The sequence below is a fragment of the Pyrus communis genome, chromosome 13 (assembly GCF_963583255.1).
Source record: "Pyrus communis chromosome 13, drPyrComm1.1, whole genome shotgun sequence".
Lineage (NCBI taxonomy): Eukaryota > Viridiplantae > Streptophyta > Magnoliopsida > Rosales > Rosaceae > Pyrus > Pyrus communis.
Window position 1 is genome coordinate 162038 of NC_084815.1, and position 62097 is coordinate 224134.

Below are 62097 nucleotides of genomic sequence, written 5' to 3' on the forward strand. Positions count from 1 at the left end.
CACAATGTTCATTGTGTGTTTGTTGTCACATTTTATTTTCCTTGGGGTGAGAATAGGCAAATTTTGAATCATTTTAATTTGTAGATTTTTATAGTTTTGACCACTCAAATGAGGTTTATTGATAAAGACTTACGTACGATTGCTTGATGGTTTACGAAGATTTGATTGATGATTACAACAACTGAGTTGGGGAAGAAAAAGGTTACTTAGAAGAAAAAGATGCCTAAATTACAGTAATAAAAGGAGAAGATGTTATAATTGTGAAAGTGCCTAGCTAATGATGATCTAAATCAATTTGGGCTTGATCACCTGCGGGTGGGTGTGGATTGTGGAAGTGAGAAATGAAATCGACTCTTTTGATTTGAATCAGAGTCCATCCAGATGAGAATGCAAGTAAAAGAAATCTTTCCTTTCTTTCCTTGTTTCCTATTTGTCGGTCCCGGTTGCTTAGGATTCTTCGCCGAGGGGCCCGCTGTTTTATGCCATTGTCAATTGGAAGCAGTTTGTTTGTCCCTTGTTTGGGTGCTTTTTTCTTCTTATTCTATTTTATATGATCACGGTTAAGTCACGTCAATATTTTATATTAATTTTTTTTATAGAGATAATAAGATAAAAAACAATAGGAATATAAAATATTGACGTGGCTTAACCGTGATTACACAAATAGTAAAGAACGGGAAAGGCATCCAAACAGGAGGGCAGCCAATCCGCCAATTGAAGAAATAAGCTAGGGAATTTGGGTTGGCTTGGGTGGGTCCCACCTCATATTTTATTTTATACTAATGTACGTCGTGGGCTGCTCTGCTGAATAAGTGCCAAACTTTCTCAGGGAGACAAAATGGAATGTATTCATTAATTTATTCCATTCCTTGCCTGCCTGCCTGCCTGCCTGCCTTCCAGTGAAAAATGGAGATCTCCGTGCACGGACACACGCACACTCCAAGCCCAAGCAGGGCAGCATCTCAATATCTCTAACTTCTCTCCCAATTTTTTCCTTTTTGTCGTTGTTAGCTAGCTAGATCATATATAGGTGCTCCAGTCAACAGAATCTGCCTCTCCAAAATACTCCAGAAATAATTACCAAAACCTTGTTTGATTTGTCTCAAGTAATAGTATTTATATAACATGCTGATCCATCACACAGCCAAGTAATAGTATTTATATATCATACACACATTCACAACGGGAGAAACAAACACCTCTTCAAGTGACGAGTCCTGAAAATAACACGCACGCCGCTCACACAAACAAAAACTACCCCCAAGAGTCAAGAGCAGTCAAGGCAAATGACGCAATATTGGTGAAGGATCGATTACAAGTATCTGTACTACTAAAGATATGGAAATTCTAAGAACCTTCCGGTTGAGGACTTGAGAGGTGAAGGGGGGCCCTTGAAGGCCATGTATAGTGGGATTGGATTCTCCTCATCTCTAAAAGGAAGGAATGAGATTCCCAGCAGCTTTGGCATTGCCAGCACGAGCACGAGAATGGATACGAATACGGAATACCCCCCGCGCGGGCGCGCACAAAGAAAATATAGATAAATATACGAATACGGAATACCCCCCGCGCGGGCGCGCACAAAGAAAATATAGATAAATAAAGAAATGGTGGATGATCAATATATTTTGGTATACACGTACTTAAATCATCTAATAATACAAATTAAGCATTACGATTTTCATATAACTAAGGGAGAGTGATTAAGTTAAGTTACTCGTAGTCTAAGAAAATGGAAATAATTAATGTTAGGTTGTAAAGAAAGTTGAAGTTCAACCATAAAACTAATATTGCCAATGTAAGAAGTTGTTCAATTACTTATAAACACATGCAAGATTTATCCTTTTATCAATGTGAGACTTTTTTAACTTCATATCCTCACATGCCCCTTGCGTGGATCATGAATTGAATGACGTAGAACATGCGTGGCTGTTGAGCTTTACATGTGGGGCAATCTACTGTGGTACTATCAAGAAATTCAAATGGGTACATACATTGCATGGTCCACACTCACACTTCCCACACAATTATAAGCATAAAAAAGGAAAGGAAAAAGTTGCTGGATGTGGCTGTGAATATTTGATTGGTTGATGAGTTAGTTTTCACTTGAGATTCTTCTTGTATGCCATATATATCATATTGCCATGCCATTCCCCTCATATCATTCATACCCCACAAACCAATTTCGCTTGCCTTATAAAAGCCATCTTCACCACACCCTTTGTTCTGTGAGAAACACACAGATAAATATATCCAGGAGATCGAAGAAAGAAGAAGCAAAAAGAAAGACTAAGTTTTGATTGTTGAAGGCAGAATAATATTTTTTATATATACAAATGATGTACCATCATCAGCAGCAGCACCAACACCAACACCAAGGAAAGAAGATCATCCACTCTGCTTCTTCAAGCAGAATATCGATGCCTAACATCCCTTCTGAAAGGCATTTGTTTCTACAGCAAGGTGACCAAAATAGCCCTGCAGGAGATTCAGGCCTTGTCCTCTCAACCGATGCCAAGCCTAGACTCAAATGGACCCCCGATCTCCACGAGCGATTTATCGAGGCAGTTAACCAGCTTGGAGGAGCAGATAGTGAGTACTACTCTATTTACTTACTAATACTAGCTAGCTCCCAGCTGAGAGCTGAGAGCTGAGAGCTGAGCTGATCATTATATTAATTCCACTTAATTAATAAAGTTATGATGATTTCCAATGTTATGCAGAGGCTACTCCAAAAACAGTTATGAAACTTATGGGGATTCCCGGCCTGACATTATACCACTTAAAGAGTCATCTTCAGGTACTTTACTTCAATGTTTTTCTACCACCATTAAGTTCAACTGATTTCAAAATCTCCATTTAGTTCTAATTAATTAGATTGCAATTTAATCGGCCATTTTAAAAAGGAAAATGCCACAATCAAGTATTCAAGCATTAGTTTCATTTTCTTCAGCTCCAAGCAACAAAGTGAAACTAATTTTAATCCAGCCATTATAATTGAAATCAATTTTAAGCCAGTCATTTTTTTGGTTTTTGCCAAACAGAAGTACAGGCTTAGCAAGAATCTGCATGGAGGGCACGTTACTAGTAGCCTCACCAAAATTGGTAAGCAGAGGAGACTAATCATTTGTTCAATTCCTCCTCTTAAGATATATATACATTGATTCGTTTGCACTTAATTTACAGCCAGTTTAATTTAACATTGTTAATAGTTTGGACCATGACATTGTATATGTACAGGTCCAGTTCCAGTTTCAGTGGCAGGAGAAAGATTAATATCTGAAGCAAATGGAAGTCAGATGAGCACTACGAGCACTGGCATTGCACCCCAATCAAACAAGTAAGCTGGCTGCTGCCACTCATTTACCCGCTTGATCATCTGTTAATTTTTCATTTATTTATCATCTTATAATTACCTCAATATGTATGAGATTTAGGCTCACAATGGCAATTCTCATTTAATTCCAGAGGCTTACATATAACTGAAACACTGGAGATGCAAATTGAAGTCCAGAGAAGGCTACATGAGCAACTTGAGGTAAGGGCGTGCTCTTGGCACTCAGTAGAGCAAAAACTCCTTCCCATTATAGCAGCGTTATTCTTACAATTTGTTCTGACCGAAAACCAGGTTCAGCGGCACTTGCAACTTCGTATAGAGTCTCAAGGAAAATACCTGCAGTCTGTGCTGGAGAAAGCCCAGGAGACGCTAGGACGACAAAACTTAGGTACAGTAGGACTTGAAGCTGCCCAAGTTCAACTCTCTGAGCTGGTGTCCAAAGTATCCACCCAATGCTTGAACTCTTCCTTCACAGAGCTCAAAGAATTACAGGGATTGTGCCCTCAGCAAACGCAAACGAACCAGCAGCCCACCGATTGCTCAATGGACAGCTGCCTAACTTTTTGTGAAGGATCGAAAAAGGACCAAGATCAGATACACAGCAGTGGAGTGCCTCTAAGACCAAATTACAATGGCAGGGTGACAGCAGTCCTGGAACAAAAAGATACAGAACGAGCGCAGCCGCCAATGCTCCAAAACACTAGTCAACTTAATTGGTGTGAAGATATGAAGGAGAATAACATGTTTATTTCCTCCATAAGTAAAGATGCAGAAAAAAGAATGTTCCCTGCTGCAGAAACAAGGTCTAGTGACTTATCCATGAGCATTGGACTACAAGGAGAAAGATGGAATCTCGATAGCAAGGGAAGAGACTCAGATGGCAGCTTTTTAGAACGAACAAACAGCAGCAGGGCCGATTCAGCTAAAGTCAAGGGTGCGAAAGTTTCTCAAGGATACAGATCAGTGCCTTACTTTGCAGCAAAGCTAGACCTAAATGCTCATGATGATAATGATGCTTCTTCAAGTTGCAGACAGTTTGACTTGAATGGCTTCAGCTGGAGCTAAGTAGGCTTACAGTGGGTGAATCAAGGGGATAAAAACACTGCAATTTCAGCTTCATACCAAAGGATAGACAGAGCATGATAGCGTGCTGCAAACGTATTGTTCAATCGAGCTGAAAGGAATACGTTGCAGCACAAAGATATTCACACCTAGCTATTAATTTAGATCAATTACATAACAAGTAGCTCAGGCAAGCAGGATGTAATATCTTTTTATATATGATTGAGAGTTCCAGGACTAGAAAGCAGAATATGTCTTGATCTCACGTTCGTTCAGTAAACTCTAATGTTAATCCACCCAATCTCCCCTAGGCTCCGAACACGGTTGTCGATCACATTAAAGCTTGTACCGTTATCATAATCAAAATCGTCTTAATCTCGTGTGGTATGGGGCTCTATTTCATGATAGGAATAGACTATGAATGCAAAAGAATGAACTGTATGAAAGATTAAGGTCATCTCTAAATAGACAGAAATGACGGAGGATGACAAAATGTAACGTATGACAAATTTTGAGATGATCAAATTCATGAATCAAAATGCCAATGGAAGTATAATTCAGAAAACAGTTGCTATAAAGTTTATACCATATAAAACAGTATAAACCCTTTCTAATAAACATTGGCAAGGTATTTAGCATTTTTTTTTTGTTTTTTGGGGTCAATTGCTCATTGAATTCTTTTTCCCTATAATTCTGGCACGTACAACGGTCTGTGTGCAGCTTGGATTGGATTGGATTGGATTGGAGTGGGCCTCTGCTCGCATTGGTCTTTTGGTAATGGACCAACCACCACCGTCCAGTCTTTTAACATTCTTCGTTTGGACCTTTTCTCCCCACGCCATTTTATTTTTGGAAGATAATTAATTCTTCGTTTCGAACGCATCTGAAATATCGTGAGGAGGAGGCCACGGCCAAACAACAAACTGCCGTTGAAAATTGAAAGCAGACCGCCTGTCTCCGTCTCCATACAACCCCACTTCCCCAACCCTCTCAAAATCTGAATCAATCGACCAAGAAGAAGGAGAAACCTTTGGTTCTGTTTGTGGTGAAACGTAAACGACAAGTGATTTGATTTTCAATTTTGGAAGATCGGCCTCTGTGTTTTTGTTTGTGTTTGTATTTGTGGTGTCGGTGGAGATGGAGGTGCCGAGCTCATGGGACGCTCTTCGCAAACAGGTACTCCTTTTTCCTCTTCAGCGATGATCAATACTTTCAGTATGATTTCCTCCTTCGCAATTCTCAACTTTCTCGGGTAACTGACGATTTCCTGAATCCTGTTTGGTTTGCCTTAGATATTATCCATTTCGATAACAGCTTTGAATTCTGCAACTAGACTAGTGCTTATTGCTTTTGCCTTTTCTTTTAGTTCAAGTTGTCGGTAGGTTGTATTGTTTGAGATCAGTTTGCGTTTTTTTCTTCAAACTTTTATCGTCAATTTGGATTTGTTTGTGATTGGTGAGTTAAATTGATAAATTCCCTTTCTTCTAGCAACAAATTGTTAAATTTTAGCTTCGATCAGAACTGTAATTGCTAAGTGGAGAAATTTGATTGAAGAAAAGAATATGGAAAGTTACAAGACTTGTAATTGAATCATGCTCAATTGCCTGCGGCATATAGTTCTGTTTGGTTAACAAAAACGAATTAAAAGAAATTCTAGTAAAAATTTCAAATCGGATTCTATTGGAAGATTAATGTACCTTAGCTAGGCATAGGATCAAAATTTAACTTCAACTAGCAATTTTGAATAGGGCCCCATTGTTGTATGGGACTCAAAGTCCCTATAGCATTCCTCTTCTGCCGCCTGTGTCATTACTTAAATGAGAACTACGATTAGATCTGTGCAGTAATAGATGACCCTCTTCTTGACATACTCTCTGCATATGACAATTCAAAATAATGATTTTCCTCTATGGACATCATATAAGAACATCTTCCTCAAAGCATAGGCCCAAAGTGAAAAAGAGCTACTTTGGTACGGGCCTTTGAATGCCAAACAGACCTAGAAAGCCAACACCCTCCCCTCCTTTAAAACCCTGGTAGTAATGTCTAACATGAAATCACTACTATGATTCCACCACCACCTCAATTTTCATTCGTGCACACTCTAACGAAAATAGTAGATCATTGGACGTCAGCATCGTCCTGATGAGCAATGATATAATCCTCAGCTAAAGAAATATTAAATATGTGCAATTTGAAAAAGTCTGGGCCGGGTCATTCTTCACTTCTGTTACAAGGGAGACCGAAAGATGAAAAAAGAACAAGGTTGAGCTGTGGTAACAATCTACTCATCCAGGGATTCTTATTATTAAGCTTCTCATCTAAATCATGATACTATTTTCAAGAATGCTAAAGACTTCGTGGTGAATATTTCAAGATTCAGTTAGTGCATCTCTTTTTTTCCTATATGTTTCTTGAACTTATGAATTTTACTCCCTGATTGTGTTGAAAGGTTGAACATTTTGCTATCACGAAGGTACTAGTATTAGGTGAAGCACGAATTTTCACTTGGCCTTCTGATTCCCAGTGTCACTTTTTGAGCATGAATTTTGAATATTTGGTTTAAGCTACTGATTTTTTCTGAATCTTTTAAGCGAAGGTACTTCAGTAAGACATCGAGTTTGTTTACATATCATATAATATAATCACATTGGCTCAACCTAAATGGAAATATTAATTCCGTTTGTCTGTAAAGTGCATGATCACGGATGTGCTATGCTAATTTTTTTCATTTGTTTCCTCTTCCATGTAGTTCCCTTCGTACTAAATCTAGATAACTGGGAATTTTGCTTTCTTAAAATGATTTTTTTTTTTAATCTATTTGTAATTTCAGGCAAGGAAACTTGAAGCGCAGTTGGATGAGCAGATGAATTCTTATCGTAAGTTTGTCTCTGCAAAGGGTTCTGCAAAAGTTGGTACTGCCGAGAATGATCTTGAATCTGGGATTGATCGACAATTAAAGCAACTCCAACAAGTAAATTCACAAATGCAAGCATGGGTATCATCAGGAGGATCAGAAATGGTTTCTCATACCTTGACTAGACATCAAGAAATTTTCCAAGATCTCACTCAGGTATTCTGGCAATCTGGCCTCTTAAATATGCTAAGGTGAACATGGGATGGCAGTTTTGTTTTTTTTGAACGATATGTTGCTAAGGTGTCTTGAATGTGCTGTGGGTTGATCCATAGTCCAACCGGCATGAATGACGTGTTCTATGAGCTCTCATGCCACCTTATAAATCTCTTGAAGTCAAGACCCTTATGTTTTTAAGAAGGAATTTGTATTACTGGTCATTATCCAATCCCTTGTTTTTCGTTTTTCATTAGTGTTCCGAGTTCTATCTGGAGTTGAAATTGAGAGTTTGAACAGTCAAAATGTGGATGATCATTCTGAGCTGAGCTCTAAGTTACAGATATATTATTACTATTCGTTTTTCAGCAAGATAGCTTGAGATTTGGCCTCATGCTATATGCTGGTGAAGCAACTAATATCCTGAATTTTATTCAATTTTGTTTGTACATTCTTTGAATCATTTGTGCTGTCTTTGCTATAAAACATATAATTCCTAAGATTGAACCCAGCAGATTTCAATTTTTTGTTAGACGTGAATCATGATTGAAGTGCAGGAGTTCTATCGTCTCCGCAACAGCCTTAGAGCTAAGCAAGAGCATGCTTCACTCCTTGAGGATTTTAGGGAGTTTGATCGAACAAGAGTAGACTTGGAAGATGGTGTTGGTTCTGCTGAAAACGCTCTCCTCAAAGAGCATGCTGCTGTTAGCCGAAGTACAGGACAGGTACGGAAATTAAAGTGACACATTTTTTTATCTGTACAGATTAAGTTGGGTGGTGATCCGTTTTATTAGGACCCAGTTTTAATGATTGTTTTAGTAAAGACCTAAAGATATATATCATATGGCTTTGACGGAAGAGAAATGGACGTCTTCATAGTTAGGAAGTGAAACAGAATTTTATTGTGCAGGGTAGCACTTCTCTTAGCTGATGGTGGTTTAGAGTCCTTGGATTGATTTTACATCCCTTATCTGGGGTTTGGCAAATGAAGCATTCAAATTGTGATTTATATTGAATTCCCAATCTATTCTGTTACTGCAGGTGGATAATGTGATCTCTCAAGCTCAAGCAACCCTTGGTTCACTTGTCCTTCAACGCTCCACTTTTGGTGGTATTAATTCAAAGCTCAGCAATATTGGCAGCCGCCTTCCAACGGTATAAAACCAGTAATTGTGGTCCTTGATGTGTTAGTTATTTCTTTGGCGTTTTGTTGTTACATAGTTCCCTCATGAAACAGAATCAAAATGTTTCTCTTTCATTCTATGAATAAGAGTTAATGCATGCAATAGGTTAATTGCAGAAAGTATTTCACCACTACAAAGTTAACTGAATTTTTTGATACCAAAACTAGATTTGATGAATCCTAATAGCGAGTAGGCTAAGAAAGTGCCTGGTCTGAAATTATTGCGTAATAAAAGGATGACTTGTTTGAAGGGCAACGCAAAAATGAAGTAAAGAAATTATGGATTTTAATCCCTTGAAATGTGTATATCTGTCATTTATTATTTCTGTACTCTTTAGTTCTCTTGATTGACGCTCAAAGATGTGATGGTGCAGGTAAATCAAATGCTGTCCGCTATAAAGCGTAAAAAGTCTATGGATACCATCATTCTTTCTCTCATTGCGTCCGTATGCACATTTCTCATATTTATCTACTGGTTGTCAAAGTGAGGATCTATGAGGATCAGGCATTTGTGTGGGGGGACCATCTGTGAGTGAGAAAGAGAAAAAGATACCATTTTTTCCTTGAGTTTTCTCGAACGAACCTGTATTACTGTAAGTGATTTGTTTCTTAGGAGTACAAAATACAATGGATGTAGGCATTCCGTGTTATTTCATGTTCTTTCATTGAGCTTGAGTGTCGATTTAATTTCTGATTTTCAGCAGGGTTACAGCGTGCCACCAGCGTAATGATGTAAGTGACTCTGATGTATTAGTACATAGTTTGTTTTAGATGGAAACAAACAACATACTTATATCAACTTTTGTTAAATATGTTTCTCTTCACTTGATTAAGATATTTCGTGATTAATGATGGTGTGGAAAAGAAGGCCTTAGGCCACCAAAATACTAGAAGTGAATTACAGGCACGGGAAGTTTGATACCATTGTTTGTAATATGTTAGTTCCTCTTGTCAATGTTTTCTTTTGTTCAGAAATTACTAATCTATGCCTATCTATTATCTGATTTCTTTTGCTCCACAGGACAGTGCCCCTCTTTGGGTTCTGCAACCATGGCAGCGACCACACCACCCGCCATCTCTAGTTAAGGTCACAAATTTACTTACTGAAATAAATGAAACTTGTGTCTTTGAAATATTTTCTGGATTTGGTTTTCAAGGTTTATAGACAATTCCCCCGATCATACCCACGGATAGAGTTTGAGTATGAATGCTATTCATCTCTTGTTCAGCATGTAGGATTAACGGGGAACCGAACTAACTCGGCCCACCCCTTCGCGAATGCTTACCTGCCATTATTCCACATGGTTCGGGCAGGCGCTTCTTTGTTTATCAGGCTCAGGCAACCGGCCTTGGCTCTCAACTAATGTCAAAACGTTAAATTAACAATAACAGTAAAAAAGACAACAATAATGTTTTCTAACGGAAAAGTCAAATATGATGTGACTTGACTTGGAATAACATCTCTCTCATTTGCTGACATAGAGCCTTCAATTTTTTTTAATAATATTAAATACTTTTTATTAATTTTTTATTGGTTTAAAGCATTGTCTTTTTGTTTTTTTTTTTTTCCATTACCAATGCAATATTTAATACTTTTATACCTATTAATTTATTTTCTTTCATTCTCAATGCAAAGAAAATAAATATGAATTTTTATTTTATATTTAAATTTATCATATTAAATGAAAATCAAAATATCCAAATTTAAATTTTAAGTTTAAAATTTAACACCTCCTAGCCTGTCTGTGTTTCTTTCCCAATTTCAAAAAATTGGATCGGATCTTATTATCGCAAGGCGACCGACCAAAGATCATTTAAAGTGAAAGGGGCCACCCACTTCCTTCAACTTCACGGTCACTTTTTGAAACGAGGGTGCCATCCTCCATATTCAACGTTGGGGCTTTCTAGTCACTAGTACTACGGTCTTGTGATATTTTTTTTCATTTAGAAGTGAGAAGTTTTAGGTTCAAATCTTGTGAATGGCGAATTTGATACTAATTTAAATTGTCTATTATGTGATTTAGCTGAATTTTCTATCATCTTATCTTAGTGTAAAAATATTAATGTATTAAAAAAAAAAAAAAAAAAAAAAAACACGTTGGAACTTTGCCTTTTTGCCTTGCCCATCAGAAATAGTAGTGGGAAAAAAACGTGGTATGTCGAGCGGAGTTAGGGGTTAGTGGGCCACACCGAGCCATAACCTAACTTTTAGATTTTCCATACATGTTAATTTAATTGACGTTTTTTTATCATTGCTTCCGACTGAATAAACAAAAAAACCACGGAACTTGTTCGGATTCTAGCTTGGAATCCAAAAGCCAAAAGAAAGAGAAAAAGACAAGTGCTTTGTTCTGATGATACATCAAAAGGTGACTTTGCACATCGGAATCGAATCGGAAGCAAAGAAAGCAATCCAACCCAACCGAGCCTAAGAGACAGACGCACACTTGGCATTTCACTGTTATTCCCTTCCCCAATTTTTCAAAATTTACTTTTAAAAATATAAAAAACTAAATTTTAATCCTTAAATAAGCTGAAGTTTAGAAAAATATCTTATACAAGATTAAAAATTGATTTTAGTCCCTAGACTCTATTTAATGACAACATATTAAATGTCTTTCTTTATTATTTATAATTTTATGTTGTTCATAAATTAAATTTTAATTCTCATTATGATAAGTATCTTATAAATTTTAATTCTCATTATGGTAAGTATCTTATATAAGAAAAATTTTTATAAAAATTTTTCGGTACACATGTTTTTGCATGTTTTCTTATGTGCCACTAATTCATTACAATATATTTAGGTACGAACATTTCGGTACATTAGGTTAGTATAATATGTTTAGATACGGATATTTCGGTACACTAGTTTATTATAATATATTTAGGTACTAACATTTCGGTATACTAGTTTGGTATCATATATTTTGGTACAGACGTTTCGGTACACTAATTTAGTAAAATATATTATGATACGAACGTTTAGGTATACTAATTAGATGGAGTAAAATAAATATAATGAATTAAAATGTGTAAAAAAATAAAAAAATTTAATTTTAATGTAACGACATTAAATAAGGTATCTATTAAATATTAAAACAAAAATATAATATAAATTCGAATTAAGTACATATAAGAGGACTAAAATCAATATCCCAAACCATATTTTTTATTAAATTTTAATATTTTTCAAGGATTAAAGTTCAAAAATCCCTTAAAAATATTCGTTACTGGTAAATTTATTATAGTGCTCAGAAAGTCTGAGGAGTAGATATTATTATTATTATTATTAGGGGGAGGTTTTCAAAACTCAAACTGCGCGTGACAAAATCAATTTCTAGCCGTTAGAGTTGAGGAGCTCCCTCTTTTCCCCTTCCCCTCGATTTGAAAATTGAAAAGTCTGTGACAGACAGACAGACAGACAGACACTCTCCAGGAGCCCAGAACCAGAAATTGGGTTTTTACCTTGTCGTTTCATCATTTGGATTTTTATCCTCCTTTACAAAATTCTTGGAATTTCTGACCATTTTACTTATGCGGGTTTTGGGGTTTTGAATTTGATCAGATTCATATATATATATATTGATTGCGATACTTGCATCTGCATAAGGAGAGAGAGTATAACGTCGGTCTTTGAGTGAGGGTTGTCTATCAGCCAGACAAGCCAAAGCCAGGTGGTTGTGGGTGTTCTCACTACTCTGGATTGGATGTCACTTTACTAAAACGTGTGGAGTGGTAACTTCCCCCTATACACCCTCCCTCCCTCCCCCACTAACCCATCTTCTTCTTTCCTATTATTATTATTATTATTATTATTCTCATTCCTCTTCAGCTTTCCCTTTTTCCCCTTCCTAATATTGGGGATTGGATTGGATCGGATCGGATCGGATCGATCGCCCTCTTTCTCCACTACCCCCATCTCAGTTTTCGTGGGAAAAATAAAATCACTGGAATATCGCCGATTCTCCGACCCACCTGCAACTTTTCCCTCTTTTTTCTCTTCAGTTAGCATAAAGGAAACTTCTTTTTTCCCTCTTAATCTTTCATCTCTTATTTATCTTCCTATTTACACTATAAAGCCTTTTGCTTTTGTTCCCTTCCCTCCTCCCCTGCCTTTTCGATAAACCCAGAATTTTCCCGTCAAAAGAAAAAGGAAAAGAAAACATGGAAAGGATGATGTGGGTTTTGGTTGTGGTGGCTGTGTTGTGTGTTTGCAGTGGTGTGGAAGGTCTTGGTGTGAATTGGGGAACGATGGCAACCCACAAGTTGCCGCCGGAGACGGTGGTTCAGATGCTAAAGGACAATGGGATTCAGAAAGTGAAGCTTTTCGATGCAGAGGAGTCGACCATGAGTGCCTTGGCTGGCAGTGGTCTTGAGGTCATGGTTGCCATTCCTAATGATCAGCTTGCTGTCATGACCAGCTACAAACGTGCCAAAGAATGGGTCCGCCGCAACGTCACCCGCTACAATTTCAACGGAGGAGTTAACATCAAGTATGACTTCAGTTTGCTATCGATCCCTTTATAGTCCTGATTGATTTCATTGTTATTGCTATTTTGCTATAGAATTTGCTTTTGTGACCAATGCTTACATGATAGGATTGTCCTACTCTATTTTTAGATATATTATTTATCACATCACCTAGAACTACTTTGGAATTGCTTGTTGTTGGCTTGAAATTTATGATTATGATTTGTTCATGGGCCCTTTTGATTTTCTTTTCATAAATTTCTCTGGAAATCCGATCCGGTATCCGGTTAGGTTAGTTGATTCGTCTTTCTGTTTCAGTCCAGTTTGTAGTTTTTCTTTTTTCTTGTCTGCTGTTATGGAGTACATGCACTTCCTTAAGTATCAGTCTCAGAATGATAGATGAAATTTGTTAGGCATGTATCCCTTCTTGGAGGCAAATTCCCCGGAACTACTAACACGGCACAATAATTTAGCAGTAACTTTTTTCAAAGATCTAAGGAGTCAAACATGGAAATTGTTGTTTTGTGTTCTCTTCTTCTTCTCTGCATTACTATGTCATTAGAGTAAGGAATTATCATACTGATATGCTGTATCTATGTCCTTATTAATGTGTGAGCGGGCTTTATTTCAAGGTTGCGGCTTTTTTGAAAACAAAGTCCTGCTACAAACTCTTCAGTTTTCTTATCATTTTTGCTATTTTTTCAGATATGTAGCAGTTGGGAATGAGCCTTTCCTCACATCGTACAATGGTTCATTCCTGAATGTTACGTTCCCAGCACTTCAGAACATTCAAAATGCCCTTAACGAAGCCGGAGTTGGAGATTCGGTAAAGGCTACTGTGCCCTTAAATGCTGATGTCTACAACTCACCAGAAAACAACCCCGTGCCATCTGCAGGAAGGTTCCGGACTGATATTCTTCAACTAATGACCGATATTGTCCAGTTCCTAGACAAAAATCAAGCGCCTTTCACAATAAACATCTACCCTTTCCTGAGTTTATATGGGAATGACGACTTCCCATTCAACTATGCCTTCTTTGATGGGGATACCAATCCCATTGTTGATACAGGCACTGGGATTCAGTACACCAATGTTTTCGATGCTAATTTTGATACCTTGGTCTCTTCCCTGAAAGCAGTGGGATTTGGGAATATGCCCATTGTGGTTGGGGAGGTGGGATGGCCAACAGACGGGGACAAGAATGCCAATGCAGGTAATGCTTTGAGATTTTATAATGGGCTTCTAACAAGACTTGGAACCAACAGAGGCACCCCACTGCGACCTGGATATATTGAAGTTTACTTGTTTGGACTTATTGATGAGGATGCAAAGAGCATTGCTCCAGGAAGTTTTGAGCGTCACTGGGGAATTTTCGGTTATGATGGACAGCCCAAGTTCCCGGTCGATCTTTCTGGTCAGGGTCAGAACAAGTTACTAGTGCCTGCAAAGAATGTGCAGTATCTTTCAAAAAAATGGTGCATGTTTAACCCGAACGCCAAAGATGTGAGCAAACTGGCAGATAACATAAACTATGCTTGCACCTTTTCGGATTGCACGGCATTGGAATATGGTTCTTCTTGCAACAATTTGGATGCAAACGGGAATGCTTCGTATGCGTTTAATATGTACTACCAGGTTCAGAATCAGGATGATCTGTCGTGTAACTTCCAAGGTTTGGCTACGTTGACGACACAGAACATCTCACAAGGGAATTGCAATTTCATAATTCAGATAGCAACTTCATCTGCATTTTCTCTAACACCGTCCTCCTCCTTATTGGTAGCATTGCTAGCTATGTTACTGTCCACTTTGCTGTTGCTGTAGGATTTTGTAGATGGCTCAGATGTACTATTTTGTTTTTCTTTTGCCTGGTGCATTCTTCTGTGGCCTTGTGGGATTATTTTGGTTTCACGGATCAATTTAAAAAAAATTGATATCTTAAAGCTTCAAATTCCGCCTTGTATTTCCAGACCCATAATAATGCATATTGTTATCGGATTTTCTGTTATCTTCCTTCGTTTTCACAAATACACTTTTGTTTAGGCCCCTTGTTAAACCAACAAAACAAATACAAGGTTTAGTGACTAGCACCACTTCCATTGCCTTCGCGATTTTCGTCATTCACGACAACGGATTTCATGTATTTGGGGAGGGAATTCTAGGAGACAGAAGGATTGAGATGTTGACTGATAAACACCTAATTTACAATATTGGGTGTAATCAACAAGTGAAGTGGGCAATTATTGACAAATTCAGTTATACCAATTTGCCTCTTGAATTTTACGATCACTTCAAACTTGTGTCCTAAATTAATTCGTTGAACATTTTGGGACATGAACTATTATAATTAGCCACACTTCATTGTCAAATTTTGCACATTTAGTCCAATTTTATGTTTTATTTTATTTAATTTTTTTTTTTCAGCCAGTTTTATGTTAATGGTCACTTTTGAGCACGTGATATGTTTTAGGAAGCAATCTTATATTTTTACTACAAAATTGTGTTAAAACTTAGAAACATCAAACTTAGAAGTCTTACACTGCATATTCGTGTAGGATTTGATTTTTATGGCTCAAATTGGTATGAAAAAGGTTAATTTGTCCTCTTAAGTGTCAAATGTGTCGAACACTTGACATTGTTATATAGAAAATTAGATGAAATGCGTAGAAATTAACAAGAAGAGGAAATTTGGCTAATTAAAATAGTTCAAATCTCAAATATTTCAAAATTTCGTTCAAAACATAAAATTAACAGTTGCAATTAAGGGTAGGCATCATAATTGACCAATCCAAACTGTTTTGGTCGGTTTGGTTTGATTTTGACTAAGAGAAAAATCAAACAATTTAAAGACCAAATTGAATCCATTTATTTTGATTTTGTTCGGGTTTGATATTTTTGAAACTGGCCAAAACCAAACCGAGTCGACCTTATGTTTTTTAATTATTAATTTAATTTATTTCACATGTCACCATATTATAGGTTATTCGGTGATTATTATAAGTTGTAATAACAACTAACAATTATGATATTTGTTTGTGTTTTTTGCTTAGATTGTAGCTAATAAGTTGTTTCAAACATGAGATTTTGTTTAATTGAAACTTAAGTTTCATAAAACTTAATTTTTCAATCGAATTGGAATGTGCGAAATGTGTGGATGTTTGTAAAATTAAACTCTTAGAATTTTGGACCTTTTTCATTGATATGTTGGAATAGGCATAAACTGGCCAAATCAAACTGTGGTTTAAATCACGATACTAATCAAAACCGAACCAGAACAGTGAAATACTAATTGACTGGGTAATATATTGAGTGCCAAACCAAATTAAACCGAACTACACCGTTTAGGAGGGCAAGTTAGAAGATTCGGCAATAGATTTGGGGTGAAATTGGAAAGGTGAAAAAGCTAGTCTCTCACCCCGTTGATCACTTTTTGGTCCCAAACAAATGAACTTCCTCTCTGCTCACCTCTCTCGCTCCACCACCACCTGCGTCGCGCACGGCCCCCGTACCTCCTCAACCAGACTGCACTGACCCCACAGCCACCCTGACGGTGAAGAGTCATCGTCCCAGTCCAAATACCAGGGTTCCAGTGTTTTTTATTTACTGTATTACTTGAGTTTTCTCAATCTTGTCCGTCTTCCTTGATCATTCTACTGCCGCTTCCACAATGGCGAAGAAGTATGTGACAACAGAGAATGCGCCCCTCTCTCAGTTCGGTGTATTGGTAGCGCAATTGGAGTCCATAGTCGCCTCAGCATCCCATAAACCTCAGGAGCCACTTCTATGTTTCGATCTCCTCTCCGATCTCATATCCGCCATTAACGAAGAGCCCAAGGTCCCTCTCACTCCATGCTCTTTCCACTTTTACTCAGTTTTTAGTACATTCTATTCTGCATCCGAATTGGGATTTGATTTGGTATATATCTACTAAGTAGAGCTTCCGTGGTATTTTCCTTCCTTGTTTGCCCATAGTGTTGGCGACTGATGAGTGCGCATCTTGATTTGATTGATCCTGAATTCTTGTAAATAGTTTTCAAATTGTAGGGGCTGAGTTGTACATATCACCACTTGGATGGATTAGATCTTCAGTACATTATAGTATTTGTTATGAGTGATGGATGAATTTCTGTACGTGTAAACTGTTAACGGTCGGTGTTGAATTGATGACTTGCAGGAATCCATTTTGTTGTGGCAAAGAAGATGCGAGGACGCATTATATTCCTTGCTGACTCTTGGTGCTCGGCGACCTGTCCGCCATCTGGCTTCAGTTGCTATGGCGAGGGTTATATCCAAGGGAGATGGCATTTCTATATACTCTCGAGCGAGCAGTCTCCAAGGCTTTCTTTCTGATGGAAGGAGGAATGAACCACAAAAAGTTGCTGGTTAGTACAAATGATCGGACCTATTAATGTGTTCCACTTTTATGTGCATTTTGTGTGAACTGGTAATGTAGCTCTTCGGTATGTAGGTTATATGGTCTAGCTCCTAACCACTGTTTCTATTTGTTTATATATAGTTTAACTCAGTCATTTTCCTGATTTAGTGCACTTAACATTTTCCGTTTTCTGTTTTTTGTGTGTGCGCTTTGTTTTAACATTAATAATTATCATTTCAAATACTATGATGTAGGTGCTGCACAGTGCTTAGGAGAATTATATAGACATTTTGGGAGGCGAATCACATCGGGTTTACTTGAAACGACTATCATTGCCACGAAACTTTTCAAGTTTAATGAGGTAGTTTCATCGTATCTGTAATTTTTGCCCTAATATTTTTAGCTTTTTTCCTTTTATTGGTATAAAATTTTCAGTAAACTTTCATTATGAAAGAAGTGGAAAGGGATGAAGTGTCTTTGTCATTTTCTGCACCGAGTGAACAATGCTGCTTTTGGGAACTCTATGTTCACACTGACATTTTTACTGCTTCAACTAGTAAAGGATCCTATGGTCATTCCTAAATAGTTGGGAAGTACTAGTCAAGACTCAAAATACTTTGAAATAAAGCATTCTCCCCCAAGTATTCCGTAGGCTTGCCATATGATTGAATATTGAATATATTTTATGTTTTCATTTTTGGGTTCTTGATTTTTCTTGTGTGTTGGGCCTCTAAGTTGAACTGCATGTAACTCAGGAATTTGTGAGACAAGAAGCTTTATATATGCTTCAAAATGCTTTGGAAGGCTCTGGTGGAAACGCAGCAGCTTCAGCATATACAGAGGCATTTCGTCTCATCATGCGGTTTGCAGTTGGTGATAAATCATTTCTTGTTAGAATTGCTGCTGCAAGATGTCTGAAGGCATTTGCCATTATTGGAGGACCTAGTCTAGGGGTGGGAGAGCTAGACAGTTCAGCTTCTTATTGTGTCAAGGTAGATGCTTTTCATTGCCAAGTTTTTCTGGTTGGTCTTGTACTTTTTGAGTGTTTCATATTTCAGTCTTAAACTTACCCATTTGGCCGGTGCTTATAGTAGGCCCTTGAGGATCCTGTTTCTTCTGTCCGTGATGCATTTGCTGAAGCATTGGGTTCGTTGCTTGCTCTTGGAATGAATCCTCATGCACAGGTTTGCATATGTTTCTGTGATATTTTTCCTTATCTATTCGAAGTTTCATCTAACTAGGTCAACAATCTAACCGTAATATGTTATATTGCTCCTAGGTTCAACCAAGGGGGAAAGGACCTTTCCCTCCAGCAAAGAAACTGGAAGGTGGTTTGCATAGACATTTAGCATTGCCTTTCACAAAAGGTATTTTTGTAGTTTTCCTGCTAGTGTGGGTGCCCTTACATTAAGACTTTTCCTGCTACTGAATTTGAAAGATGTTCATAATTCATGGGATTAGTGAAACTAAAATTTTTCCAATGTGTAGTTGGAGCTCGGTCAAAGGATGTGCGAGTTGGCATAACCTTGTCTTGGGTATTCTTTTTACAGGTAGATGCTGATATTGACTTCCTCTCCTTTTTCGTTCCCCTCTCCTTTTGTTGTTCTGGTGAATCCTGAGTTGAATTCCATGGACCAAAACCATCTTGAATGCGGATAATTTATTTGACAAGAAAGTGTTATCCATTTAACAATATTTCTGCCGTTAATTTGGTTTCACTGCATTTAATGTCTGTTTTGTATGGTGTTCCCTAAACCAGTCTGCCCTCTGACAGCCCTAGGTTCGAAAGGAGCATGCAGTTATTTTACATTTTGCCTGAGTAGCAGTGCTTATTTATTATTGGATTGTATATTGCAGGCGATTCGTCTAAAATACATGCATCCAGATAGTGAGCTACAAAACTATGCAATTCAGGTTGTGGAAATGCTTTGTTCCGATAATTCTGTTGATGCCCATGCACTGGTATTCTTCTACAAATTCATGGCCTTCAACTCTTTAATATAATGTATATTCTCTTTTAAGCTCTGTCTTTGTAAAAAGAATTGATAAATTTTAGTTTCTCAAAAAAAAAAAAAAAAAAAATACAAAAAACAAAGCTTAGAGGCTACATTCTTTGCACGAGTTCAATTACAGGTTGCTTTATGCCACCAGCATGAACAATGTGATATATTTTCTTTAGCACTTTTGAGAAATAAATACTGGTGCATGTCTAGATATTCTGGAATTTGAAGGATGAAATTATACTCAGATTCCAAGGCTGTGATGCTATTTTTTCTTTAGTTGCTGAATAAGGATGAACTTATCAGTATATGAAGAAGTACAAGTTTGATGCATCATGCATTAAAAAATAAGACGGTTTCTCCACTATGTACATGACCAAGCTTTTTGTTACCTAAATCTGATGGATCCATAATATGAGTTACTGTAACAACTTCATTGATTGCTAATGTTGTCATGAATCTTCTTGTTCTTTAATTTAAAGAACTGACCATTATCCCTCATTTGCTTTACTCAAGGCTTGTGTGCTCTATATCCTTCGTGTTGGTGTTACTGATCAAATGGCAGAGCCTACGCAAAGGAGTTTTTTGGGTTTTCTTGGGAATCAGGTTATCTAAATTATTTCCTGTTTTGTTGTCATGGAGGTGTTCTTTCAATTAAATCTTCTGATGGTTACATGTTGTTCTGTGCTATCCTTTGGTAATTGAATGTTTTTATGAAACTTGCAGCTTATGTCTCGAGATGCCAGTCCTTCCATGAAAATTGCCGCTCTACGTACTGCATCATATACCCTGAAAACGCTGGGAGAGGTAAGTGTCTCTTCAATGATATAATAATCAATTCTTATTTTTAACTTTTGTATGGTTGTAATGTTATTTACATACTGATCTCCTGAGGAATTATTCCATTTAAATATTAATATGGTATGTTCACATTATCAGTTATATCTTGAACATTTTTCTTGCTGATTGACATCATAGAATGGAAGAACACCGTGATGTTAGTTGTTCCTCTTGTAGTTAATTCGGAAGTTGTGTTTGCTCCATCAATTTGCAGGTTCCACTTGATTTCAAGGAAGTTCTTGACAACACTGTTGTTGCAGCAGTATCTCATTCGTCACAACTCGTAAGCTCTGATTTCTTTCTTACTTGAAGGCAAAGGTCTTTACAACAACAACAACCAAGCCTTATCCCACTAAGTGGGGTCAGGTGTTTGATAGATTAAAAATTATTATGCTCCTTTCATCGATATGATATCTCTTAGTTGAAGTTTAATTGATAATCTTTCGTCAGGTTCGAATTGAGGCTGCTTTGACATTACGTGCCCTGGCTGAGGTTGATCCCACCTGTGTTGGTGGTTTAATTTCTTATGGAGTGACCATGCTAAATGCTTTGAGAGAAAATGTGGCATATGAGAAGGTGCGATGCGATGTTGACTGTTATGTCTTTTCGACTTCATTTTATTGATTTCTGGTCAATTTATTTGTCTTATGATAATGTATGTAGCTTGTTTATTCATTTGCAAGTTCTGAAAGTTTTTCTTGGTGGTAGTAGTAGCTATTGTTGCTTGTTTGTTTTGTTTTGTTTTGTTTTGTTCTGTTCTGTTTTTGTTTGTTCTTTCATCAGCATGCCTATGTCAGTCATAGTGCCTTATCAAACTATTCCTGTTTATTTTGATGGTAACTGCCTGGAGTTTTTCTCTTCCTGTTTTCTGCTTTCCGGTCGTGGCTTCATATTCTAGCTGTTACATGTTCTTTTTGCCTATGCCACAGTATTTCATACCACAGTGTTTCATATTCTAGCTGGTTAGTCAGCTGAGCTGGTGGTACCTCTTTCAGTTGACGCTTCTACATATAGTCTCCCACATAAATCACTTGTTGCCATGTTTTATTGGTCCTTCTCATGAAGCATCCAACTTTTTGCAATTTCTTTTTTGAAGTTTCAATGTTTTCAGAGCACAGTTTAAAGTTAGCAAACCACTTTTAGGAATCTTGGGCCAGTGGAATAATGACAAACTTTTCATTGTCATATTCTGTGTGTTGATTGTAAGCATTCTTTGGAATGTGTCCTATAATCCTATTAACTATGGCATCTGTTAAGTAAATTGCTCTTATTTATGTTTCTCAGGGGAGTACTTTGCAATTAGAGCTTGATTCTTTGCATGGACAAGCTACTGTCTTGGCAGCTCTGGTGTCCATTTCCCCAAAATTGCCTCTCGGTTTTCCTGCCAGGTAAAGATGTCATCTTATTTTGTGTGTCCACAAGGAACAAATAAGAATTAGATATCTATAGGAGATACCAGTCATTGGTTCTGTGGCTTAGCTGTAATAGAAGCCTTCTTATTCCCAAGAAACAGAAGTAGATACGTTGGCTATTTATCACCTTTTTTCTTAGCATCAATTGTTGGAGCAGTTTCATCCTTTTTGTTTCCTTTATCTTTAATTTGTTTTCTTCATGTCATATATACTGCTGGGGGCCTTTGAATTCCACCGTTTTATATTTGGCGTAGATTTTTATTGTTATGGTCATTGTTACATTCAACCTGTTTTTTTTCCTGTCACTGTGAACTGTTGGTTTTTTAAAGCTAGTTTTTACGTGTTGCTATTACAGATTGCCCAGGTCAATCCTTGAAGTTACAAAGAAGATGCTGAATGAATCTAGTCGGAACCCAATGGCAGCTACAATTGAAAAAGAAGCTGGGTGGTTACTTTTGTCATCCCTGTTAGCTTCTATGCCAAAGGAGGTAGAAGATCATCGCTGTATCTTTTAATTTTCTTCACTAGGCAATATTCAGTTCAGTCCTGGCATCGATTCCATTAGATATCCTAATCTACTTTTACCTTTCAAGTCACAGGTTAAGGAGCTTGTATTATTGAACTAAAAGATATGCTATATGTACGTTAAGGGGTTTTTCTTCATGCATGCAGGAACTTGAAGACCAGGTTTTTGATATTCTTTCCTTGTGGGCTTCCCTCTTTACTGGAAATCTAGACGACGAAACTAACCAAACTGGAGATTTGACGAGTAGGATACGGTTAGTATGTATTGTATAATTTCTGTATACTGGCTTATGTCCTCATATTCCTCAAACTCTCTCAGTTTACTGCACTTTCCTGCTTCTGTCTTTAAACTTTTGAGATTCTCAAGGTATTTAATGCATTAGCCATTGCAGTACGATTGAACTATCTGATACACGTTAGGGCTAGGGCGTACATGACTAATTTCTTTTTCAGCGGTAAACAATTTCATCTTGTTGCCTTGTAGAATGTGGTCTGCTGCAGTTGATGCACTTACTGCATTTTTAAGATGCTTTCTTTCTCCTAATGATGGGAATAACGGGATTTTGCTTCAACCTGTACTTGTATACCTGAGTAGGTAAGTTCGTTTTATCTCAATTTTGTTCTCTAATTTGTCCAATTTATGGTTGGTTCTGGTCACTGCATGTCTTGCTGTTACAAGGACAAGTTTCATATGCTCAGTTTAAACTTTAAATCAGAAGCTGTGTTACTTTTAGATCATGCTCAAAACTATTTTCTGAGATGAGATGGAATGCAGGGCTTTATCGTATATATCGCTGATAGCGGCCAAGCAACTACCAAATGTGAAGCCTGCTTTGGATATATTTATCATCCGGACATTAATAGCTTACCAGTCTCTTCCTGATCCAACAGCATATAAGAATGACCACGCCATGGTTCTTCAAATTTGCACAAGCCCATTCATGTAAAGTTAGCTGCCTATTATACTGTCGCATTACCTTGCATTTGACTTCTTTTTTCTTTCTGTCGTAAATAAAAGGACATTAGCTCAACTGCCAGGACCTATTTAAAAATTTAAATGTTATTTTGTGTCTGACTTGGATTTTTTTTCCTTGCTGCTGACATAAAAGAGAGGCTTCTGGATGTGAAGAAAGTACATGCTTGAGGTTTCTGTTAGACAAAAGAGATGCATGGTTGGGTCCCTGGATTCCTGGAAGGTGTCTACCTTTCCACTGGCTTTGTCTTAAACTACTACTGAACATTGTAATTTAATTTTGTCAGAGCTTCAGAGCTTCAGAGCTTTCAGTCGTTTTCTTTGCTTCTTTTTCAGTTCAGGTGATATTTGTTTATTGTTAATTGTGTTTACTTAGAGATTGGTTTGAAGATGAACTTCGTGCTTTTCAAGGTGGCAAAAACGGGCTTATTCCTTGTGTCTGGGAGAATGAAGTTTGTAGCTTTCCTCAGGTACAGTTTTTTAACTGTTGTAAGTCAGATTTGTTTATTTTAGCTTTGCTATGTTGAAGCTATTGAAGTCAGCTCCTGTACTTAATGTTTATAGAGACATGCTTCTGTCAATACTGATGGTTACTTTTTAAACTTGCTTATGAAGCCGGAACCAGTAAACAAGACATTGGTGAACCAGATGCTCCTCTGCTTTGGCGTCTTGTTTGCCTCTCAGGTAGGGAAACTTTGTCATATTTGGACTTCTCTTACAAGTGACTGGTTGGTCGTTGACATCAGTTGGAACTAACATCCCAGGATAGTGGGGGGATGCTGTCACTTCTTGGAATGATTGAGCAGTGCCTGAAAGCTGGAAAAAAGCAACCATGGCATGCAGCGAGCATAACCAATATATGTGTGGGGTTACTTTCAGGATTTAAGGTGCTGGTTTTACTTTTCTTATCTACTATATCTTGTTTTGCGCAGCGAGCATAAGCAATATATGTGTGGTTACTTTCAGGATTTAAGGTGCTGGTTTTACTTTTCTTATCTACTATATCTTGTTTTGCAATGTCTGGCATTAAAATTAATGTTTAAATGCTTTCCTCAGGCTTTGCTTTCCTTGCGTCCCCAGCCATTATCACTTGAGATACTAAATTCCGCACAGCCGATATTTCAGGTGCCTAATTTAATAAAGATGGATATGTTATTGGTCAGGAAGTGTGGTACTCACACACCAACTGTACTGACATGTGTTGTCCTAATTTAACAGAGCATTCTGGCAGAGGGAGACATCTGTCCATCACAACGTAGGGCTTCATCAGAATGTCTTGGTCTTTTAGCTCGTCTTGGAAATGATATCTTTACAGCAAGAATGGTCAGTTTTGTTATTTGAATTTCTGTCATGTTGCTGACCGTGCAGCTTTCCTTTTCTCTCTCTCTTCCTCTGCCCACATCTTTCCTTCCCACTCTGATTCATTGTTTGGGTGTCAAACAGACTAGATCTCTGCTTGGTGACCTAACTGGGGCAACAGATTCAAACTATGCTGGATCAATTGCTTTTGCTCTTGGCTGCATTCATCGCAGGTGACATTGAAATTCCTTTTAAGTTCGTTTTATGAATATTTACAGGAATATTCTGAGTGGTACTCTTAAATATTAAGTCTTAATCTTAAGTAGCATATAGAAAAGTCTATTCTATCGCTTTCTTTTGCAACCTCTTTCTATGTAGCAGATACATGCCTGAAGGTAGGTGTCGTTGTATCACACTTGCATTGCACCTCCCTTGGTGCTATTAAATTTGAAAGTTTCCTCAGAATGTGAGTCACAACTCATGAGCCATTTGCAGTTGATATATAGTTCATATCCGGGGGAGACAATTGTGATAATCACTTGAGTTAGGTCTATATATACTAAAACTATTGTTTGTTTATCACATCACATGCAGATTTTAGGATGAGTTGTTCACTCGTGGAGTCCTACTATTACCTGATATCTTTGCCAATCCTTTTTTTTTCTTTTGATTTTTAAATTTTCAATAAGTGATCCTTTTGATGATGAACTAGATATCTTAAGTAGAAGTTATACTTTTTCTCACTGTCCTTACATATTATGCCTGCAGTGCAGGAGGCATGGCATTGTCAACTTTAGTGCCTTCAACTGTGAGCTCAATCTCGTTGCTTTCTAAAAGTTCAATAGCTGGTTTACAGATATGGTCTTTGCATGGGCTTCTGTTGACCATTGAAGCTGCTGGCTTGTCCTTTGTATCTCAAGTCCAGGTAACTCATGTTTTTAATGGTTGTATGTGTTAAAGTAATGCTATTTACATTGGCATAAACTGAATACAATTTTGGCAATAGAAGGAAAGAAATTTGCAACTGTTGTGGTATCTTTTTATGTTAGATTCTGTTCAGTACTCTCTTGAGATGGTAGTATTTTTGTTACTAATTGTTTCGTTAACTTGGATAAGTATATTGTTGTTTATTTAGACCTCGAAGTGATTTTACAGAAACTTTTGGCATGCTTTGACCTTTGTATCTCTGAGGCAACATGATACTTCGTATTAAAAGTCAGACCCTATGACTGATTAACTGTTTGTAAACTATCAAGGGTATTGATGGTGAATAAATGACATTTGTTTGAATTGCTCTGCTGCCTTGTTTAAATGATACATTTGTGAGTAGTATCGATATCTCTTGTATTGTGTACTGAAAAGTGATTGCACTTATATGAAGTAGATTAACTGATAGGGTTTTCTTAATCAGTGATAACTGATAGCCTCTAAGTTCTAACTATGTGTATTTTTTGTTAGGTTTTGTTATTAGAGCAGACTGTCATCTTAGATTTGTACCTCTTTTCAGACGAATTTTTAGTTTGTACTTGACTCAACATGTTCTCTTGTCACATTTCTTCTCTGTAGGCAACACTTGGTCTTGCTCTGGAAATTCTTTTGTCCGAGGAGAATGGATGGGTTGCACTTCAGCAAGGTGTTGGTCGTCTTATAAATGCTATTGTTGCTGTTCTTGGTCCTGAACTTGCCCCTGGCAGTATTTTCTTTTCACGTTGCCAGGTATTATTTTATTATCATAGTTTTCCACTACCTCTGAGCTTCTGCTGTAATACTAATATGTTTTATCATGTTTGGAATTGGCATATTTCAGAACATACTGATTAAGTTTAATTTTATTTTTCTTGGTGAAATTTCAACAGACTTAACTATCATCTCTTTCCATTCATATTATAGTTAATGACTGATGTCCATTTGTTGATTTTTTTTTCAATTTTTATTTTTGTAGTCTGTTGTTTCAGAGATAAGCTCTGGGCAAGAAACAGCAACGATGCTCGAGTATGTATTCCAATTTGTTCAAGCCTTATTTAGTTTTCATGTAATATGTTCTCTTCTGCAATTGTTTGTTTTGGTTTTGTGTTAGAGAATAGAAATTGGCTCCATTCAAAAGCTATTATTGTTGCAGGAGTGTACGCTTTACCCAGCAACTTGTTCTTTTTGCACCACAAGCTGTTTCCGTGCACACCCATGTGCAAACTCTTCTACCTACTTTGTCCTCAAGACAGGTTTTGTTTCTGTGGCTGGTGAAATTCATATGCTTATATATTTCTGCTTCTTTCCATAATATGAAGATTTACCCTTTTTCCTCTCCTATTTCAAACAGCCAGCATTAAGGCATCTAGCTGTTTCCACTCTACGACATCTGATTGAAAAAGATCCAGTATGCCCTCATGTTATTTTCTGTCTTCAAATACAAGTCTCATCACGATAAATCATATCATTCATTGATTCTCCATTATACAGGTCTCCATTGTTGTTGAGCAAATAGAGGAGAAGTTATTTCACATGCTGGATGAAGAAACAGATTCTGAGTATTTACTTCCCTTTTAGCCTGGTTTCTTGTAGTGTGTTCTTCCCCCATCCCCCCGTTTTTTGTGACATTCATTTTTAAGTTTTATAGAGAGAGAGAGAGAGAGAGAGAGAGAGAGAGAGAGAGAGAGAGAGAGAGAGAGAGGCAAAATAACGTATCTCCCCTTATTTTTATCCTTGTAGGATAGGGGATCTGGTGCGCACCACAATCATGCGATTGCTCTATGCATCATGCCCTTCCTGTCCATCTCATTGGATATCAATTTGTCGTAATGTGGTAAGCTCCTTTAGTCTGTTTCTTTTAATCCAGAGTGTTACACGGATAATAACATTTTGGATGTAAATTTTGAAGGGAAAAAAAAAAAGAGACGAAAACTATTTGGAATACCTTTATACTTCTATTCATTGAGCTTGGTTTCTTCTTGTTAATAGAAGTGTGGTACTTTGTAAATCACTTTATCCCCAATTTTCTTGATTGATAAGCGTTTTCTTTTTCTTGATGGAAGAAGGCTTTGTATATGCTTATTTATACGCAGTAACTGTCTTGTCTTGGAAAGTATAATTACTAATTCAGTGAATTGTCAAAATCTTTCTCAGATTCTTGCCACATCAACACGAAGAAATGCTGATAGTAGTAGCAGCTTAGAAAATGATTCTTCAAAGGGTATGGAGGGTGACCCAAGTGTAAATTTTGGAGAAGCTGATGAGAACATGGTTTCTAGCACCACAGGTGTGCTCCATGGTATTCTGAACAGAGATAAACACCTCAGATACCGAACCAGAGTTTTTGCTGCTGAGTATGTGATGATATTTTCCATGCACTGTCTGAATTTATGCATTAAATCTACTGCACAGAGGTGCACCCCCAAATGTGGCCAAAGTTCACACATGTTGAAGGCTGCAGCCCGAGTTTGTGTCGGGCATGATTCCACAAGGCAAAAACAGATATTGTATGAAAAAGAAACAAGCAAGTGCAGCAGAAGTGCCTATGATTATTATGTCAAGGACCTCAAGAAAAGAATAATCAACGAAGTTTGTGATTGATTTTAAAGTAGCAATTGAAATATCAGATGAAAGAAATTTCATTTAGCATAAAATTAATTTTAGTCTGCATACTGTACGAGCCAGAAGAAAGGTGTAAATGTGCATAGCCCATGCCTTTAGATACCCTCATGTGTTTGACACTTACCAAGGCACAACCCCCCTTTTCCCTTTCAAAGAACTAGTCATGAACTTTTGTCTTAACTTATGCTATTCTTCGTTTAATTGATTTAGTAATTTGTTCCTTTGTAGGTGTTTGAGTTACCTACCTAGAGCTGTTGGAAAGAATCCAGCTCATTTTGATCTCTGTACTGCTAGGAGCCAACCTACTAATAGACAGGCCTCTAGTGATTGGCTCGTCCTCCATATACAAGAACTTATAGCTCTTGCATACCAGGTGTGGATGCGAAGTTTGTTTTTTCTTTTAAATTTTTATTATGTCATATCAAATGCCTGAAATACATGTTAGAGCTGACGTTTCTTGTTAATTTTCTTAGATAAGCACGATCCAGTTGGAAAGCATGCAGCCAATTGGTGTGGGGCTTCTGAGTACCATTACAGATAAGGTGAATTTGTATAAGACATGCTATTCTACTAGTTTATATGCTATCACAGCAGCACCACTTGGTTGGGTAGATTTAGGACTTCTTTGGATATTTTATCTTATTTTTCAGTTGTTCATTATGTTTCTTAATTACTAATTGAGGAAATATCACCTCAGTCCTTTTAACCCTGTAGGAATATAGAAATTTGCAAATACAGTCCTGAGTCATGCTTGGGCTCCTAAAATCCAAGCCTCGCCTGTACTTTGTTTGGCTTTGTCTTGTTCCTCAATATTAAATAAAATAGTTCTTATATGTAATTGAATATGATATGTTTCATATATAGTTCTTAGTACCTCTTCTTCACATCATATTTTCTGATACATACTTGACTTCTATTTTCATTTTCCCTAAATCTTTGACATGGAAGTAGTTTCTATTAATTACTACTCCCTTTTCCTGTCTTACTGTCTTTTAATTTATACCCCCATTGGGCTGAGACGGGAGAGCATCCTATTTTCCATTCTGTACCGTAGCGTATATGTCACTGCTATCTAGTCAGGCAAATTCCTTTGTATAATTTAAATATTTTTTTTATTCTTATATCATGTAGTTTGTTTTGTTCATAAAAATGTCTGTCCTGTGATGCTGGGAACAGTTTGAAAAGACACCTGACCCAGAGCTTCCAGGGCATCTCCTACTAGAACAGTATCAGGTATGTCAGAAGTGTTTGTGCTTTTCTTTCACTTGCTTCTATTGGATTTCCTGGACATAGATTTTAAATTGCAAAAAGATGTTTCATTATCTCTGTGATAGCTCCTTGGAGGGATTTGACAGAGTTTCAGTTTCCGTTTCTCTTTTATTGGGGGAAATGGGAGGGGTGTTTATAATTGAGGCTGTATGAAATTCAGGCCCAGCTCGTATCTGCTGTCCGCACTGCCTTAGACTCGTCCTCTGGCCCTATTCTATTGGAAGCAGGCTTCCAGCTCGCTACGAAGGTTCTCGATAAAGACAAATCTAATTTTATCTTTTCCTAGGTTTCTTCCTATTTATTTATTTGTTTTTGTGTAACTGACAATGTGAAATCAATTGTCATTACAGATACTGACTAGTGGAATAATTAAGGGCGATCAAATTGCTGTTAAACGCGTATATTCATTAATTTCACGACCATTGAATGAATTTAAGGACCTGTATTATCCTTCATTTGCAGAATGGGTCTCATGCAAGGTATATAAATTTCATTGTTCAACTTTGTTTTTACGTTTTCTTGATTGAAGGAATCCATTTTACGTTTTAAAGGGTAAACTAATTTATTAATTGTAATGTAGATCAAGATAAGACTTCTTGCTGCTCATGCCTCTCTCAAATGTTATACATATGCGTTCTTGAGGAGACACCATAGTGGGGTTCCCAATGAATATCTAGCATTGTTACCATTATTTTCAAAGAGTTCAAGTATGCTTGGGAAGTACTGGATTAGTGTTTTGAAGGATTACAGTTATGTATTCTTGTGCTTGCATCTTAAGACAAAGGTCAGCTAAATGATAGGAAAACTGCTAGCTTTCCTCCTTTGCATTTGTGCTTTGTTTTCACTAATATGAATTTTTTTAATGTTTTTGTGGCTACCATCTTATATTTCTTTCTTCTTACAGTGGAATCCATTTCTTGATGGAATTCAGTCACCTCTGGTATCGTCAAAGTTGCAACCTTGCTTAGAAGAATCGTGGCCAGTAATATTGCAGGCAATTGCATTGGATGCAGTTCCTGTGAATATTGAAGAGAACGAGTATTCAAACTCCACTACTCAAAATATATCAAGCAATAACTTATTGTCTGGACATCACATGGTTAAATTGGAATCCGAAGAATATCAATTTCTTTGGGGATTTGCTCTACTTGTCTTATTTCAGGGCCAATATTCTACCCTTGGTGAACTGAGAAGTCCACTTTATTTCATTAAAGCTAGTAACGGTGGAGATTCAGCTAGTGAAGAGTTATCTTTCCCAGGAATTAAGTTGTATGAAATTGCATTACCGGTTTTCCAGTTTCTGTCGACCAAAAGGTTTGCCAGTGCGGGATTTCTCACTCTGGACATATGCAGAGAACTGCTACAGGTGGCTATCCGTTTCCTTCTCTTTCTCTTATTAACTCCTAAAAGATCTAATGTGTGCATAGGCATCCTGTGAAAAGACCCACATGTTCTCATATGCAGTTTTATGTAGGAAGTGATCATCTTCAATACAGAAGCGTCTGAATGACTCATTTTACTGCATTGCAATGATCAAAAGACATTGAAAAAAAGGATTGTCACAGATAAATTATTAATTAATCTCTTCAAATTCTTGGATCCTTATAGTTCTGCTCATTATTGTTTTCTTTCCTTCTAAAGTGATCATCAAATGTTATTCTGTTTATCAGTTACGATGCAAGGGAGTTAATGAGTTTGCAAGTCAAACAGAATAAGTTGTATTCTCAGCGATAGAAAATCTAGTGCAGCACACACACATTGTACAACTCACATCTTTTAATCAAAAGTCCACCTCCCTTTATATGTTTATAATTAGTAAACATTTCCTAAAGATGCAGCGTTACAATGTTGTCAGTGTGGTGCAATATGGTAGATTGATTTAAGAGTTAATTGATTTCTTTTCATTATTTGTGCTGTTGGGTTACTCATGAAGCCATATGCTTCTTAACAATGAAATGAGTTTTTGTTAAGAGAAAGTAGACACCAACTCTGTGTCATCGTTGCAAATTCTATAATTAAGAAAAGTTCTGGAATATGACAGTGGTATCTGACATGTCACTTACGTGTTCCCTGTCTGTTTCTTTTGAATTGTGCAGTCACCGGTTTTGGTCTTCTAATATTACACAGGGCACCTGTTAACTTTGATATTTGTGTAGTAATTCTTTTTTCATATTTGACTGATCCAGGTTTTCTCATATTCTATGTGCATGGATAATTCCTGGGATAGTCTTTCAGTGTCTGTAATATCACAGGTAATAAAAAAAAGTCTTCTTAGATAATTTAAGGCCTTTTTAGTATTATGATGAGTATCTATGCTGCTTCACATGTTGATTTTTCATATTCCAAGCCAATACACGTGAAGAAGTTCTTACCAATTAATTGAGGCTGAATTATCTTTGGATTGTGAATTGTTACTTTCAGAATCTTATGATGTATTTGTTCAATTACTACTTACCATTCCAGTTCCTTGGGTACCATCCACCTGCAGGCTGCAACAGCCAACATGCCTTTTTACACTCGTACTGATATGTCTAAGAACCATTTGCACTTTGCTAAACTTAAGCTCTTTCTATAAAAGTGTGTATGTGGATCTGCAGAACAATAAGTTGATCTGCAGAATAGTAAGTTGATTTTTATTTACTTTTATATATATATATATATAGTTTTTTTTTTTTTTTGAAATTTTAGTGCGCTGGCTTGGTAGGAATCATATACTTTAATAAAGTTGGCTGCATATTTATATGTTTAGAAAATTGTGGCCAGAGATTCCTAGTTGTAATGTCAAAAAGATTTCTGTATGTAAAGACCTTATAAGAGACTAGTTCTCTGTGTGTAATGTGTCAGTCACAGATTCTGAATTTTGGTTTTATTTTGATTCTTTCAAATGTGAAGAACTTCCCTGAATCTTTTCATGAAGTGGGCAACTTTACTTATTTGGCCAGGGAACCTTCCATTTACAGAGACCGTATAAGAGATTAGTTCTGTGTGTGTATTGTCTTTGTCACAGATTCTGAATTGGTGTTTTATTTTAATTCTTTCAATAGATTTTGAAGAACTGCCCTGAATCTTTTTATGAAGTGGACAACTTTGCTTATTTGGCAATGGAACTTTGTTTGGCTTATCTTTACAAAGTGTTTCAAAGGTACTGGAATCTGTCAATCTACGCACTTATTTTTACTTTTTATTTTTAAACTTCTGATATCACTCTCAATCAGCTGAATGTTCATCCCTTTTGTGTTCAGTAGTAAGGCAATTTCTCTGGACAAACTGTCGGAGGATTTGATAACCACATTATTTATCACTGCAGAAACACTTGTGAACTGTTTTCAACCAAGGGTCAGTAAGGTGTATCCATTGTTATAAGTTTGAATGGGAATGATTTCTAAATTCTACAATTGCCGTGCACTTTTTCATAACTGTGTTTTTTATAGAATTCTTAACAACTGTGTTAATCACTAATTTTCATCTTTTCACTGAACTGCATGTTTTGGCTCACAGACACAACTAGTCTCTGCGGCATTGGCGTTTCTTTTAATTGGCTACAAGGGAATCAGAGAAGCCTCGACTGAGTTTTATTTCTCCAAGGTGGACAATTTTTTCAAGTGCACAAGTCTATTATTGAAAAGATTTATTGATGGTGAGCATTGTAACAATGAAACTGATCTGACCAGTCTATTTATCTAATCTGATCAAAAACCAAAACTCTTCCATAGCCTCCATTTTCTTTGTTGTCAATTTACTTTCCAACATAATTCCTACACATCTACCTCCATTTGAGGCCTTTTTTCCTTCTATATTCATGTCAAAGATTATGCCAGTTTTTTTTAATAAAACAGTGGCTTCTTGATTAATAAAGTTAGGCTAAACAGAATTCATTTTGCAGATAAATCCGGTGTTGGTGAAGATGGTCTTGTTCATATGCGAAAGTTATTTGGAACTTGTCTGAATGTGATGACTGATTTGACCGAGGATTGCATTAAGTCCATTCATCTGCAGGAAAATGAGAGATCCGACTTGCACATACTACTGCAAACAAAGCTTGCTTTCTCTCTTGAACAAACTATATCATTTGCCAAGTTGGGTTATGAAATGGATTATCTTGATGAGAATAGAGATGGTGACTCCGTCTATTATCCTATGTTTAAATACTGCACAAAATGTGTTCAAACTGTACTTAGCGATTCAAATGTTCAGGTACTTTCATATGCATTCTTTGTACTTTTATGGTCATTTTTTCCAAGAATGTCAAAACTTCATATAATTTTTTTTTTTTTTTCTATTGTGCACAGGTTCAATCAATTGGGTTACAAGTGCTAAAAAGTTTGGTACAGAAAACCCCAAATGCGGAAGGCAACAATTTTTTAATGCTTTTTGTTGGGGAGCTTACAGCAGATTTTTTTGTGATAATCCAGAATGCTTTAAAGGTGTTTCAGACTATCCTTTTAGATAATTATAACCCCGTTTCCCATTTAGTCTCTGGTATTTGTTGTTCTGAAGGTCTTTTGTTGACAGAAACCTGTAACTGAAAAATCAGCAACTGTTGCTGGCGAATGCTTAAGACTCTTAGTAGTGCTGCAAACACTTTCAAAACCTAGTGAATGTCAGAGAGGTTTTATGAATTTACTCCTGGAAGCCGTAGTCGTGGTTTTCAAGGCTTCAGAAGAAGGTTCTTCACTGGTAATAAAATAAGCAGCCTCTACAGCCTCTAAAATTCAAACTGCCTTTTTATCACTTGTTTGACTGATGGTTTTCCAATCATGCATCATTGGCAGGAAGTCAATACATTAAGAAGCACTGCTGTAAGGCTTGTTTCTCATCTTGCTCAGCTTCCTTCCTCAGCAGTTCACTTCAAGGATGTATTGCTGTCTATGCCTGTAACACATCGACAGCAACTTCAGGTGTCTTTTCCTTTTCCTTTTCTTTGTTGGGTGCACTTGCTAGTGTAGATTGGAGAACGGTAGTCTATGCCGTTGTATTGGATATGTCTTGCAAAAGTACTTTGCTATTGTGTTGGAACTAACTGGAAGACTTGGGAGTTGTAGGCTCAACTTTTTATGGACACTTACAAACAGAATTTAAATGGAATCCCTTTGTGTCTTTTCAGGGGTTCATCCGTGCGTCTGTGACTCAAGAGCATAATGCAACACAGCTGAAGCCCACAACTCCGTGCTTAGAGATAAAATTACCAGTTCCAACAGAGGCAAGCAAAGAGAAACCTCTGCCATCAGCCACCACAGCGCATTCTCTTTCTGATGACCAAGAAATCGAAGAGGAAGAAGAGGATGAAGATGATTGGGATGCTTTCCAGTCCTTTCCTGCCGCTTTAAATGCAGCTGAAAATGAAGCAAAAATAGAAAGCACAGTGGAAGAACCTGACTTGGAAGTGAATACGCAGAGTGATTACACTCATGGAGAATCTATTCTGCATCCTCCCAACAACGTGGATGCAGTCAACGATACAGACCATCAGGAGGCTGGTGAAAGGGAGGTGATATCAGATGGCCTAAAATCCCCACAGGGTAACCCACCAACCAACAATACCGAGGCAGAAGAACCACGTGATCTCCAAACTAATAGCGGTATTATCGGGCCAAACGATGATCAGCATTTGATGAGAGACGAGGAAGTGGTTTCCAGACAAGAGGGAATGGCAGCAGGGTTGAACCAAGTGAGGACTGAGCATGTGGCATCTGAACTTGATGATCCTAGTGAAGATGCTGAAGCATCAGTTGAGATGAATTTAGGGCATCATGTGCAGGAGAAAAAAGAGAAGGGTGATGATAAAGCAGGGCAGGTATCATCAGATCCTGTGCCACTTGACGAGGAAGTGTCTGATAAAAGAGAAGACAAGGAAGAAGCAGCTTCCGAAAAGTCTCGCCTCAAGCACAACCTAGACTGATGGCGCTACGTTAAATTGAGAATTGTGTTACTCTTTAAGTTAACAACAGTATTGATATTATAGTCACTTGTATGAATCATAGAAACAAAAAATATGGTATGATGAGTGAAATCAGAACCCTACCCTTCTCACAAGTTACAACACTATTGCCTTTTATCACCTTCAAGAGATATAGAAAAAATACACGAGTTTGCTTTTTTATTCATATTTTTCGGTCAAGATGAGAACTCTACATTTTCCATTGGAGATGGAAATAACCAACGGAATTATCAAGTGTCGCTCGTTAGTTTCAATAAATAAGAATCCTTGCAATTAATTGCCACATATTTAATATTTTTGCATTTTTCTTTCCTATTCCTTCCCGCCCGGGTCAGAGAGAATATCTTCTTCCATTCTGGGCCTTAATAAAATTGACGAATCTGCCCTTGTATCATTATTTCATTTCCCTTCTGGGTCTTAAATCTTAATCAAACAGTGAACAAACTCCAAACTGCAAGCAGCTCCTACTATGATGGTATTGAATCATCAGCGACTCAAAAGTCGTTAGCTAGATTGACACTGACAATCGGACCAAAAAACACATTTATCATATGAGATTCAATCAAAACGCTTCTACCATCAAAACTCAAAACTGCAACCGTTTTATTTATAACTTTCTCCAACATCACAATCCCATCAACCCTGCCCTGGCGCATCATCTTGCCGCACCAAGTTACCAACAACAACAACAAAGCTATTCCTGTTACATATTCACACCTAAGTGCTAACCCCCCTTCGCCACCAAACCACAAATAACCAAAAATATCTTGCACCAGCAGCAGCAGGAGGCATTGCCTACGACAGCACTGCAAGCTACATTCGGATGTGTCTGCCAGCCAACGCCGTCTGGTATAAGCAGGATCTAAAACAAGATAAAAGAGAAATCAATTAGCAATATGCTGCCGTTGAGAGAAACAAACATCCAAAATTAAGAATTCATCGAGCAACAGATTATGCTTTCTTTGTGGTATGTGGAGAGTTATGGAGGGAAGGGAGGGCGCACCATTGCTGGACCTTCCTGAACTCTGTAAGGACAGGGTATATGTTTTCAAAGGCCTTGTATGTGTCATCCCTCACCTATGACATCAAATTAAACAAAACGTTAGCAGATCGTCCAAACGCAAAAGCAGGAGTCATTAAAATTAGATAAAACAACAAATCACCTTTGCACCCGTAATAACAATTTTCCCTGACACAAATATAAGAAGAACAATCTTCGGCTGCTTCATTCGATATATCAGCCCCGGGAAAAGCTCTGGCTCATACTGCACCCAAATAACACAAGATAATACTAGTTCTTCCTAAGACCACTACGAAGCATACACTTCCAGCCACTATGACGTTTTCATAAGTCAATTAAAAACAAAAGCAAGAGGACATATTCCATACAAGGCCTTACTTTGTACACCAAACTAAAGCATCAGAACTGCTGGATTTTGGTAATGCACTCATACCCAAAGTAAAATTATAATCTAAATGAGCTAGATATTTTAGCCTGCAACAATCTGTTTGACCCCATATGATTCATGTACTGAGTATATACATTGTCTTATTGATACAAAGTAAGTCTTCAGTCTACAACTATTGGGTATATACGGTCCTTGTACTGGTCCAATGTATGTGGGTTCATTGTATTGGTTAAATGAATGTGAGTCCATTGTACGTCTGGAGTCGTGAAGAAAGCAATACACCCAGTTTCAGCAAACTTTCTACGAATTTCGCTTTGCGTTTTAAATATTTACAAGAGTGTTTTAAGCAATGCATTCCTAGTTTCATAAAACTTTCTTCGGACTTCGGAGGCATGTAAAATACGTGGATCTCATTGATTATAACCCTTAAAATGAAAAATGCCCACATAAGAAGATAACTTGATCGTAAAAACATTGGCATCAAATCATAATGGCAATCTAAAATCAATAGACAAATTATGAAACAAAAACAAAAAACATGAAAAAAGAAACCTATAAATCATATCGAATCATATTGGTGTTATGAATTGCTAAAGCCTGGGACAGATGGTTCTCACTTACACTTGAAAAGGCACCATGGGAGTAGGCAAGACCCTCAAGTCTTATCGGGAATTTAACATCACAGGAGCCAACAATATTTTGAATCTTGAAATCCTGATGCTCAGACAAGCATGTATTAAAAGAAGTAATTAAAAAAATATAATATACTCTTAAAAGGTTGAATGCATGAGAGAGAGAGAGAGAGAGAGAGAGAGAGAGAGACCTTGAACTTAGCATTAAACCCAAGCTTCTGGATGATTCGGGCATACTGGGAACCAAAAATATCAAATCAGATAAAAGAACTCTGACACTATTCCTTGCAACCTAATAAGATTCACTCTTCTAACTAAATGAAAAGATAAATTATGAAAAAAATAACCATCGATTCTAAAACCACTTCCACTCCTGACAGCGACCAATAACAAATGAAAAAATATTCAAAGTTGCAATACTTAAGGCTGACGCTCCATGCTCCAAAGCATGGGTAAAAGTCCACTGTCACTATACGCCAGACTTAAAATGCCTAAAATCGGGTCAAAACTTACAAAAACTCACATATATCACTATGTTTTTTGCTATGTTAATACCAATCTGTAAGCATTCAACAGATACCTTCCTCGCTGCCAGTTTTGATTGCTGTTCACTTTTTGCACCGGTGCATACCTGAAGTACCATAAAGATTAAAATTTAAATCTATTAACCATAGGCATCCAAGGTATGATGGGTGCATAACTCAAGAATCAAGATTTAAAATCATAAATAAGGGAGAGCAGGGAAAGTAGAGGGTGTATATCAAGTTGAAAAGGGTCGACAAAATGCAATGCAGTAGTTACCAGGGTTGTGACATGAGTAAACTTAAAGCCAAATTTATTACCATAGAAGTTTAGTAAATAAACATACTCATAAAAGGATCAGTCCATCACCAAATATATATCTTAAGCATCAAAATTTAGGAATTTAAGCATCAACATACCATACATTTTCGACAAGACATGCAATCCAGAAGGACCGTAACCAATCAAACATACACTTTAATTCAGATGCAATAGTCAAAATTAGCAACCAAAAAATGCTCTCCTGTTAAGGATATTCTCTGAATTAAGCAATAGCATTTGACTGCACCCAAAAATTGACACACTCATCATGTAGGATTCCAAACACATTCCGACAAGTACATAATCATCTTTGAATTTGATGCAACACATCAACAGGTAATAGCGCAATCAGTTGGGGTACGATTCAAGTAATATAAACTGTTTTATCAGATCTCACTAACAGGCAAAGATTTAAAGAACAAAGACACTTTCCACAAAAGAAGGAACTGAACAGGAGCAAAAAGATTCAAAAGCAAATCACTTCCAATAATGATATTACAACAATATGAACAGCTGAAATGAAATCATATTGTTGTTAGCAAATACAATCCTAAAAGTTTTTGGGAGGGCTCACCATCTTCCCAGAGGCAAAAATCAAAGCTGTAGTTTTAGGCTCCCTTATTCTCATAATTACAGCAGCAAAACGCTGAAAGACCATTGAATTAAAAATAAGTTAGTATTCACCACTCCAAAATGTCTAAAGTGCCAGAAAATATGCTAACAAAACCAGACTTTACTGTAGGTATAGTTTCAGGTATAAACAATTGCACACACAAGACTATTTCGGTAAAGTGAGCTAGCACCACTAAGGACCCTCTATAAAGTATTTTAGTTAAGTGAGCAAGCACCACTAAGATTATCAACATACCACTGGAACGAATTATACAGCCAAACTTACAAAAACCCTTGCATACCTTGGGGTTGTACTCTGCATTTCGAGCTTGCAACGCAATTTGCTTAAGATCCAATTTACAATCCAAGTTAACTGTAGATACGATATTCCTACAAACACAACCATGGGCAAGAATAAATCATCACTATTCTTCTTCAGAAATAAAGAACTTTGTTGATCACAGAAGGGAGGCCTATAGGGTTGAGGTTGATTAAAAAACATTGATTATGCATGGGTATAGTCCAAGTCTTAATTTTCTTCGAAAAAATAGAACTTTACTGCTAACAAACAATAGAACTGCAAAAAGAAGAAGTGATCAAGAAGGCCACTACAGAACAAACAGAATGCAAAGACTATCAACCAGCAGCTTCTGATGACAAGTGCTAGCCACAGCTTCATTTCCAATAACAGAGACTAATATTGAAGGAAAGGTTTCTTTGGCAGATAAAATTCAAGTCCTACAAGCTTTAGACAAAGGACATAAACACACACAACAAAAAATTTCTTGTGGGTTGGGTAAAAAAGTCAACTTCCACCACAAAAATGGGAAAATTTCCAACTTTTCAAAAGTACAAAGCATCTCACGGATACAAATGAAACAGTAGAACCCATAATTTTGCATCTCCGTTTCCCTGCTGAAACCCACCATAACCCCGTAAACTCCGAACAGAAGCTCGCGAAACCAATCAGATCGAAACAAACCCACAACGCAAAACTCGATTCAGAAGCCATGTACATGGATATTGGATCGAGAAAATGAAACTAGAAACTTCAAACGAGAGAGAGAGAGAGAGAGAGAGAGAGAGAGAGAGAGAGAGAGAGAGAGACTTACTGAAGAGTGGGAACGATGCCAGAGGGGTGAATGGAAAGATCCACAGGTTGGCTCTCTTCTAATCCACCTTGATCCCCCATTCCCAGTATCCCACTTCAAGGCTTTGTCGATTTTCCAAAAATACTACTTTACGGTAAAGAAATAAATCAAATCAAAGTTTAATTCTTTAAATTTTCTTCTGGATTCCAAGCAATTGGTCTATTGATCGTCCTCAATCAGATCTGCACAACCTCCTTTTTCCACAATTTCTGAGCTTTCAATAATCTAGGGTTTCGACAATAATCGGGAAAGAAAATGAGAAGTTGAGAAATTGAAATCGGCGAGAATTCGCGGGAAATTTGGGAAATGGGGGTGGGAAATTTTCAAAAAAGATGTTCTTTTATAGGTTTTGATGTAAGAAATTGGAGAGATATGGGGGTGAGGGGGTGAAAGGGGTGGGTTTTGTATCTCAGCGGAGGAAATGCGAACGAGGATTATATGAGACTTGCGAGCAGGGCCTTTCGCTTTTGTTGCCTGGCTTGGCTCCGCTGCTTTGTCGTTTTTCTATATATATAGGCCCACCGGCTTATTCCCACCTAGCCAGTCATTCCCTTGCAATTACCGGATATTGCCGGTTTGGTCTTGTGATTTTAAATCTCCTACGCTATGGTATTCATCTCATTTGTTGACACTTGATCACTCATTTAAACTTTACTTTACAATGATAACCCTTCAATTTATATTTTTAATTTTAAAAATGACACGTGTCACTCGAGTAAATATCTTATTTTAATTACAGAAATTTTAAACTCTGTGTTTGTCCGAGCAGGATAAAGGGTGGCAATTGGAGTTCACAAGTTGAATTGTGTCAACAACATGATTAAACTCAATTTCAACATCACAAGATTATTTTGTCCAAACAAAACATCACAAGATTATTAATTGAGTGATTTTTCCTACAACATAATTATTGTATGTGTTACTCGATTAACTCCTTCAATGTTCGTAAATCCATAATTATTAATTAAATATACTAAGCTTCTTATCAAATTCAATGTTAGTTCTTAACGAATCAACCAATAAAAGGTTGTTTCGAACTTGGCATCTATCATAAATATATTTGGTACTTTATAGCTTCTATAGTCTATTCCGTAATAGTTGAATATAAACTTATTCATATACCTCGTGTACATATTAACGATTGATTTTATAGTTAAATCTCAACTTATTCATATTATTAACAATTTAACACGAGCAACATACACATGATATGCATGTGTGAGAGGCTATAAGGAGTTGTAGATTATAGAAAAATTAGGACACCGGGTGACGCATTAAAGAAGTAAGGGTTAATAGAATGAACGAGGGGATATATACTTGGGAATCACTCAATCTGGGGACAATGAACTCGCTCAACGCCGCTAATCATAGATTCACTCAACACGATCAAACCTAACACTTGATTTAAGAAAGGAGAAAACTCTCTCTTCTTAGATTACTTTTTTAATTCACTAATTGGCTGATTTTTCAGTATATAAGGATCCAAGGAGATTACAATAATTGATAGGATAAATATTCAACACTAAGGATTATAGTTTCTAGACATCTAACTAAAACATGGCTTTGAAAGATGAAAAACCACCAACGTCCACATTTACTGTAGGGATCATACTTCTTGTAGTACCTACATCAGCGTGAGTTGTAAATTGAAATAACCTTAACGCCCTTAGTTTTATGAGCAATTGTTAAAAATCATTATTACGTTAAAGGCAAATTTGAGATTTTATCCTCTTTGGTTGACGAAGAAAGTTCTCTTAATAATAGTGTGTGTGTTTATATACTGTATTTATTTCTCAAATATTAGTTTCTCAATTGTACCCAACAAGACTTATCGTGATTTGAAAAAATCTCTTTAGGTTCTCAAAATCAAACTAACACCATTGAGGTTTAGATCATTACCACATTACACCATTCGTTAAAATTTCTGACTGGCTAGGTTTGGATAAGAAGATTAACTAGCTAGGTTTGGTAATATGAGGAAGAAGCAGTGTTCAAAATATCGGTATCGTGGGTTTCAGCTTACAAGTTACAAAGAAGGAAAGAAAGGTGGTGCTAGTTCTGGACGAAATGGGACATCCGGGCGACTTGTGAGCAACCTCAGCTTACAAGTTCTCCAAGTGACATTTATCACGCGGAGGAAGTACGCTGCCAAAAGATGGATCTAAAATTTTATCACATGCACTGCTTATTTATCAGCGAGCGGATTGGGTTACGACTACCGCCCTCGGAAAGATCTCCACCTTGGCAGTCCATACAGCATTACTGCTTATGCATTTGAGGACAACAAGCTGCTACCAAATCTCTTTGCTTGCAAATTGCTATGCCGATTTGTCTCGCTGGAATTATGAAATACGCAGAGAACTTGGATGCTCGGGTCTGCGTGCACATGGAAATTCAAGTATAAGAAACCAAATGCAAGTGGAGTTGTGCATATTGGTGCCAAAGATGGTTACCTACGCAAAGGCATTAAAGCTATTCAAGGTGTTAAATGTCTTCTTTTATTTTCTATGCAAGTAACACCCTTAATTATTATAGATTGACATTTTATTTTAGTTCTGCAAGGAATGATTGATTAATATGCTTTGTTTGCTACATGTTGACCCTTGTTTTATTTGGTCTAGTCATTGATAAGTATTTTTATTCCATCATATATATAGCTCTTACTGTTATGAAATGAGTGTGAATGTCCACATAAAGTAAGCATGTGGAAGATGAAAGAATGAAAGTCAAGATTATAAGCTTAATAGTGGAAGTTTGGTTCTCACTATTTTTGAATGTAAATGCTATTCATATGTTTAAAGAAGCGTCGGATGAAAACCTCTATATATAGAGATGTATGCTTGTATCCTCAGTATAACACACAAAGATCAATAAGAGAAAGTACACCAATCTCTCTTTCCTCTCTTCACTTGCATTCATTGTGTGATATAATTAAAAAAAATAAACAATGGGATACATCGCTTCCGTTCCACTTCGATCTCTAGGAGATGTTCCCTTTCTTTTGACTGTTTATAACACTTGCCTATTTGTTGTGTGTTGGGGCTACTTTGCTTGAGCCATGTGACTTTATTGGACTAGCTTTCACGGACCGAACCTTGTATGGGTTGACCAACGAATATTACTGGCTAGCCTACCCCATTCATCGTGGAGCCAAAGGTGGCCTGAGACCATGGGACAATTTAATGTCATAAACTTCAAACTAAAGGGCATCCCCGAAGTCGACGGCTCTTTGACATATCAACTTATATGGGTTATATAGTCAAAATCATCATACAAGCAGATACGTTGCAACTTACCCCACCCATCGAGTATTGTCTTCCCCCAACCAGAGAATTTGTGGGTGTTCTTTTGGTTTGAAGTTTATGACATCAAATTGTCCAACGAACTTAGGTTTGTTTAAAAATGTTTTTAGAATGACTGAAAACACTTTTATTGAAAATGTTCTTGAAACCATTATTTAGTAAAAATCTAAGTGGATCTTGAAAAAACATTTTAAACATTTATTTTAAGAAGCACATATCTGATACTTCTTCCAAACTTAAAGTGCTTTTGGAACAAAAAATTAATTTATCTAAAAACGTTTTCAACAATTTTAAAAACATTTTCAAACAAGTCATTAGACTACTTTCGGCTCCAAAAAGACCAATACACAACCGATCCCAAGTTGGGGCGAATTTTTTTATAATTTTAGGGACGTTATTTCACATACAGGTATTATGGTTTAGGACTACTGAAAAATTTACAACTTCTGTACGAAACCCCCGTCAACATTGATACAAATTTAAAATAGCGTGTATCTAAATCGGAATCAAAGCAACGAATCTGATTCCGAAATTTTGAAATCACAAGACAAACAGCACATACACACAAAATGCTAGAGTTGATCAAATGACAAATCCACCGTTGATCCGTATGACCTGGCCGTTGACCCACTCCCCAGCATCCGCCGCTAAAAACCCCACAAACCCACACACATCCTTGGGCTCGCCCAATCGACCCAGAGGGCAAGCATCCATAATCCCCTTAACCGTCTCCTCACTTTTCCCGGCAAAGAACATCTCCGTCGCCACCGGCCCCGGCGCAACGCAATTGGCAGTTATTCCGGTGCCCTTGAGCTCCTTGGCCAAAATCTTTACCATCGTCTCCACCGCTGTCTTGGAGGCCGCATAGGCTGCGTACCCAGGCGGAAGCCGCCCGACGACGGACGATGTAATCATAATAATTCTCCCACCGCCGCCGCGCGTAACCCTATTCGCCGCTTCCCTAGAAACCAAAAACGCCCCCTTGGTGTTTACATTGAATGTGTTATCCCAGTCCTCCACCGCCGTATTGGCCACGCTAGGATATTTGGGATCCAAAACGCCCGCGCTGTTCACGACGATGTGGAGTTGGGTCCCGAATTCTTGCTCGGCTTTGTCGAAGAGCTGCTTCACCTGGTCCGGGTCCGAGACGTCTGCTCGGACCGCAATCGCTTGCGATTTTGGGGTTGTCTGGTTGAGCTCGGACACTAATTGATCTGCTTGGGCTGAGTTTGATGAAGCGTAATTGACGACGACCCTTGCGCCGAGGGAGTGGAGGTGAGCTGCAATGGCACGGCCGATGCCGCGCGAACCGCCGGTTACGATGGCTACGCGGCCATTGAGGGGCAGGGAAGGGGAAGAGGAAGAGTAGTGTTCAGCTTCGCTGGTAGTAGTTTGTGCAGCCATGACTTGCTGGATTGGAGGTCTGAGGTGGTGCTTATGGAGATATATTATTATTCGGTGAGGGATGATGCGTCAGCACTTACATAAGCATCACTAAAACAAAATTTTCTGAATACTCGAAATACCGAAGTTAGACATCTCAAATATTAATACGTCGATGTACGTGACAGTGACAGAGACGAATCATATATGGTGGTGACGTGCGCTAATTGCTCAAGAATATGTTAAAATCTATCTCACTCAGTGTATTTTTATAATAACTCTTGAGATAACACGCCAGGTGAAGTGTTTTATAATCACAAAATGAGATTTAGTATCACAAATTTTCTACACAAATATAGTTAGTAATTAGTTCGCCAAAACTCATAATTACGATTCGAATCGTACTATTATATTGTGAAAATCATATATGTAAAAAACTAATAAAAGTAGAAATCGTTTAATTAACATATTACAAGCGGTTCATTTATTTGCTACTATTTGACTAACTAAATAATCTTAATTTTAATTTAACTTTTGCAAAGATTGTTATTTATGCTTTGTTATTTCATTTTGTTTTTGTGGTGCCTTTGGTACACGAAAACAAAATTCATGGAAAATAAAGTTCCATGCTTTTCCTTAGAGAGTGGGAAATATATATTTCTATTACCATATTACCATGCTTGGTAAAAATGTGGGAAATATATATATATATATATATATATATATATATATATATATTCCTATTACCATATTACTATGCTTGGCAAAGATGAGACAATAAATATGAAATAAAGGGACAAATTAGTATTTTTATTTTTTAATAGAGATAAAATTGGAAAAAAGAGTCAAATATGAAAAGTTACTAATGGTATAACTAATTTTTCAATATATAGGGAGGAGGGTAAGAGAGGAAAAACAAACCCTCCATCCTATGGATCTCCCACGTGCCAAACGCATCCTTAAGGTTTTAACCAAAACGAAGCGGCTTGAGCATTTTATCCCGTAGAACAAGAATTTTGAGAGAAACCCTAGATAGAAAAAATCCCCAACTTGCAGCGATGGCAATTGCAAGGACCGGAGTGTACGTCGACGACTATCTTGAATGTAAGCTTATGTTTCGATCCCTCAATTGGGTTTTGGTTAATTTGACTTGAATTTGAAATAAATTCGAATTGAATCTCGTGTAAATTTGAATTTTGGGAATTTTGGTTTCCAAAGACGCAAACACATTGCCTGCTGAGCTCCAGAGGCTCCTCAACACCATCCGAGAACTCGATGAACGCTCTCAATGTAAGGCCACGCTTCTTCAATTCGACCAACGCCTTCAGTTTTTGAATTTTTAGGGTTTTTGGTTTTGGCGCTTTTACGATTCAAAGTTCTGATAAGTGGATGAAATTTTTGTGTTCGGAAAAAAGCCATGATACACCAGACGAGGCAGCAGACTAAGTACTGTCTGGGATTGTCTTCACAGAGCTCAAAGAAATGGAACAATAATTATAACAACATTGAAGAAGATGAAGCCGCTATTGAGAAAATGCGGAAAGAAATCGAATCGAATCAGGATAGTGCGTTGAGTCTATGTACTGAGAAGGTTTTGTTGGCACAACAAGCTTACGACCTGGTAAGCTGAGCCTTTTCTTTTACCATATTGTAGTTGAAGTAGTCAAATGGGCTGCTGTTAAAATATGGGATTTTAATTGGTGTAACTGTATTATGGGATTTTAATTGCAAGTTCAAATGTTTTGGAATTTTTGAACCTTTTATGATTGGAACTTACAGAAAATTGACATCTTTTGTTTGCATCAGATAGATAGTCATGTAAAACGATTGGATGAGGATCTGAATCACTTTGCAGAAGATTTGAAGCAAGGTACAGTAATTTGTGAAAGTCTAGTGTGCATTATATTTGGAAGGGATTCTGAACCATTTAACGAATGTTTTGAACAAGAGTATTTAAGTCCATGGATGAAGACAATGGGTAGAAATGTTAACAAAAATCAAAGCTTAACTGAGTTTTAAGCCTTACTATCTGCTCGAGTCGATGAGCGTAAACTTCAAAGTCAAACCCCTCCCCAAAACCTGACTGGCAAATTCAAGACTGCCAAATATCTTAATGTTTGTTTTTGGTCATGATATCAGCCAATTAAGGCAGCACTTATGCTGTTTTGAGGATGCATACTTTGAAATCAATGAATCATAACATTTATTAACTACTTCTAATAAATTATGTGTTTTCTGATTCTCTCAGAAGGTAAAATAGCACCAGATGAACCAGCAGTCCTTCCTCCATTACCTATTGTTCCTAAAAACGAAAAACGCAAGCCTGTTTATATAACACCTCAATCAAAAAGGCTTGATTATAGGGATAGAGACTGGGATCGAGAGCGCGATAGGGACTTTGAGCTCATGCCTCCCCCAGGGAGCCATAAAAAGGATTATGCTGTCCCCATTGATGCTGAGCAACCCATTGATCCAAACGAACCTACCTACTGCGTTTGCCATCAGGTTATGCCTGAAATTTTGTTATTTTCAATTTGAGCTACTCTTTGGCACCTCATTTTTACAGTTTCTTCAGTTATTTTAAAAATGTCTGCTGCATATTTTGAACTAAAGGAATTATCATCATTCTTCAGGTCTCTTTTGGAGATATGATTGCCTGTGACAATGAAAATGTAAGTCCTTATGGCTTCATTTCTGTTTAATTTCTTCTTCCCTCTCATTATCTGGTCAATTACCTTTTATGTGCTTCTTTTGGATGGAATGCATCTGTTCATTAAATTAGAAGTTCTATAGTAGAATCATCTGCAGCAACAAATATTAGCAATAGACTACAAAATATCAATAGTAGGATCCTTTGCATTAATTTTCTCAAGATTCTTCCTTTCATGAGTGTAAATTTAAGGGAACTTAGTGTATGTTTGGGTAAGGAACTTCCAAATTGCAAGGACTTAGGCATATTGAGGAAGAACTGGAGCACAAATATTTGGATAGGAGGGATTAGAAACGTACCACATGAGCATTACAAAAGGTAATGTGAGAGGGATTTGCAAATCCCTCTTACAGGTCTTTGTAATGCTCATGTGGGGGGAATTTTCTAATTCCTCTTGTCTAACTTTTTGTGATCCATTTCTTCTTCATTTGACTAAATGCTTAGGAATTAGAAGTCCTTCACCCAAACATTAAGTGAGCGGGTTGAGTTTTGTGCCTATGTAATAGCATAATAATAAATGAGCTGGAATTCATATGCACTCTTAAAGAATCATAGTGCATAGAGAACCCTGAAAATTCGGGTTTTTGTGGAAAAAAGACGACAGTAAATCCATAACAGTTAAGTATCCACTTGATAGATTTAGAACTTGTAACTACGAGAAATCTGGTTTTTGTTTTGCTAGTTGCATAACCTTTACAAGTTTGACTAAAAGACAGTATTGGTTCTCATTGGATGTAGAAAAATAAATATGTGCAAGGTTAATCGTATGAAGTTTGCTATTTATTGTGTTTATTGACAGTGCCAAGGAGGTGAATGGTTCCATTACGCATGTGTTGGGTTGACACCCGAGACAAGATTCAAGGGAAAGTGGTACTGTCCAACATGCAGACTACAACCACAGAGTCAACAGTGATCTCTCTCGCACGGCCTAAGTTGCTTATAATGAATTATACATGATTGTTGTTTCAGTATCATTTAGCCTGGAAAGAGCGGGGAGAAGGTTATGAGTCTATGACTATAATCCGTAAGGTTGGTGAGGATTGTAATAGAGAGATGATGGTGAGCTACTCAGATTCTTACACGTATCTATTTCTTTGCCATCCTTGTCTAACAACTTCCCCTCTACTCTCCTCCTTTGAAGCTCAAATTTTATTGCTTTTTATTGGGTAAAGATTATAACTATTTGGAAATCGAAATCTGAGTGAAAACACAGAATTTTCCACCGTAGAAAAAACGATGCCAGATTTAGATTCTGAAAAAACTGCAAATTCTTTCTTCTTTATTTGGAGAGATGACTTCCTCAACGAAGTATTTCTCGTATCCATGAGCTCTACTTTTATCCTGAGGTTGTAAACTACTATTCTAGTATTTTAGATATATATGATAATTAGTTTTTGCTGGGCCAGGCTGCTATCTACGATAAACTAGTGTTTAAGGATCTATGGTCTATTATTTTTCCACTTGATTGTGAATATTAAAAGCGCAATTTATATGATATGGGTATACGGTTATCGTGATATTCTTTCTTATTAATACAATGCTACGGGGATAAAAATTTACACATATCTTTGTATCGTTAGCAATTTGGCACGTGATTTAATTCATTTTCGGACGACGGGGTATTAGAGTCATTCCAATATTGAGAGGGAAAGCAGAGCGGGAAATGACCCATTTGGTATGATCTAAAAAATACAGGAGTTTCCCGCCATGATTTCCGGATAAAGTTGAATGCGAATGACCAAATCAGCCTTGGGACTTCCATGATTGGATGGGGATTGTCTGCCTTCCATTTACCATCTCTTTTTCATCTTTTCCTATTTGAGCGGTCACGGTTAAGTCACATTAACATTTTATATTGATTTTTTTTATAGAGATAATAAGACATAAAGCAATATGAATATAAAATGTTGACGTAGTTTAACCATGACCGCTCAAATAGGAGGGGACGGGAAGGGGATGATAAGTGGAGGGTAGACAATCGCCATCCTCCATGATTGCTTCCATCTATCTCGGTCCTCGGATGCTGAAACTCTAGATCTTATTTATTAATTACATCATTGCAACATGTAATTTGAACATATCTACGTGTCTGCCTAGAAGACGAAAGAACAATTCGACCAAAGAAAAAGGACAGGAGAAGAGAACAAATGAATGATATTATTTTGACTCCTTTACCTTATTTGAGTCATATTTTCAGTTTTTGATGTAAAATGACACAGAATCATGAATTTATATGACTCATATTAATTAATAGAAAAAAAACAAAAATATCTTATGCATGCATATTTTATAAATGTTACGCTTTAAATTTTCATCTCTTTATTAAAAATACTTTTTTAAATATTTATTTTCTTACTTTATTTTTGAAGTCGAATATGCATTCCTAATAATAAATAACAAAAAAAAAAAAAAAAAAAAAAAAGTTCAAAAGTTAAGTAGATTCAAAACCAAGGGTGGATATTTGACCACCACTCATTATCAAATTCAAAGGGTTTATTGTATAGAAAAGGGGCAATCCAATTCCCAAGGCAACATGAAGGCCTTTGTAAAAAGTCTATTACGAGGAGGGGCATTTTCGTCTAAAAGGAAAGTTTCATTGTGTGATCCAGTGGAGAAGGGAGAGCGGTGGAATTTACAAGGAAGATTTGAAATTCTGGCCTCTCTCTCTAAAATGTGTACTGCCAGAAAGGGAAAGCTCATCAATACATACAGCCCTCCCTATAATACGCTTGTGTATTACACGAATTCTTATTCAACCCCTCAAATTACAGATTCTCAAGTTCCAAACCTCTCTCTCTCTCTCTCAGAAACCTCCGTTTCAGCTCAGAATCAAAACCCAAGCATCAGGAGAGAGCAGCTTTGAAGGTATTTCTCAGTTCTTGATGTTAAAGGCACTAGCACTACTTTCTTCTTAAATTTCACTTCTTTTTTTTTGATCTTTTATGTTTGTTAATGTTAAATCTGAGAAACCCATTTGCTATGTTGAGTTCTTCTGCTGCTTTGCCCTATCAATTTTATCTACAAAATATATTACCTTTTATCGTTTTCTGCAGCGAACGAGTATTTATCTGTTTGATTTCTATGCAAAATGTGAGGAAAGAAACCAACTTTTGTCCTCAATTTTGGAATTTTTGACATTTACGACTAAGAGATGCAGGAAAGTTTTGACATTTGTGGTTATTATTGCCGTCCAAATGCTCAAAACCTCATATTTTTCCAATTCTTGTGATTTGGGAAAGTTCCAAACATTTCCAAACTCTTGGACTTTCATGGTTGTGCGTTCGATTCTGCGTTTCTCTTGCAAAGCTTGAAAAACCCATCTCATGAAACCATTTTGTTAGGCATTAATCATTTCAATGAACTCTTTTCTTGAATTGGATGCAGGCCAACAATGGGTAGAAGTTTAAGCCCAATACTGCGGCGTGAGTTGGAAAATCTTGATAAAGATGCTGATAGTCGTAGATCAGCAATGAAAGCACTCAAATCCTATGTGAAAGATTTGGACTCCAAGGCAATCCCCATGTTTCTTGCTCAAGTTTCTCAGACTAAAGAAACTGGTTCTTTGTCGGGAGAATGCACTATTTCGCTGTACGAAGTTCTTGCTCGTGTTCATGGTGTCAAAATAGTCCCTCTAATAAACAGCATCATGGCCACCATAATCAAGACCTTGGCTTCGAGTGCGGGGTCTTTCCCTCTTCAACAGGCATGCTCAAAGGTCGTCCCAGCTATTGCTCGATATGGGATTGACCCAACCACCCCTGAAGACAAGAAGAGGCACATTATTCATTCACTCTGCACCCCTCTCTCAGATTCCCTCTTGGGTTCTCAAGAGAGCTTGACTTCTGGAGCTGCCCTTTGCTTAAGGGCTCTTGTTGACTCAGATAATTGGCGTTTTGCTTCTGATGAGATGGTCAACAGGGTCTGTCAGAATGTTTCTGGAGCTTTGGAGGAGAAGTCCACTCAGACAAATGCACACATGGGTCTGGTTATGGCTCTTGCAAAGCGTAATGCATTAATTGTTGAACCATATGCTAGGTTGTTGATACAAGCTGGAATCCGGATATTGAATACTGGTGTAGTGGAGGGGAATTCTCAGAAACGGTTGTCAGCTATTCAAATGGTGAATTTCTTGATGAAGTGTCTGGATCCTTGGAGCATTATCTCTGAGATTGAGTTGATAATTGAAGAAATGGAGAAGTGTCAATCTGATCAGATGGCTTATGTCTCAGGGGCTGCCTTTGAAGCTCTGCAAACTGCAAGGAGAATAGCTGCAGATAAAGGTTCAAAACTTGAAAAGGCTCCTGGTTCAGCCTGTGGGTCAAATTTTAGTAGGAGAGACCATAGCAGGAGGCGAAACTTATCAAGTGCCGGTGATCAGTCTCCTGCATCAGTGTCACCTGAATCACAGACTCTGGATTCCTTTGCTGAATATGACTTTGTTGAGTCACCTGTAACAATGAGTAGTCAGGCTACCCGAAACTCAATTTATGATTGTAGGAGTGTAAACCGGAAGCTCTGGAGTCATGAGAATGGAGGAGTCGATGTGTCTCTCAAGGATGGTTTATTCTCGGAGATTGCTCAGGGTAGTGCCTTTGCGAATGGATTTCCAGGTAACTCTGGGAGTAATGAATTCATGAAATGCGATGGAGATTGCAATGAGGAATTTACAGGGTTCCAGCAAAGAAATCCTAGAAATGGAGTATCAAGAAGCACCACAACTAGTCCTCGGGTAAGTTTCACATGTACTGTTGTATATATGGTAGAATTCTGTTGTTTTTTCTTCTTTTTATTTTGAAGTTGCAATTGCTGATTTGATTGTGACGGTGGTAAAAGTAGTTATCCAACTAAATTTGGGAGCATGGGTCAAAACTTTAACTGAAAGTAATGCAGCAACAAAGTGAATAAATTGCTTGCTGGACTGTAATTGTAGTACTGATTGCCCAAAGTACTCACCATGTCTAACTCTTCGGGAAATTGTCTCTGCTGAAAAGCTTAGCATTCCATAAAAGAGTGTCAATCTTGGAATGGCATGATATGTAATAGTCGATAAAGTTTGTTGCATTATCAATATCCCAAAAACTTAAGCCAAGGACATGAACATACACTTGTTTTATGTTCTAACACTCCTCACATGTGGTTCCCTCCTCACCATTAGAGCCCTACATGTGGAATTCAACTTATGTTGAGAGGAGGAATTGTAGGGATTCAAACTCATAATATCGTGCTCTGATTCCATAATGAAATTGGTTGGTTACTTCCAAACAGCTTAAGTTGTTTGTCCAGTGAATCTCTATAATCTCCTGCTTCCTGCTCTGATTTCTTACTTTTGCTGTCTACTGAACTTTTATTAAAATCTGCCAATCTTATGATTTTCTTTGATGTTGTTAATCTTGGGATGGTATTGGTATTGCATATTATGGTATTGAAGTTGACTAATATTGCCTCTCCTGTGCTTCAGAGGTCTTGCACTCCAATCAATGTGGACAGCATCATCTTCAATACTCCAAGAAGACTTGTTCACTCTCTTCAGGAACCAAATAATGCCAACTCAAAGTTCTCCGAAAAACTAGCTAGAAGATTTAGAAGTTTATCCATGACCGAATGTGATTGGAGCCCAAATGTCAGATATGATCAAGATGGTTATTCACATGGTGCAAACTATGATGACAGGGAACATGGTAGCTTCTATGGTGGCAGTGAGCAGTTCGAAGGTGGTCCTGAATCAGTATCATCAACAGATGGCATTCCAGGGGATGCTGATGTTCAGGTGCCTCATGAGGTGGTTCCAGAAAATGAAATATCTCATGAGGTGGTTCCAGAAAACCAAACACAAGCTCAAAAGGCTGGCATAAAAAATCCCTATCGAAAGGCTGCTGTTAAGTTGTTTTGTGGTCTTTCTTTCACACTACTTGCAGTAGCTATGCCACTACTTTGGATTAATGACCACGGCGAAGGGCATGAAGGTTATTATCTAGTTCCAACTTAATGTACTCGCTCCCATGTTAGTCTTCTCATTCTGATGGATCAATTTCTTTTGATAATGTGAACAATGGTAGTAGACAGTAGCATCTCTCTGTATGTTCTGTAGCACTAGAATTTAACCATCACAACCAGTTGTGATTGGTTGATGTACTGAAGAGAATCGAACAATTTGTGTTCTTGAGGAAATGTTTATCCTTGCTTTTGAAATTGTGGTTTTTTAAAACGAGCATGTATCTTTGTGGCAAGCAATGTCTTTCATGTTTGAAAGTTGTAATCTTTCACATGCGGAGATGAATTGGAGTTTCAAAGTTCAAACAACATACTCAAGAGCTACTTTTATCATTTTTGTACACAATCTCATATCATAAAAGTCATATTCTTTTGTATGCTTGGTACACCGAAGCTTAGACGATAAGAGCTGAGTCATGTGTTGAGAAATTAGAGATTGGGGTTGTATAAGTGCTGTCCGCCCCTCCATGATTCATTAGGACACAATTATTGGTTTTAGGACGCACAATTAGAGATTGGGGTTGTATAAGCGCTGTCCGCCCCTCCACGATTCATTAGGACGCACAATTATTGGTTTTAGCACGGCAGATTGGCCAACACATATATAAGCATACTTGCCATAGTCTTCATGGCTCGAGCCAGGACTGAACATGTATAGTTCATCAAACCCATCTCTTCCTACTACCACTGAGTTTCTTCTACCCTGTTCCATCACAATTCACAAATATCTGAATTTGCTACCAAAACCTGAATCTGTAAGTGAAATATAGGAGGAAAGTACCCTGTCAATGATTGTGAAGTCGGTAGGGGCACTGGTGTATATTCGGCTCATTTGCTCTCTTAAATGCTTATAGTTGTCATCTTCTTCACCCTCCATTTCTTCTTCATTATTTCCTCTCTGATTTGTATCTGCTTGTTTGCCATCATTTTGATTATTTGGGCCCCAGCCAGCCATTTGCTGCCATAGTTTGCTGATCTGAGCTTCTTTTTTCATGCCAAAGTCGTGAGGAATGATACCAAAACTTGACAAAATTGGCAACCTGGTAAAGAAATCTGATCTTTCCAAACCAATAGCATAAGTTGCATCCGGTGAGCTTACTGTCAGATGACTTAAAATAGAGCCGGTTAGTTGGAGAGACGAAGATGTAGAGTTAGAGACTACAATCTCTGAGATTAAGACATCTTGTTTGAGAGTGATAATGTATTTGATTTCAACCATGTCCTCTGAATCTGTGCTAATCAGTTCTACCTGAAATCAAATACTTGATTGATCAGGAAATTAGAATTAACTACTAGCAACTCCTCTATAGGCAGATTGTCTCATTCTCAATTACTTAGTTTCAAGCAAATGGTATATGGTGATCCAATGCATTTTGTTCTAAATATACATTATAAATTTTCTTTTGCTAGAATCTTCCGTAATATAAGATGTTTATGTTGCAAACTGTGAATTTGCGCAATTGACCAAGTTCGATTATTGTCTGAATATGTGGTCTAGAGTCTCTAGACTAGATTTTATCTTGGTTCAATTTAAGCATGTGTCCGGCAACACAACTTTGATAAGAGAACATTACTTTAAGTAGTACGACGACCTTATCCGCTACAATGTGATTAATTTTGCTACTAGCTAGTACTGTTAAAAGAAAAATAGTTCAGAAAAAGGAACCTGAATGTGATCCTGAGGATTTCCTGTAATTTGATGAAGAGCCCAGTTCGTCGGCGACCAAGGAACTTGCTGACCCACCTCACGCGAACAGTCAAAGGCTAAAGACACCCCTCCTTGAATGGCTATGGCGGCAGCGGCAGCGGCACCGCCGGCACCATTCTCCTCCGATTCGGAGACTGAAGACTGCAGCAGCTCGACAGTGCCGCCATGCCACATGGAAGCCTTGTAGGAGGTGATAAGGCCACTTGGGAGCATCATGATGGCTTTACTTCCATTGTCCAGTTCCATCTTAGCCACACAGCTGTCGCCAATGGCCTTGAATACTACTCCATGGCCGCTGAACTCTTGCTCCAAGTAGTCCACGTTGACAGGTGGTTGGTAGGGGAATGAAATTGAACTTGAAGCGGCCACTGATGCAACTGGGAATTCTCTCTTCTTGCTGTTGTTACTAGTACTAGTGGTAGTAGTTTTGTACAAGTGCTGCTGCAGCAACCTACTCAAACAAGAAGAAGATGAATGGTAGTCTGTGTGTTTAGCAGTACCAGAGAGAGGAGTGAAACTGTTGGGTGACAAAAATGGACTGAAAGCCGCCATGCTACTCATCACCTTCTTCTTCTGTGTTTTTCCCACCAGAGGATAAAGTGGCTTATCCCTGCCGTGCTGTTGGTTGGGATATTTTCGCTACAAGACAATTCTTATATATCTCATTCATTTCGTCCCTTTAATTGCTTTTGCCTCAGCGACATGCTAAAAAAAATCGGTAGCGACATTACTACAATCGTGATAGACCAAATCTACCCTAACCCTAACTTGCTGAGATTTATCAAAGACAAGAACAAGAATTGGCTTTTGACTTTTAAGCAAGCTCTGCTTAAACACCAGAAGATCGACTCTAACTAATTGCCAACCAACCAGCAATTGAATGGCTCTGTAGCTTCAACTTGTAAGCTACACGTCCCACTTTAGCAATAATCTCAAATGGTCCATAAAATTGAGGATGTAGCTTATGAAAAGGATGAAGAGCCAAGAATTTTTGTTGATAAGGTACCAATTCGGTGTTGGTAAGCACGTACTGCTACGATTTATGTGTCTGCTTTCAATCTGACAATTCATTTTGAGAAGAAATGACAGAACCAACAGCCGACAATTCTTGGTACCATTACAATTATATGTAAATCTGTACATATAACAAAGCGTTACACTCAATACAAATCAAGCTTTCTTTAATTCTCTAGATGGTATCATCCTTCCAGAAGAGCTAACGCTCACCTTTCAATTCTGTACCTTCTGCGTTTTCTTTCCCGCTATTTCATTGTCATGGCCACCTCAACCCTTCCTGCATCCTTCAATATCTCCAATATGATCACCACTCCTATGGGTCGCAACAATTACCTTAGTTGGCGGTCTCAATTTCAAGATGTTCTTAAAATTCACAGCCTCGAAGACATTGTGCCCTCTGATTCTAAACCGTCCAAGAAGTTATGATACCATATAGAGAGTTAAAGAACCACTGGTGCTCAATCAAATTCAATCCCATACTTCATTGTCTGTATCATTGTACTTTTTTTTATATAATTATTTACTTATCTTATTTGGCTATAAAAGTAACATGTAAATCTTTAGCAAATACACTCAATACAAATCAAGCTTTCTTTAATTCTCTATGGGAGAAGCACTAGTCTCTGCACCTATTGCACAAGAAGGTCAACCGAAGAAGCAACAATAATCCCACTGATCCCAGCACCTACATTACCAGGAGTTCAATTGACATAACAACAAGAAGTGCACAAAAATAGGTGTAGGAAGACCCGGCAGAAGAAGACTAAGAAGGCACTTGTTGACCCTAAAAACTATCAAGCCTACGTTGCACGCTGGTTGAGTAATCAATAAGCTAACTACGTTCTTCGGTTGTGTGCGGGGCGTGCCAACTTGTCGGCCAAGCTCAGCCGAGGAGTAAAACGTGTTGATGTCGCATTGGGCGCGCTGCTGACTTCTTGATCTTGTGATTGCGGTCAAGGAAGGAACACGTCTCGGTCTTCGGGTTCTAGAGCCTGAAGACAAGGCTGCTAGTCTTGTAAAGTTCACAGGTCGTCGGCGTCGAGTTCAGTCACGGTGGTTATATTCGTAAGAGTATAAGCACACCGAACTGGTACCAAACTATACGGACACAAGTACTCAAAAGAGATGTATGTCTTGATGGTGAATGTGGTTCGACCGTCAGAATGCTGAGCTCTAAAACTTATTTGTGAATACCCAATCATAAAACAACTCGGCGTTCAATGTGCCGAGCCCAGTAATCTGTAGCACCTCACTTCGCCAAGAAGGCTAATGAGATGACCTCTGCTAATAAGGATTCGAAAATCCTTCTCGACCGAGACTTGGATAGGTAATCAGTCGGTCGAGAAGCAGTGTTGTTTATCCAAACTGAAGGTGTTATTTAATTGGCTGATTCTACAACTCCAGTGTTGTTTATCCAAACTGAAGGTGTCGCCGGTTGCCTTCATAGTGCTGTTTATCTAAACTGAAGGTGTGCCGGCGGAAAAAGAAAATAAAAATCTCAAGGTTGTTGAGAGGTTTTGCGTAGAGCGAGAGTTTGCGTAGGCCAGCTTGTGTGTTGAATTGGGGGGCTCATTTGTTGCAATGCACCTTGTATTTATAACATTCATATCTTCTGCTTGATACGGCCAGATAATTTTGTAGAGTCCAATTGCAACTCTAACTCGCGGAACTAAAATTGATATGTGTCAAATGCCAAGGCATATCCTTCAGATTTCGTGACTTTCAAACAAATAAAGCCTAGGCTTTATCACATCACATCATAAACCTAGCCCACCTAGGCTTCTTATCTCATCAAAAACTCCATCAGAAGCCTTTAAACTCATCTAATAACTTCCATCACCATGCAAACAGGGCCTAGCTTACCTAGGATTCTTATCTCATCATTATCCAAGATCATCAAATCTTAGACTTATCACATCACCACAAAAAACCATGCCTATCCTAATCAAAATGAATTTGAAATTCATTTTTAGCTTCCAAGTGCTATCAGACATCCCAAATCAATTCGAACTATACTGCTTGCTTGGGATATAATTCACATTCTACTTATCTAGTTTAAGAAGATGTAAATAATACATATTAAAAAATAATTATTATGATAAAAACCATAATATTATCCTTTAATAATAACAAAATTATCTTCACTTTTTTATCCAACAGTTGGGAGCTATGCTCACTCAACGACCTTGATTGCACGGGCCGATGGTGTAAATTTGGGTCCAAAAATTGCTCCCCAGTTTCATTGATTTTCGGCTCGTAAGCCGGATGGTTAAGGAAATTAATTGTTCGTAGCCAACAAAATCCTGTTGTATCGCTGAAAATGAAACTTTGTTCCTTGGTAATAACATGTCTGTTTTGCTAACGTTGAGGTCTTCCTCGACTGCCACAATTCTATACAAGGCTCGGCAACTTTGCTAGAAAAACCTTCTAATTACTTTGACCATCCAACTCATATGGTCGAATTGCAAATGGGGCCGAGAAGAACCTGATTCTTGGTAGCTCGACCTGTCACCCATCATGAATGTTGCAATCACTTTTATGAAACAATCACATGTGGACAACTCGGCCAAGTTTAGCCTGTCATTTAGCCATCCACTATTCAGCATTATTATATATATATATATATATATAACATCAAGGCCATAAAAAACAAAATCAAATCTTGGCCTATTGGCCTATTCTGTCCAACTTGATGGATGTTGTCAGCCATGCATATTTCTATCACATTTTATTCTTTTCTAACTCCTAGCTTCACCAATGTGTCTCTGCTAAACTCACCAAATAACATTCTTATTTATTTGATGCTTTTTAGGTCCAAAAACTTGAAGAAATTCTGGGAAAACCAAAATAAGTGTCTTCATTGAGATTGGGGGCCGAGACAAACCACTCTTGGTAGCTCGACCTGTCATCAATCAAAGTCAGCAACACAGCAATCTTGACATAACACATTACACAAACACTTTTTCATGTAAGCTCATTCGGTTGTGTGCGGGGCGTACCAACTCGTCGGCCAAGCTCGATCGGGGAGTAAAATGTGTTAATGTCGCGTTGGGCGCGTTACTGACTTCTTGATCTTGCAATTGTGGTCGAGGAAGGAACACGTCTCGGCCTTCGGGTTCTAGAGCCTGAAGACAAGGCTGCTATTCTTGTGAAGTTCACGGGTCGTCGGTGCCGGGTTTAGCCATGGTGATTATATTCGTAAGAGTATAAGCACACCGAACCGGCACCAAACTATATGGACACAAGTACTCAAAAGAGATGTATGTCTTGATGGTGAGTGTGGTTCAGTCGTCAGAATGCTGAACTCTAAAACTTACTTGTGAATACCCAATCATAAAATAAATCAGCGTTCAATGTGCCGAGCCCAGCAATCTGTAACACCTCACTTCGTCGAGAAGGCTAATGAGATGACCTCTGCTAATAAGGATTCGAAAATCCTTCTCAACCGAGACTTGGATAGGTAATCAATCGGTCGAGAAGCAGTGCTGTTTATCCAAACTGAAGGTGCTATTTAATTGGTTGATTCTACAACTCCAGTGTTGTTTATCCAAATTGAAGGTGTCGTCGGTTGCCTTCATAGTGCTGTTTATCTAAACTGAAGGTGTGTCGGCGGAAAAAGAAAATAAAAATCTCAAGGTTGTTGAGAGGGTTTGCGTAGAGTGAGAGTTTGCGTAAGGCAGCTTGTGTGTTGAATTGGGGGGCTCATTTGTTGCAATGCACCTTGTATTTATAACATTCATATCTTTTGCTTGATGATAATTTTGTAGAGTCCAATTGCAACTCTAACTCGCGGAACTAAAATTGATATGTGTCAAATGCCAAGGCATATCCTTCAGATTTCGTGACTTTCAAACAAATAAAGCCTAGGCTTTATCACATCACATCATAAACCTAGCCCACCTAGGTTTCTTATCTCATAAAAAACTCCATCAGAAGCCTTTAAACTTATTTGATAACTTCCATCACCATGCAAACAGGGCCTAGCTTACCTAGGCTTCTTATCTCATCATTATCCAAGACCATCAAATCTTAGACTTATCACATCACCACCAAAAGCCATGCCTATCCTGATCAAAATGAATTTGAAATTCATTTTTAGCTTTCAAGTGCCGTTAGACATCCCAAATCAATTCGAACTGTACTGCTTGCTTGGGATATAATTCGCATCCTATTTATTTGGTTTAGGAAGATGCAGATAATTCATATTAAAAAATAATTATTCTGATAAAAACCATAATATTATCCTTTAACAATAACAAAATTATCTTCACTTTTCTATCCGACAGTTGGGAGCTATGCTCACTCAACGACCTTGATTGTATGGGCCGATGGTGTAAATTTGGGTCCAAACAACACTATAAGACTAAACCTATCAAAACATAAGTTAAGAGATTAAGCTCAAGAATAACAAATTTATACGATTATTGAAATCACAATTCAATAAACACAATAACAAACTAACCCGTAGAAGAAGTAAAAGAAAAGCCAAAGCAGACTTCTAAATAATGCACCTTCCCTCTCTTGCAAAACCAAAAGTACTCAAACTAACAATAGGTCTTAGTTCAATATTGAACGTACATTTGGTGACATTTAGGCATAAAAAAATGTGGGTGATTTGGTTTAGTTTGCTTTGCTTTGGATATGGTATCGTGTTAATTTATGATTTAGGCATCAAAAATGGGATTTTGTTTCTTGAAGAGAAAAGATGGAGGTGATGATTGTTTCCCAAATGATCAGAGCTGAAATAACTCAGCCGATTATATTGTGTTAACAGGGACACCAAGCCACATCGATACAAATACGTACAAATTATCAAGAATTAGTATAGGTTTAGACATCGATAGAAATACAACAAGAATGAAAGTAAAGAAAATTTTGAATGTAATGAATGATAACTTAGTGTGTCTGAATGCATGATGCACATATTGTAAGGTAATGCCTTTCGTTGTTATTTGGTTGCATTTGTCTGTGGTTGCTTTTGCAGCTCCTTGCCGATTAATTTATATAGTTTTAGGTGACGATCACTTTTTATATTCATATTTAGTATTTCATGGTTTATAGATGTGGTTTGACTTTGATTGCTGGACGAGGAAATCAAGCATGTCTATGACTTGGTTTTGGTTGTTTTAAAATATATGCTAGTGTGCCTGTTTATGTAGTTATATGTCTGTTTTTTGTTGTAACAAAGTTATTTTCTTTGTCCGTATTTGTTTCTCCTCACTTTGTCGCTGCATCTGTGTACTTTGTTTGTTTACGTGGCTTGCACTGTTTGTTTGCCGGTGGTTTTGGTTTGGTCATTGGCAAAAAAGCCTCTACATCCATCTATGTCTTGATATCATTGGCCAAAAAGCCTCTACATCCATCCATCTATGTCTTGATGTATGCGGGAAACTCCTGTCTTGATCCATGTTGGGTTTATGCATGTTTTTCCAGTGATTTTGATGCTGTCAAACTTATCTTAATGTATCACTTCTGACATTTTATTCTGCTTCCTCTGGTAATTGTACTTAATTAATAGAATTTTAGATGTTTTCATTTTCGGTTCATTTAGTTAGTCAAGGTATTAATCTTCTGCAGATTACGACATCATTTTGTTGTTCATCTGGTTTTTTTTCCCCTATTTATAAAATGTCATGATCAGTGGGTCCCAAGCTTAATTGAAAGCGATTGGCATTTTAATTAGCTAGGATCTAATTTGAAAATTACGTTTTATACACCAGTATTCCAAATATATTGCAATTTATTTCATTTCTGTTCTTTTTTTTGTTAGGCAAGCGAACACCGATGTACAAAGGTGATTACTCGAGTGCCAGAATATACCAGGCATTTTCTTAGGCAACTTGAAATTATGCAGGTAAATGCAAAGTTCAATGCCTTTATACAGCGTATTCTCAACTTTTAATGCATTTTCAATCTGCTCTTTAATTTGTTTTAATTAGGCTCATGAAGTTTGATTACACTCTTCATTTTCAATTGTACCAATTAGGTTCATAA

General features: G+C 37.5%; 9 protein-coding genes across 14 annotated transcripts; 6 read left to right on the forward strand and 3 right to left on the reverse strand.

Annotated features, from left to right (window-relative positions):
• The first annotated feature begins 2189 nt into the window (after positions 1-2189).
• LOC137713769 (myb-related protein 2-like) lies at positions 2190-4932 on the forward strand. Its single transcript, XM_068453119.1, has 6 exons — positions 2190-2592; positions 2724-2800; positions 3045-3105; positions 3241-3340; positions 3469-3538; positions 3629-4932. Exons 1-6 carry the CDS (start codon positions 2337-2339, stop codon positions 4400-4402), a joined length of 1338 nt encoding a protein of 445 aa, XP_068309220.1. The 5' UTR covers positions 2190-2336; the 3' UTR covers positions 4403-4932.
• A 299-nt stretch (positions 4933-5231) lies between these two features.
• Positions 5232-9939, forward strand: LOC137713056 (Golgi SNAP receptor complex member 1-1-like). 4 transcript variants are annotated; one of them, XR_011065273.1, is made up of 7 exons: positions 5232-5575; positions 7233-7472; positions 8027-8194; positions 8511-8624; positions 9027-9245; positions 9354-9384; positions 9674-9939. XR_011065273.1 is itself a non-coding variant. In XM_068452293.1 (5 exons), the coding sequence occupies exons 1-5, from the start codon at positions 5537-5539 to the stop codon at positions 9138-9140; spliced, it is 675 nt and encodes a 224-aa protein (XP_068308394.1). In that variant the 5' UTR covers positions 5232-5536; the 3' UTR covers positions 9141-9586. The 4 variants fall into 4 exon arrangements, 1 of the variants encoding a protein (XP_068308394.1); XR_011065271.1 differs by lacking the exon at positions 9674-9939 and having other exon boundaries at positions 9354-9586; XR_011065272.1 differs by lacking the exon at positions 9674-9939 and having other exon boundaries at positions 9357-9586.
• A 2300-nt stretch (positions 9940-12239) lies between these two features.
• Positions 12240-15138, forward strand: LOC137712885 (glucan endo-1,3-beta-glucosidase 8-like). Its single transcript, XM_068452068.1, has 2 exons — positions 12240-13148; positions 13831-15138. The coding sequence occupies exons 1-2, from the start codon at positions 12820-12822 to the stop codon at positions 14948-14950; spliced, it is 1449 nt and encodes a 482-aa protein (XP_068308169.1). The 5' UTR covers positions 12240-12819; the 3' UTR covers positions 14951-15138.
• Positions 15139-16542: 1404 nt separating this feature from the next.
• Positions 16543-35777, forward strand: LOC137713680 (protein SWEETIE-like). Of its 3 annotated transcripts, none has more exons than XM_068453012.1 (48): positions 16543-16961; positions 17301-17508; positions 17756-17862; positions 18257-18493; positions 18596-18685; positions 18781-18868; positions 18990-19051; positions 19359-19463; positions 20018-20107; positions 20228-20308; positions 20556-20624; positions 20792-20917; positions 21626-21729; positions 22109-22241; positions 22426-22532; positions 22763-22873; positions 23054-23221; positions 23388-23474; positions 23628-23721; positions 23867-23935; positions 24016-24138; positions 24308-24376; positions 24470-24574; positions 24695-24783; positions 25319-25475; positions 26117-26266; positions 26493-26542; positions 26670-26769; positions 26868-26924; positions 27008-27075; positions 27257-27350; positions 27671-27870; positions 28367-28511; positions 28612-28680; positions 29315-29371; positions 29568-29654; positions 29758-29886; positions 29988-30191; positions 30312-30773; positions 31594-31659; positions 32452-32549; positions 32653-32743; positions 32906-33044; positions 33291-33601; positions 33697-33831; positions 33920-34084; positions 34180-34305; positions 34512-35777. In XM_068453012.1, exons 1-48 carry the CDS (start codon positions 16794-16796, stop codon positions 35304-35306), a joined length of 6645 nt encoding a protein of 2214 aa, XP_068309113.1. In that variant the 5' UTR covers positions 16543-16793; the 3' UTR covers positions 35307-35777. The 3 variants fall into 3 exon arrangements, with proteins under 3 accessions (XP_068309113.1, XP_068309111.1, XP_068309114.1); XM_068453010.1 differs by having other exon boundaries at positions 32650-32743; positions 34512-35776; XM_068453013.1 differs by lacking the exons at positions 16543-16961; positions 17301-17508; positions 17756-17862 and having other exon boundaries at positions 18354-18493; positions 18593-18685; positions 32650-32743; positions 34512-35776.
• A 147-nt stretch (positions 35778-35924) lies between these two features.
• Positions 35925-40456, reverse strand: LOC137713681 (TATA-box-binding protein 1). The gene is made up of 9 exons (XM_068453014.1): positions 39954-40456; positions 39144-39231; positions 38804-38875; positions 37967-38017; positions 37578-37622; positions 37376-37468; positions 36509-36610; positions 36349-36422; positions 35925-36207 (listed from the first exon to the last, which is right to left on the reverse strand). Coding segments are annotated over exons 1-9 (606 nt in total). The 5' UTR covers positions 40034-40456; the 3' UTR covers positions 35925-36206.
• Positions 40457-43638: 3182 nt separating this feature from the next.
• On the reverse strand, positions 43639-44714 carry LOC137713655 (NADPH-dependent aldehyde reductase-like protein, chloroplastic). Its single transcript, XM_068452980.1, has one exon. It carries the CDS (start codon positions 44696-44698, stop codon positions 43877-43879), a length of 822 nt encoding a protein of 273 aa, XP_068309081.1. The 5' UTR covers positions 44699-44714; the 3' UTR covers positions 43639-43876.
• A 901-nt stretch (positions 44715-45615) lies between these two features.
• Positions 45616-48485, forward strand: LOC137713353 (PHD finger protein ING2). The gene is made up of 7 exons (XM_068452645.1): positions 45616-45781; positions 45896-45967; positions 46093-46298; positions 46484-46547; positions 46926-47182; positions 47311-47349; positions 48187-48485. Exons 1-7 carry the CDS (start codon positions 45736-45738, stop codon positions 48298-48300), a joined length of 798 nt encoding a protein of 265 aa, XP_068308746.1. The 5' UTR covers positions 45616-45735; the 3' UTR covers positions 48301-48485.
• A 1668-nt stretch (positions 48486-50153) lies between these two features.
• LOC137712979 (protein SINE1) lies at positions 50154-53689 on the forward strand. The gene is made up of 3 exons (XM_068452198.1): positions 50154-50252; positions 50772-52116; positions 52846-53689. The coding sequence occupies exons 2-3, from the start codon at positions 50779-50781 to the stop codon at positions 53371-53373; spliced, it is 1866 nt and encodes a 621-aa protein (XP_068308299.1). The 5' UTR covers positions 50154-50252; positions 50772-50778; the 3' UTR covers positions 53374-53689.
• On the reverse strand, positions 53670-56678 carry LOC137712980 (protein NDH-DEPENDENT CYCLIC ELECTRON FLOW 5). The gene is made up of 3 exons (XM_068452199.1): positions 55045-56678; positions 54160-54627; positions 53670-54081 (listed from the first exon to the last, which is right to left on the reverse strand). The coding sequence occupies exons 1-3, from the start codon at positions 55645-55647 to the stop codon at positions 53887-53889; spliced, it is 1266 nt and encodes a 421-aa protein (XP_068308300.1). The 5' UTR covers positions 55648-56678; the 3' UTR covers positions 53670-53886.
• Positions 56679-62097: the final 5419 nt, after the last annotated feature.

Coding starts and splice junctions, on each gene's coding strand:
- LOC137713769 (XM_068453119.1), top strand. CDS start 2,337: ATGATGTACCATCATCAGCAGCAGCACCAACACCAACACCAAGGAAAG. Junction 2,593..2,723: donor CCAGCTTGGAGGAGCAGATA/GTGAGTACTACT, acceptor AATGTTATGCAG/AGGCTACTCCAAAAACAGTT. Junction 3,341..3,468: donor ATTGCACCCCAATCAAACAA/GTAAGCTGGCTG, acceptor ATTTAATTCCAG/AGGCTTACATATAACTGAAA.
- LOC137713056 (XM_068452293.1), top strand. CDS start 5,537: ATGGAGGTGCCGAGCTCATGGGACGCTCTTCGCAAACAG. Junction 5,576..7,232: donor GGGACGCTCTTCGCAAACAG/GTACTCCTTTTT, acceptor TTGTAATTTCAG/GCAAGGAAACTTGAAGCGCA. Junction 7,473..8,026: donor TTTTCCAAGATCTCACTCAG/GTATTCTGGCAA, acceptor ATTGAAGTGCAG/GAGTTCTATCGTCTCCGCAA.
- LOC137712885 (XM_068452068.1), top strand. CDS start 12,820: ATGGAAAGGATGATGTGGGTTTTGGTTGTGGTGGCTGTGTTGTGTGTT. Junction 13,149..13,830: donor AACGGAGGAGTTAACATCAA/GTATGACTTCAG, acceptor CTATTTTTTCAG/ATATGTAGCAGTTGGGAATG.
- LOC137713680 (XM_068453010.1), top strand. CDS start 16,794: ATGGCGAAGAAGTATGTGACAACAGAGAATGCGCCCCTCTCTCAGTTC. Junction 22,874..23,053: donor GTACTTGTATACCTGAGTAG/GTAAGTTCGTTT, acceptor GATGGAATGCAG/GGCTTTATCGTATATATCGC. Junction 25,476..26,116: donor CCTTTGTATCTCAAGTCCAG/GTAACTCATGTT, acceptor TCTTCTCTGTAG/GCAACACTTGGTCTTGCTCT.
- LOC137713681 (XM_068453014.1), bottom strand. CDS start 40,033: ATGGGGGATCAAGGTGGATTAGAAGAGAGCCAACCTGTGGATCTTTCC. Junction 38,018..38,803: donor TTTTTGCCTCTGGGAAGATG/GTGAGCCCTCCC, acceptor ATGGTACTTCAG/GTATGCACCGGTGCAAAAAG. Junction 36,611..37,375: donor CCCATGGTGCCTTTTCAAGT/GTAAGTGAGAAC, acceptor ATTTGGGTGCAG/TATGAGCCAGAGCTTTTCCC.
- LOC137713655 (XM_068452980.1), bottom strand. CDS start 44,698: ATGGCTGCACAAACTACTACCAGCGAAGCTGAACACTACTCTTCCTCT.
- LOC137713353 (XM_068452645.1), top strand. CDS start 45,736: ATGGCAATTGCAAGGACCGGAGTGTACGTCGACGACTATCTTGAAT. Junction 46,299..46,483: donor CACAACAAGCTTACGACCTG/GTAAGCTGAGCC, acceptor TGTTTGCATCAG/ATAGATAGTCATGTAAAACG. Junction 47,350..48,186: donor TTGCCTGTGACAATGAAAAT/GTAAGTCCTTAT, acceptor GTTTATTGACAG/TGCCAAGGAGGTGAATGGTT.
- LOC137712979 (XM_068452198.1), top strand. CDS start 50,779: ATGGGTAGAAGTTTAAGCCCAATACTGCGGCGTGAGTTGGAAAATCTT. Junction 52,117..52,845: donor GCACCACAACTAGTCCTCGG/GTAAGTTTCACA, acceptor CCTGTGCTTCAG/AGGTCTTGCACTCCAATCAA.
- LOC137712980 (XM_068452199.1), bottom strand. CDS start 55,647: ATGAGTAGCATGGCGGCTTTCAGTCCATTTTTGTCACCCAACAGTTTC. Junction 54,628..55,044: donor ATCCTCAGGATCACATTCAG/GTTCCTTTTTCT, acceptor ATTTGATTTCAG/GTAGAACTGATTAGCACAGA. Junction 54,082..54,159: donor ACTTCACAATCATTGACAGG/GTACTTTCCTCC, acceptor GTGATGGAACAG/GGTAGAAGAAACTCAGTGGT.